The sequence below is a fragment of the Rhinoderma darwinii genome, chromosome 3 (genome assembly GCF_050947455.1).
Source record: "Rhinoderma darwinii isolate aRhiDar2 chromosome 3, aRhiDar2.hap1, whole genome shotgun sequence".
Taxonomy (NCBI): domain Eukaryota; kingdom Metazoa; phylum Chordata; class Amphibia; order Anura; family Rhinodermatidae; genus Rhinoderma; species Rhinoderma darwinii.
In genome coordinates this window covers 293313440-293385528 of record NC_134689.1, presented here as the reverse complement: position 1 = coordinate 293385528, position 72089 = coordinate 293313440, and the positions used below count along the sequence as shown (strand labels likewise).

The 72089-nt window shown below is 42.3% G+C and overlaps 1 protein-coding gene across 4 annotated transcripts; it reads left to right on the top strand.

Annotated features, from left to right (window-relative positions):
• The first annotated feature begins 33750 nt into the window (after positions 1-33750).
• On the top strand, positions 33751-68035 carry LOC142749704 (lamin-B3-like). 4 transcript variants are annotated; one of them, XM_075858073.1, is made up of 12 exons: positions 33751-34371; positions 35636-35792; positions 37570-37695; positions 39133-39303; positions 49390-49524; positions 51577-51702; positions 56514-56734; positions 58370-58598; positions 59750-59857; positions 64225-64344; positions 65198-65293; positions 66064-68035. In XM_075858073.1, the coding sequence occupies exons 1-12, from the start codon at positions 34013-34015 to the stop codon at positions 66100-66102; spliced, it is 1887 nt and encodes a 628-aa protein (XP_075714188.1). In that variant the 5' UTR covers positions 33751-34012; the 3' UTR covers positions 66103-68035. The 4 variants fall into 4 exon arrangements, with proteins under 4 accessions (XP_075714188.1, XP_075714189.1, XP_075714191.1 ...); XM_075858074.1 differs by lacking the exon at positions 66064-68035 and adding an exon at positions 65442-65502; XM_075858076.1 differs by lacking the exons at positions 49390-49524; positions 66064-68035 and adding an exon at positions 65442-65502.
• The last annotated feature ends 4054 nt before the right edge of the window (positions 68036-72089 follow it).

Sequence of the window (72089 nt, the reverse complement as noted above, 5' to 3'; positions counted from 1 at the left end):
CCTTCTAAGCCCTGCCGTTTGTCCAAACAGCCGTTTATTACCACATATGGGGTACTGTTTTACTCGGGAGAAATAGCTTTACAAATTTTGCAGTGCTTATTCTCCTTTAGTCCTTGTGGAAATGAGAAAAAGTTAGCTAAACCTAAATTTTCTTTGAAAGAATGTCGATTTTCATTTTCACGGCCTACTTCCAATAATTTCTGCAATAAACCTATAGGATCAAAATGCTCAATATACCCCTAGATCATTTCCTTAAGGGGTGTAGTTTCCCAAATGGGGTCACTTTTGGGGATTTCCACTGTTTTGGCACCGCAAGAGCTCTTCAAACCCGACATGGTGCCTAAAATATATTCTAATAAAAAGGAGGCCCAAAATCCACTAGGTGCTCCTTTGCTTCTGAGGCTGGTGCTTCAGTCCATTAGCACACTGGGGCCACATGTGGGATATTTCTAAAAACGGCAGAATCTGGGTAATAAATATTGAGTTGCGTTTCTCTGGTAAAACTTTGTGCTACAAATAAAATGGATTAAAAATGAATTTCTGCAACAACCAAAAATGAACTTTGTACATTTTTCACCTCTACTTTGGTTTAATTCCTGTGAAACGTCTAAAGGGTTAAGAAACTTTCTACATGCTGTTTTGAATACTTTGAGGGGGGATGTTTTTAAAATGGGGTGACTTTTTGGAGGTTTCTAATATATAAGGCCCTAAAAGCCACTTCACAACTGAACTGGCCCCTGTAAAAATAGCTTTTTGATATTTTCTTTAAAATGTGAGAAATTGCTGCTAAAGTTCTAAGGCCTCATTCACACAACAGGGTCCGAGTGTCGGCCGGGAAAATTGGCCGTTTTTGGCCGATTTTCCCGGCCGGTTTGCATCCGTTCCGATTCCGTTCCGGGCCGTGTTGCCATTTTTACCGGCCGATTTGGACCCGATTTGCATTCGTTTTTTTCCCTGTCCGTTTTAAAATCGGATGAATTTCATTTCAATTTGTTGCCACACACAGCTCTCTGTAGATAATGCCACACAGCCCCCTGTAGGTAATGCCACCCAGACCCCTGTAGGTAATGCCACCCAGACCCCTGTAGGTAATGCCACCCTGCCCCCTGCAGGTAATGCCACCCTGCCCCCTGCAGGTAATGCCACCCTGCCCCCTGCAGGTAATGCCACCCTGCCCCTATAGGTAATGCCACCCTGCCCCTTGTAAGTAATGCCACCCTGCCCCTTGTAGGTAATGCCACCCTGCCCCTTGTAGGTAATGCCACCCAGCTCCCTGTTGGTAATGCCACCCTGCCCCTTGTACGTAATGCCACCCTGCCCCTTGTAGGTAATGCCACCCTGCCCCTTGTAGGTAATGCTACCCTGCCCCCTGTAGGTGATGCCACCAAGTCCCCTGTAGGGGTTGCCACCAAGTCCCCTGTAGGTGATGCCACACAGCCCCCTGCCGGTTGCACCCACCCCCCACCCCCCACATTCCAGGAGAAGTCACTGACTTCAATGTCCATATATGGACAGTGTAGTCACTGACTTCTCCTGGAGAGGAATTCCCTGCCACAGGTCGGGAATTCCGCTTCAGAAGTGAGTGACGTCACTGTGTCCATATATGGACAGTGTAGTCACTCACTTCTCCTGTAGTGGAATCCCCGGCTATAGCGTCGGGGATTCCGCTGCAGAAGTGAGTGACATTGCTGTGTCCATATATGGACAGTGTAGTCACTCACTTCTCCTGTAGCGGCATCCCCGGCCATAGAGTCGGGGATTCCGCTGCAGAAGTGAGTGACTTCGCTGTGTCCATATATGGACAGTGTAGTCACTCACTTCTCCTGTAGCGGAATCCCCGGCCATAGAGTCGGGGATTCCGCTGCAGAAGTGCGTGACTTCGCTGTGTCCATATATGGACAGTGTAGTCACTCACTTCTCCTGTAGCGGAATCCCCAATCCCCGGCCGGGGATTGGAGATTCCGACTCCTACAGGGAGCAAAAAAAGACCCTCCTCCTCCTCACATGCACTCTGCACTGTGAGGAGGAGAGAGAGCGCGAGCGACGGTAGACCCGGCCATCACTCGGGACACATTCCGGTGATGGCCGTGTATTACACGGCCCCATAGACTTCTATGGGAGCCGGGCGGCCGGGTAAACGGCCGAAAATAGGGCATGTCCCATTTTTTGACGGCCGGTTTTCCCGGCCCGTCAAAAAATCGGTCATGTGAATAGCCCCATTAGGGGTCTATTGTTCCTAATGCAGCCGGGTGCCAGCCGATTTATGAACGGTCGGCACCCGGCCGGGAAACCCTGTCGTGTGAATTCCGCCTAAATCTTGTAACGTCCTAGAAAAATAAAACGATGTTCAAAACATGATGTCAATCTAATGTAGACGTGCGGGGGATGTTAATTAGTGACTATTTTGTGTGTTATAACTGCCTGTCTTACAAGCAGATACATTTAAATTTAGAAAAATGCTAATTTTTGCAATTTTTCACTAAATTTTGGTGTTTTTACATTTAAATACTGAATGTATCGAGCAAATTGTGCCAGTAACATAAAGTCCAATGTGTCACAAGAAAACAATCTTAGAATCGCTTGGATAGGTTAAAGCATTCCGAAGTTATTTCCACATAAAGTGAAACATGTCAGATTTGAAAAATGAGGCTCTGTCAGGAAGGTCAAAAGTGGCTAAAGAGGGAAGGGGTTAAATGAAAGCCAAAGTGTGTTTGTTTTTGTTTTGTTTGTTTCTTTTACAGAGATATTGAAATTTGTATTTTTCATTGTAGTGGCTATTTTTGCAATCAACATCAACATACACCTCCATATTTGTTGTCACTTCAGCAGTATTCAACCACCCATATTTTGAAACTCAACGTTATCGAATAATAACAACTACCACATGACAGTGGCCTGACTTTAGATGGCATATTAGTTTTGTGCTTAGCACCTGTGGTGTTAGTTATGTGGTAAAAGCTTTGTTAACCCCTTTATGACCACCCATCGGGTATGTACGTCATAGGGGGAGGTGGGTTGTATGGAGCGGGTTTACAGGTTGACCCCGCTCTATACGCTGCGGGTGTCAGTTGTATTTTACAGCTGATACCTGGCTCCAAATTCTATGATCAAAGAATCTACTATCCCAGCTGTTCAACATACTTAGATGCCATGGCCAATAGCAACCACGGCATCTAAGCTGTTGAAAAAGGGGAAGCGGCCACCTCTGACGTCCCATCATCCTTCCCCAGCATCACGATCACGGGGTGCTTATTGTTGTCATGGCAGCGTGGCGGCCTAATGAAGTCCCCCAGGTCTGCTAGCTTTGTGCTCGTATAAAGTCTTGGCAGGAGCAGGGCTTGAAAGCAGCCGGTAAAAATCCTAATATACATAAGTATTACGGTATATTGTGCAAGCGATCTAACGATCGCTGATTCAAGTCCCCTAGGGGGACTAATGAAAAAGAAAACTGTTAAATAATTTTTTTTTATATACATACAAAAAAATAATAAAAGTTAAAAAAAAAAAAAACCTTTTCCCATTTTCCCCAAATGTAATGTAAGTAATATTATTTAACCCGCATGGTGAACGCGGGAAAAAAAGTCAATAAAATTAAAATACCAGAATTACTATTTCTGGTCACATTGTCTCCCACAAAAAAATGGAATGAAAGGGAATTGTAAAGTGTAATGTACCATGAAATGGTATCAATAAAAACTGCAGCTCACCATGTAAAAAACCAAGCCCTCCCACCGCTCCATGGACAGAAAAACAAAATAAATTATGGCTCTTAGAATATGGCGCCATAAAACAAATTTTTTTGAACCGTAGGGAGAACGCCGTAAAAACGAAACCCAAAAAACAATGGGGAAATTACTTTTTTTTTCCATTCCATCGTACAAAATATTTTTTTTAAGATTCCCAGATATTTACAACGAAACTACAACTCGTCCTGCAAAAAAAAAAAAAAAGGCTGCTTTTTTTACATAAGCGGCCAAAAGCCACCCGCGAAAAGAACGCCTTTGCGTTTTTTTTCCTGGTCCTATTGCCTAGTAAAATGAGGAGTTGCTGAAAGTGTGTTGGCATCAATGTGTACCACTGGTAATTTAGTATTGAAGTTCTGGTAGACTCATTTATCAAAGGCAAAGTTTAAAAAAAGGTGAAAATTAGTGGCACAAATGTACGGCTGCTCATAGTAGGTTCAAAAACAATTTCAAACAGTCAGATAATTCTAAATGCTCCAGATTTATTAAGAGGTTTATACCTTTTAATAAATTAGGCGTAGTTCTTGCCAACTACCCTTTTTAATTTTGTTCAAAATATGCCATTATTAATAAATGTGGGCTATTGTGTCTGAATGATCACTAGTATTGACTTTACTTCTTAGATTCTTGTGTTGTGCTTAGCTCAGTAGGTATTTGTAGTCTCTAATGTATAAATACATTTCTCATCTTCAGCTCCTCTAGAGAGATCCTGCCGGGCGCTTAGGAGTCAATGGTAACATCAGAAGGCACCAGTTCTTCCACCATATTGACTGGGTCTCTGTGGAAGCCCTTCGGATGCCCATCCCTATAATAAGTAAAGGAACAGAAATGATCTTTATATGCAGTATAAAGGCCTTGAGGAAGCGTGTACGCACGTGAAACGGCCGTAGGCTAATTCCACATCCTGACCGAGATCCAGAAATAAAGAAGTTTGTTGATAATCCGGTGAGTGCCTCGATATCTTCTATCTCGTTTTATTCAAGCTATATTGTGCTGTACTGATCGATGAGCAACTCCGGGCAACTTGGCTGCTATAATCAGCAAAGATAAGAAAACCACTTGATACACTCCGTTCATACAAGTGATTCTGGTTCAGCAGTGCCAGCCGTTTTTTCCTTCTTCCTATTTATATATCACATTCTTTAACTGGTTCCCGACCGCTGGCTGTATTTTTACGGCCAGCGGCCAGGGTCCTTAAAACCCGAGCCATAGACTTTTTACGGCTCGGGTTTTAACTTGCTGCCCGCACGATCGGGCAGCTGAATGTCGGGTCTCCGGCTGTCAGTGACTGCCGGGGACCCTGAGGAGAAGATAGAAGCAGCTTTCACTGCTTCTGTCTTCTCCGATGTCTTTTTACACAGCGCTCAATGAACGCTGTGTATAGGAATAGAGACAGCAGCAGCGGCGCTGTCTCTATTCCTCCCGGTGATCATGTGACTGGTCACATGATCGCCGGGTGCCGTTACTGACAGATTGCTGCTGGGTCTTACTAGACCCAGCACAGCCCAATTAGTGACAATCGTCACTATGAGAGGGCTGATTTCCCCTGTAACTGGGGCTGCTGTGCAGCTCCAGTTACAGTGGAAAAACATGGCGTAAAAGAAAGAAAAAAAATATATAAAGTTCCCCAAAGGTCTTTTTTGACCTTTGAGGGACAGACCATAGTAATAAAAAAATTGTAAAGTCAAGTGCAAAAAAAAATGAAATAAGAAATACCCATAAAATACCCATCCCCAAAAAAAACGTTCCCCCCCGCCAATCATTGTTGTAACGCTAACGCTGACCCAATTACCCTAATATAGACATGTAATATATAAAAATTTATGGTAGACAATGACGATCACAAATAAAAGGTCTATTTTAGGGTAAAACCATGCTATTACCAAAAAAATATAGCTGAAATGTAAAAAAACATATTTTTTTACTATTATTTTCAAACTTTATGAATAAAAATTCTAAAATAGCAAAAAATGGTGAACTGGTTATTCACAACCAGGTTGAAAATTGCTCAACATTTTAAGGGTGACTGTCAGCCAACAATGAAAATGATAATCAAATGAATTAATGACAACTGTTGGCATGAACTTACTTATGCTGGCGTTAACTGTAATCGTCCTACACTACTATCGAAATGGAAACTGTGGCTAGATTCCCCACACAACTCTATTCCACCATCGTATTTCTAGATAACCTGGGAATCCATATGGATATATCCCTTTCTGCTCATGTCGGTCTTATTCATGTGAGTTTACATTTGGTTGCATCTGTATCTTGCCACTCATTGACCATTATTGTAACTGTGTCCACATCAATTTCTTTTTTCTTTTTTGTTATGTAATGTATTATTTGAATGTTTTCAAATGTACTTACCATTCTTTGTATTTGATATATCTTTTCAATAAAAAACTTAATGGAAAAAAAAAAAAGAACACTTTACACATGGCACCTTTTGCAATAAATAAAAAAACAAGCAAGAAAATGGTCCTAGGATGTTTTCTATGGAAAGCACATGACTGCTAGAATTTTTTTTCTGTAACTTTTTTCCTATTGAAGTCAATTGGGAAAAATGCCACATAACTAATCATAATTGTACTAATGCCATGGTATGTATTGGCTCAAAGCCAGCCAACTGTAATGGGCCTAGTTTATCATCCTAATATGGCTTTTATGATCTGCCTATTGGAGATTTTTTTCCACCTCTAGAAAGTCTATTAACCCCTTAACGCAACTGTACGTTATGGTTTGCCCTGCATTAAGGCACCATGAAGTACAGTTACGTCATGGTGCTTTTCCGTCACCATGTCAAAACACATGGTGACAGAACAGTGACATCGGCTGTCATAGACAGCCGACAGTCACTGTGACTCGTCGGGGGAACAATCGTGGCGCGTCACCGCCAGCGATCGCTGTGATTGGTCAGTCATTAGAGACTGACCAATCACAGTATTGCAGCATGGTTACCCGACTAAAAGAGCCGGGTAGCCACGCTAGCCAATCGGATGTTGGCAACAGGAGGTCTAACAATGGCGCCCCCGTCTGCCAAGTATGGCGGCCTGTTAAGCCCCGCCTGTAGGCGGTGCTTAAAAGGTTTCCGGCCGCAGATGAAAGATGGCGGCGGGCTCAGAAGCTGAGCCTGCGCCATGAGCCGATGGATGTCAGCTGTTTGTTACAGCTGACATCCTGCTGTAACAGCAGGGAACGGAGCTAGCTCCGGTCCCTGCCATTAACACCTTATATGCCGCTATCGCGGCATCTTAGGTGTTTCCAGGTGACCGGCATCGCTGCGATGTAGTCGCACGGATGCCGATCGTTACTATGGGAACCGGAGGCCAACAATTGCTTCCTGGTCTCCCACGTACAGAAGCCTATTAGGCCACGCCCAGAGGCGGAGCCTAATAGGCTTGCTGTCAGTGAATAGCTGACAGCTCTAATGCATTGCACTACGTGGGTAGTGTAATGTATTCGAATAAAGATGACAGGTGCAGGTCTTCAAGTCCACTAGTGGGACAAAAAAAAGTTAAAAAATTAAAAACTTTTAAAACCTTTTTCCCTATAATTAGTCTTTTATTATAGGAAAAAAATGAAACCGTTAAAAAAGTACACATATTTGGTATCAGTGCGTCCGTAAGTCCGTGAACACCGCAAAAAAAATTAATAAACAATGCTAGACTCACTATTTTTTTGGTCACCATCCCTTCTAAAGTATAGAATAAAAAATGATAAAAAAGTCGCACGTACCGCAAAATAGTACCAATAAAAACTACATCCCGTCCTGCAAAAAACAAGTCCTTACACAGCCTTGTCAACGCAAAAATAAAAAAGTTATAGCTCTCAGAATATGGTGACACAAAAATATATTTTTTTTTTTTTTTTTAAAAAGGGATTTTTTTTTTTTGTGCAAACGCTGCAAAACATAAAAAAAACCTATATACATATGGTATCGCTGTAATCATATCGACCCGCATAATAAAATAAAATATCATTTATAGCCCAGTGTGAACACCGTAAAAAAAACAAAAAAATTGAATAAAAAGTGATCAAAAAAAATCGCACGTACCCCAAAATGGTACCAATGAAAACTACAGATTGTCCCGCAACAAATAAGCCCTTACACGACTCCGGTGGTGAAAAAATAAAAAAGTTCTGGTTCTCAGAATATGGCGATGAAAAATGTGCAGAGTGTTCCAAAAGCGGATAAGATCGGGCACCATTTATCAGTGCGACACTGGCCACATATCTGCAGATTTTTATCTATTTACCCCATTATTATACCCTCTTATTATGCCATGATGTACTCCACACAGATTACATATGCCCCCACATTATAAAATGAAACACCAGCAAAACCCCAAACAGAACAACTGCCAAGCAAAATCTGCGCTTCAAAAGCCAAATGGCGCTCCCTCCGTTCTCAGCCCTGCAGCGTGCCCAAACAGCAGTTTACGTCCACAGATCTGGCATTTCCATACCCGGGAGAACCCGCTTAACGTTTTATGAGGTATTTGTTTTCAGTGCCACAAACTGGGTACAACATATTGTGCACTAAAATGGCATATCAGTGGAAAATTGCAATTTTCACTTTACATCATCCACTGGGCACTAATTTCTAATGTAAAATCACCTGTGGGGTCAAAATGCTCACTACACCCCTTAAAATGCCCTAAGGAGTTGTAGTTTCCAATATGGGGCTCACTATTTGGGGTGTTTATTTTACTATTTGACTTCCGAGCCCTTCAATTGTGGGCCGATGCTGTGAAAAATCACCAAAATAGACCTTAAATGCGCATGGTGCTCTTCACTTCTGAGCCCTGTCTTGTGCAGGCAAATAATAAATGCCTTGAGGGGTGCAGTTTCCAAAATGGGGTCACTTTTTGGGGCTTCCACTGTACTCTGGTACCTCAGGGGTTTTGCATATGCGACATGGCGCCCAAAAACCAATACAGCAAAATCTGCATGACAAGTCGTCCAAACAGCAGTTTATGACCACATGTGGGGTATTGCTATAATCGGGAGAAATTGCTTTTCAAATATTGGGGTTCTTTTTCTCCAGTATCCCTTGTGAAAATGAAGACATTTTACAATTTAGTGGAACAAAATGTAGATTTTCATTTTCACAGCCTAATTTCAATAAATTCTGCAAAAAACCTGTGGGGTCTAAATGCTCACTTTACCCATAGATAGATTCCTTGAGGGGTGTAGTTTTCCAAATGGGGTCACTTTTGTGGGGTTTCCACTGTTTTGGCCTCTCAAGGTCTTTGCAAATGAAACATGGCACCTGAAAAACAATCAAGCAAAATTTGAGCTCCAAAAGCCAAATGGTGCTCCTTCCCTTCTGAGTCCCGCTGTGGGTCCAAACTGCAGTTTATTACCACATATGGGGTATTGCCGTACTCAGAAGAGTTTGCTTTACAAATGTTGGGGATCTTTTTCTCCTTTATCTTTTGTGAAGATTGAAAAATCTGAGCTAAAACAACATTTTATTAGAAAAAATTTAGATTTTCAACTTCACTGCATAATTCCCATAAATTCAGCAAAAACCGTGTAGGGTCAAAATGCTAACTATACCCCTAGAAAAATTCCTTGAGGGGTGTAGTTTCCAAAATGGGGTCACTTTTGGGGAGTTTCCACTGTTATGGTCCCTCCAGGGCTTTGCAAACCCGACACGGCACCGAAAACCATTCCAGCAAAATCCGTGCTCCAAAATCCAAATGGCCCTCGTTCCCTTCTGAGCCCTGCCATGTGTCCAAACAGCAGTTTATTACCACATATGGGGTATTGCCGTAATCGGGAGACATTGCTTTACAAATGTTGGGGTGCTTTTTCTCCTTTATTCCTTGTAAAAACTAAAACATCATATGTTTTTTCAGAAAAAAAGTAGATTTTCATTTTCACAGACCAGTTCCAATAAATTTAGCAAAAAACCTGTGGGCTAAAAATGCTCACTATACCTCTTGAAAATTCCTTGAGGGGTGTAGTTTCCAAAATGGGGTCACTTTTGGGGGGTTTCCACTGTTTTGGCACCACAAGACCTCTTCAAACCTGACATGGTGCCTAAAATATATTCTAATAAATTAAGGCCCCAAAATCCACTAGGTGCTCCTTTGCTTCTGAGGCTGGTGTTTCAGTCCATAAGCACACTAGGGCCACATGTGGGATATTTATAAAAACTGCAGAATCTGGGCAATAAGTATTGAGTTGCGTTTCTTGGGTAAAACCATCTGTGGTACTGAAAAAACTGTATTACAAATGAATTTTGTAAAAACAAATAGAAATTTGTAAATAATTTCGGAATGCTGTTTTGAATACTTTGAGGTGTGCAGTTTTTAAAATGGGGTGATTTATGGGGACTTTCTAATATATAAGGCCCTCAAAGCCACTTCACAACTGAACTGGTCCCTGAAAAAATAGCCTTTTGAAATTTTCTTGAAAATGCGAGAAATTGCAGCTAAAGTTCTAAGCCTTGTAACGTCCTAGAAAAATAAAAGGACGTTCAAAAAATGATGTAAACATAAAGTAGACATATAAGAAATGTTAACTAGTAAATATTTTGTGTGGTATTACGATCTGTTTTACAAGCAGATACATTACAATTTAGAAAAATGCAGATTATTGCAAATTTTCTCTAAATTTTGGTGTGTTTCACAAATAAATATTGAATTTAACGACCAAATTTTTTCAGTATCATAAAGTACAACTTGTCACGAGAAAACAATCTCAGAATCACTAAAAGTTTACCGTTAATTACATTTCCTCCTACCCATGACAAATCTGTCATAGGTGAGGGGAAAAGGTGCGGAATAGCAGGCTATTAAGAGGTGAAGGAGGCCGGATTATTATTTATTTATTTTTACAGCTTAGAACATGCCTAAGATATTTAAAATATATTTATACTACCCATTAGGGCTGGGCAATTAATAAAAAAAACTGAAACTGACATTCAGTGCAATTAACCAACGTCATCTTGCGCATTTAAAAAAAATAAAAATAAAAGAAATTCCCGGCATCAACTGTATCTGCGTCCTCAGGACACAGATACAGTTGAATCCAATGGTAGAGCAAGAGGACGTAAAGTCCCTGCTTTACAATTTACTATGTATCACCGGATGCTCACGGGTCAGTGCAGAGAGGCGCAAGGCAGTGATGTCATTGCGCCTGTCTGCCGAGCAACAGACTCCGGAGGAGCAGAGGGATCTCCTCCATTAGTCGTTACAATGAAGTTAGGTGAGTATGTATTTTATTAGGCCCTATTGGAGGCCCTGTTTGGAGACAGCTATGGGGATATTTTAATGTGTGGGGGCAGCTATGGGGCATTATATTGTGTGGGGAGCTCTATGGGGCAATATATTGTGTGGGGTAGTGTCAGGGGGTATATTATATATAGTAGTTAGTATACAGCAGGCTCAGGGGATAAATATTAATACAATGGCTTTGCATGCAAATAGGGAGCGTAGTATGCAAAAAGGGGTGTGTCCTAAATAATCCTTCATTATTCGTCATCGAGATTACATGTTCCATTAATCGTGATTTTGATTTAGGCCACAATCGCCCAGCCCTACTACACATAGAGATTTACTCTATATGTAGTACATGAGAAAATGTTACCGGTAATTATATTTCCTCCTACCCATGACAAGTCTGCCATAAGTGAGGGGAAAAAGTGCGGAATGGCCAGCTAGTAAGGAGTGGAGGAGGCCGGATGCCAGGAACTCACTAGGATAGACCAGGCACTAGCAGGAAGCTTTAACCCACTTCCAATTCCAGCTGCCTGAATAACATCACAAGCAAATTCCAGAAATATAGAGATACTGCGCAAATCTATAGCAATACACCAGGTACAGCTGAGGCACGTTAGGATTATAGATATAGACTAAACAGGGTTTAACTATACAATATTTGTAGTTATTGTTTATATCTAGAGCAATACCATTCCAGCTGCTAAGTTAGGTTTTAACTCACAATATTTTATAACATTGGGGTAAAAGTCCATTACAGCAACAATTCTTGTTTCAAGAATTAGGATGCTGATGAACTGCACTAGATGGAAAAGTTGACAGACCATAACGGTTACTCGTGGTAAGCGCAAACAAAAAATGATCTGTGTCTTAAAGAACAACTAAACTTTTGAAAAACGTTTGACATGTCATAAGTATTAATCGGTGGGGTCCGATCACTAAGACCCCCAACGATCGCAAAAACAAGGCGGCAGAAGCGCTAGGGTGAGCGATGTGCTGCTTAGTTTCTGATCGGCTTTCCTCTAATTACAGATTCATAGACTTTCTATTGAGCCCGTATAACGCACCGAGGAAAGACGATCATAAACGGAACGGCACAGCGCTCAACCAAGCGCTTCTACCTCTTAGTTTTAGGGATCGGTAGGGGACTCGTCTCAGTGCTTGGATCCCCACTGATCAAAACTTCTGACATGTCATTATGACATGTCAAAGTTTAAAAAAAGTTTAGTTACACTTTAATAACCGCTTGGCGACATCCACTGTATATATATATAGTTATGGAATTGCAAGTTTAGCAATTCCCCAAAGGCTGCTGGAGACTGCCGAGAGAAAGCGTGCAAATAAATCTGCAACCTCAAATCCGTCATAACTCTGATTGACAGTGTCTATGGCTACTCTAAGATCTTTGCCAGAGCCGACCGCAAGGCAGGATGGTTTTTGCTGCGTAGAACCAGGTTGTCTTAGCAGAGTTCAGTGTTGGATAAGAGGTGCAATGCAGGCATACCTGAACAGGAACCAGACAGCCAGAGGGTAAACAGAACAACCAAAACAGTAAGCAAGTGGATATGGGGTAAGGCAGAGATCAGAACCAGCTGGGAGCAGATAATAAAAATTGGTAAACAAAAGGTTATCCAAATACACACCGAGGTAAATTTCCAAGAAGTCCAGAAGTCACAGGTAAAGGGTGTAGGTAAGCAGCTTGATCAAAACACATGCAGACAGGAAAATCACAAGCAAAGAACAGGTGGAGGAAGCCAGGTATAAATACTAACCCTACATCTGATAGGCAGAAGGTCAGAGAAAAGAGATAGGCACAAAGTAAAACCAGAACCGCCCAGAAGCTAGAACAGTAGTCATGGTGATCTTAAGGGAACAGGCGGTTTCCTAACATATATACACGGTGTATGTATAAGGCGGGCTGACACTATGCTCTAAAAGCCATGGTTGGAGATTACTCTGATTCCGGCCGTTTAACCATTTCGATTAAAAGCGTTTAGACATGGGGGTGCCCACCAGACCGATTAAAGTATAAAAAAATGTCTTGCACAGTAAACTATATTTAAAAAAAATGACAGAATTGCTGTTGTTTGGTCGCCTTGCCTCACCAAAAAAGTACGTTAAAAACTGTTCAAAAAGTCGTATGACCGCCAAAACGATACCAATATAAACAAGCCCTCACACGCTCCATTGACCAAAAAAAATACTGAAATTATGGGTTTCAGAAAAATATGAGTCCTGAATGCCTCCGGGTGCTCCCTCCCTTTCGGGCCCTGCCGTGTGTCCAGGCAACGCATTAGAGTCACAATGGGGGCATTTTTTAAAACAGGAGAAACAGGGTGATAGATTTTGGGATGTGTTTCTTCATTCTCATGGTCGCTTTACAAAGAAATCGGTCTTCAAAGTGATACTTTTATATAAAAAGTGATTTTTAATTTTTAAGTTTTTTATCTCACTATTGCTATGCTATGCATTAAATTTAGCAAAAAACTGTGGGGTCTAAATACTTACAACACCCCTTAATAAATACCTTAAGGGGTCTAGTTTTCTAATTGTGGTAGTTTCTGGGGAGTTTCTATCGTTCTGGTAGTTCAAAACCTCTCCAAATATACAGTGGGGCCTAAAACATTTTCAAGCAAAATAGGAGTCCTGAAAGCCTCCGGGAGCTCCCTTCCTTTCGGGCCCTGCTGTGTGTCCAGGCAACGCATTAGGGTCACAACGGGGGCATTTTTGAAAACAGGAGAAACAGGGTGATAGATTTTGGGGTGTGTTTCTTCATTCTTATGGTCGCTTTACACAGAAATCGGTATTCAATGTGATACTTTTATGAAAAAAGTGATTTTACATTTTTTTCACCTGCTATGCATTAAATTTAGCAAACAATTGTGGGGTCAAAATACTCACTACACCCCTAGATAAATACCTTAAGGGGTCTAGTTTTCTAAATGGGTTCGATTATGGGGAGTTTCTATCGTTCTGGTAGTTCAAAACCTCTCCAAATGTACAGTGGGGCCTAAAACATTTTCAAGCAAAATATGAGTCCTTAAAGCCTCCAGGTGCTCCCTCCCTTTCGGGCCCTGCCGTGTGTCCAGGCAATGCATTAGGGTCACAATGGGGGCATATTTTAAAACAGGAGAAATAGGGTGATAGATTTTGGGGTGTGTTTCTTCATTCTCATGGTCGCTTTACAAAGAAATCGGTCTTCAAAGTGATACTTTTATATAAAAAGTGATTTATTTATTTTATTTCACCTGCTATGCATTAAATTTAGCAAAAAACTGCGGGGTCAAAATACTTATAACGCCCCTTAATAAATACCTTAAGGGGTCTAGTTTTCTAAATGGGGTCGTTTATGGGGAGTTTCTATCGTTCTGGTAGTTCAAAACCTCTCCAAATATACAGTGGGGCCTAAAACATTTTCAAGCAAAATATGAGCAAAATATGAGTCCTGAAAGTCTCACAAAGCAGGAATAGTTAGCAGAGGCCATATAACATATGCAAAGCCCCTGAGGGGCCAAAACAGTGGAAACCCTCCACAAGTTACCCCATTTTGAAAACTACACCCCTTGAGGAAATTATCTAGGGGTATAGTGAGCATTTTGACCCCACTGGTTATTTGCAGAAATTTTTGGAAGTAGGCCGTAAAAATGAAAATCTACATTTTTTCAAAGAAAATGCAAGTTTAGCTAATTTTTTCTCAATTCCACGATGACTAAAAGAGAAAAAGCTCCACCAAATTTGTAAAGCAATTTCTCCCGAGTAAAACAATACCCCACATGTGGTCATAAACGGCTGTTTGGACACACAGCAGGGCTCAGAAGGGAAAGAGCGCCATTTGGCTTTGGGAGCTCAAATTTAGCAGGAATAGTTAGCAGAGGCCATGTCGCATATGCAAAGCCCCTGAGGGGCCAAAACAGTGGAAACCCCCCACAAGTGACCCCATTTTGGAAACTACACCCCTTGAGGAAATTATCTAGGGGTATAGTGAGCATTTTGACCCCACAGGTTATTTGCAGAAATTTTTGGAAGTAGGCCGTGAAAATGAAAATCTAAATTTTTTCAAAGAAAATGCAGGGTTAGCTAATTTTTTTCTCAATTCCACGATGACTAAAAGAGAAAAAGCTCCACCAAATTTGTAAAGCAATTTCTCCCGAGTAAAACAATACCCCACATGTGGTCATAAACGGCTGTTTGGACACACAGCAGGGCTCAGAAGGGAAAGAGCACAATTTGGCTTTTGAAGCTCAAATTTAGCAGGAATAGTTAGCAGAGGCCATGTCGCATATGCAAAGCCCCTGAGGGGCCAAAACAGTGGAAACCCCCACAAGTGACCCCATTTTGGAAACTACACCCCTTGAGGAAATTATCTAGGGGTATAGTGAGCATTTTGACCCCACAGGTTATTTGCAGAAATTTTTGGAAGTAGGCCGTGAAAATGAAAATCTAAATTTTTTCAAAGAAAATGCAGGTTTAGCTAATTTTTTTCTCAATTCCACGATGACTAAAAGAGAAAAAGCTCCACCAAATTTGTAAAGCAATTTCTCCCGAGTAAAACAATACCCCACATGTGGTCATAAACGGCTGTTTGGACACACAGCAGGGCTCAGAAGGGAAAGAGCACCATTTGGCTTTTGAAGCTCAAATTTAGCAGGAATAGTTAGCAGAGGCCATGTCGCATATGCAAAGCCCCTGAGGGGCCAAAACAGTGGAAACCCCCACAAGTGACCCCATTTTGGAAACTACACCCCTTGAGGAAATTATCTAGGGGTATTGTGAGCATTTTGACCCCACAGGTTATTTGCAGAAATTTTTGGAAGTAGGCCGTGAAAATGAAAATCTAAATTTTTTCAAAGAAAATGCAGGTTTAGCACATTTTTTCTCAATTCCACGATGACTAAAAGAGAAAAAACTCCACCAAATTTGTAAAGCAATTTCTCCCGAGTAAAACAATACCCCACATGTGGTCATAAACGGCTGTTTGGACACACAGCAGGGCTCAGAAGGGAAAGAGCGCCATTTGGCTTTTGGAGCTCAAATTTAGCAGGAATAGTTAGCAGAGGCCATGTCACATATGCAAAGCCCCTGAGGGGCCAAAACAGTGGAAACCCTCCACAAGTTACCCCATTTTGGAAACTACACCCCTTGAGGAAATTATCTAGGGGTATAGTGAGCATTTTGACCCCACAGATCTTTTGCAGAAACAATTGGAAGTAGGCAGTGAACATGAAAATCTACATTTTTTTCAATGAAAATGTAGGTTTAGCTAATTTTTTCTCAATTCCAAGATGTCTAAAAGAGAAAAAGATCCACAATATTTGTAAAGCAATTTCTCCCGAGTAAAACAATACCCCACATGTGGTCATAAACGGTTGTTTGGACACATGGCAGGGCTCAGAAGGGAAAGAGCGCCATTTGGCTTTTGGAGCTCAAATTTAGCAGGAATAGTTTGCAGAGGCCATGTCGCATTTGCAAAACCCCTGAGGGGCCAAAACAGTGGAAACCCCCCACAAGCGACCCCATTTTGGAAACTACACCCCTTGAGGAAATTATCTAGGGGTATATTGAGCATTTTGACCCCACAGTTTTTTTGCAGACATTTCTGGAAGTAGGCAGTGAAAATGAAAATCTACATTTTTTCAAAGAAAATGTAGGTTTAGCTAATTTTTTCTCATTTCCACGAGGACTAAAGGAGAAAAAGCTCCACAACATTTGTAAAGCAATTTCTCCAGAGTAAAACAGTACCCCACATGTGGTCATAAACGGCTGTTTGGACACACGGCAGGGCTCAGAAGAGAAGGAGCGCCATTTGGAGCTCAAATTTGACAGGGATGGTTTTGGGAGGCCATGTCACATGTGCAAAGAACCTGAGGGGCAAAACAGTGGAAACACCCCACAAGTGACCCCATTTTGGAAACTGCACCCCTTGAGGAAATTATCTAGGGGTATAGTGAGCATTTTGACCCCACAGTTTTTTTGCAGAAATTTCTGGAAGTAGGCAGTGAAAATTAAAATCTACATTTTTTCAAAGAAAATGTAGGTTTAGCGAATTTTTTCTCATTTCCACAAGGACTAAAGGAGAAAAAGCTCCACAACATTTGTAAAGCAATTTCTCCCGAGTAAAACAATACCCCACATGTGGTCATAAACAGCTGTTTGGACACACTGCAGGGCTCAGAAGCGCCATTTGACTTTTGGAACTAGGATTTAGCTGGATATGTGTGTGGACGCAATGTTGCTTTTGGCATAATAAAGGGGTTAATGAATCATTAAATTACAAATTTATGGATGTATGGTACTCTTTGAAGCAATCCTTGATACACAGGCCTGGTTTTTCGGGGCAGGTTTCACAGTGGTAAATAGTGTATTTTCTTATTCCCCTTTTGGAACACACTCTGCACCTTTTTTGTGTCCTTCCCTTCTTCGAAATTTGGGGCACTTCATTGGGGAAATGTTGCCCTGGTACAATGCGTGGAGTATCGCTACCAGCAGATGTGCTTGGGCCCTCCCCTGCCTGGTTCCCAAATAGAAGTGCCTTGATCACCACCTCTTGGAAGTTAAGGAATGTCCCTGTCCGGCCTGCACATCGGGATAGTACGTAAGCATTATACATTGCCATCTGTACAATGTGCACGGCCAGCTTTTTGTACCATGTCTTTGTTTTCCGTAGGGCACTATAAGGCTTCAGTACTTGATCAGAGAGATCAACCCCGCCCATGTACTTATTGTAGCCCAGGATGCAATTTGGCTTCTGGGTCACTGTGGTGGTACCTCGTTCAGGGACAGGGGTGCTGCCACTGCCATCAATTGTGGTCAATATAAGGACATCCCTCTTGTCCTCATATTTGACGAACAGCATGTTCTCGCTGCATAGTTCCCTGCTCTCACCCCTTCTGAGGCTTTGGCTAAGCAGTGTTTTAGGGAGGCCTCTCTGATTTTTGCGCACAGTACCGCATGCTACAGTACTTCTGGCAGAAAGGCACTTAAATAGTGGGATGCTGGTATAGAAGTTATCGACGTAAAGGTGATAACCCTTGTCCAGCAATGGGTGCATCAAATCCCACACTATTTTCCCACTAACTCCCAGGACGGGGGGGCATTCTGGGGGTTCAATAATAGAGTCCTTCCCTTCGTAAACCCTAAACCTGTGTGTATACCCAGATGTACTCTCACACATTTTGTACAATTTAATTCCATACCTTGCCCTCTTATTGGGCAGGTATTGGCGGAATTTAAGCCTCCCCTTAAAATGAACAAGGGACTCGTCTATGGAAATATATTTATCGGGGGTGTACACTTGTGAAAATTTGGTGGAGAAATGATCAATGAGTGGCCTGATTTTAAAAAGACGGTCAAATGTGGGGTCGTTCTGGGGCGGGCACGGTGCATTATCATTATAATGCAAGAATTTTAAAATGGCTTCAAAGCGAGTCCGGATCATGGCCATGCGGTAAATTGGGGTGCTGTACAAAATATCCGCACTCCAGTATTGCCTAACCTCTGGCTTCCTCACTAGTCCCATATGCAGCACAAGGCCCCAAAATGTCATCATCTCCGCTGCATCTACTGGGGTCCACCTAACAAATGATGAAGTGGGGTTTTGGGTTAAAAATTGTTGGGCGTACAGATTCGTCTGGGCCACCATTAAATTAACAAACTCCTCAGAGAAAAAGACCTTGAAAAAGTCAATTTCTGTGAGGCCTTCAGTCTCAAACTGAATTCCTGAGCTGCCTATAAAATCAGGAATTTGAGGCTCATAATTTTCTGGGAGTGGAGTCCACAAGGGATCAATCATTGGGGTTGGCTCAGCTGCTCTCCTGGGTCGCCTTTGGGGGGGTTCCTCATCACTGGAGGAGGAAGAGGAGGAAACTAAAAGGAGTGAGGCATATTCTTCCTCTCCCTCGCTGGCCGACTCAGTGTCAGAGGCAATGATGGCGTATGCCTCCTCGACTGAATACATCCTTCTGGATGATTGACACATTTTGATTTATTACAGGGGGTTGTGTGGTGTTTTTACACGTGTAATCAACTTTTATTTTACACAGGGGGGTGTGTGTATGGTGTTTTTACACGTGTATAGTGAACAGAAATTAGAAGATAAGAAAGAAGAGAAGAAAAGGAAAAAAAAAATAGAATTTACTGTACGATCGTCAGTTAGAAAAAAACAACTGAACGTCCGTCAGTAACTGACACTATCTATTACTAAAAAACAACCTGTAGTCTAACTAACTTGCTACGGCAAAACTAGGTTCTAAAAATTTACTGGACGAACGTCAGTAAAAAAACAACTGAACGTCCGTCAGTAACTGACGCTATCTATTACTAAAAAAAACCTGTAGTCTAACTAACTTGCTACAGCAAAACTAGGTTCTAAAAATTTACTGGACGAACGTCAGTAAAAAAACAACTGAACGTCCGTCAGTAACTAACGCTATCTATTACTAAAAAAAAACTGTAGTCTAACTAACTTGCTACAGCAAAACTAGGTTCTAAAAATTTACTGGACGAACGTCAGTAAAAAAACAACTGAACGTCCGTCAGTAACTAACGCTATCTATTACTAAAAAAAACCTTTAGTCTAACTAATTTGCTACAGCAAAACTAGGTTCTAAAAATTTACTGGACGAACGTCAGTAAAAAAACAACTGAACGTCCGTCAGTAACTGACACTATCTATTACTAAAAAAAACCTGTAGTCTAACTAACTTGCTACAGCAAAACTAGGTTCTAAAAATTTACTGGACGAACGTCAGTAAAAAAACAACTGAACGTCCGTCAGTAACTGACGCTATCTATTACTAAAAAAAACCTGTAGTCTAACTAACTTGCTACGGCAAAACTAGGTTCTAAAAATTTACTGGACGAACGTCAGTAAAAAAACAACTGAACGTCCGTCAGTAACTGACGCTATCTATTACTAAAAAAAAACTGTAGTCTAACTAACTTGCTACAGCAAAACTAGGTTCTAAAAATTTACTGGACGAACGTCAGTAAAAAAACAACTGAACGTCCGTCAGTAACTGACGCTATCTATTACTAAAAAAAACCTGTAGTCTAACTAACTTGCTACAGCAAAACTAGGTTCTAAATATTTACTGGACGAACGTCAGTAAAAAAACAACTGAACGTCCGTCAGTAACTGACGCTATCTATTACTAAAAAAAAACTGTAGTCTAACTAACTTGCTACAGCAAAACTAGGTTCTAAAAATTTACTGGACGAACGTCAGTAAAAAAACAACTGAACGTCCGTCAGTAACTGACACTATCTATTACTAAAAAAAACCTGTAGTTTAACTAACTTGCTACAGCAAAACTAGGTTCTAAAAATTTACTGGACGAACGTCAGTAAAAAAACAACTGAACGTCCGTCAGTAACTAACGCTATCTATTACTAAAAAAAAACTGTAGTCTAACTAACTTGCTACAGCAAAACTAGGTTCTAAAAATTTACTGGACGAACGTCAGTAAAAAAACAACTGAACGTCCGTCAGTAACTGACACTATCTATTACTAAAAAAAACCTGTAGTCTAACTAACTTGCTACAGCAAAACTAGGTTCTAAAAATTTACTGGACGAACGTCAGTAAAAAAACAACTGAACGTCCGTCAGTAACTGACGCTATCTATTACTAAAAAAAAACTGTAGTCTAACTAACTTGCTACAGCAAAACTAGGTTCTAAAAATTTACTGGACGAACGTCAGTAAAAAAACAACTGAACGTCCGTCAGTAACTGACGCTATCTATTACTAAAAAAAAACTGTAGTCTAACTAACTTGCTACGCACACTATGGAAAGCTGCGGGTGAAAAAAAGACCTAAAAAAACCTGCGTAAAAAAATTACCACAGATGCTGATAACTAATCAGCAGTCTGTAGCCGCAGGGTGCACACAGATAGATGGTGCAAATTTATAATTGGAAAAAAATGACAAAAATAAAAAATTCCTGGACCAAAAGTTGAGCACAAATGCCGATCAGTGATGGCGGTCACTGATCAGCGCTCAGCGGTCACAGGACCCACACAGGTAATTGGTGTGGGTGAAAAAAGACACAAAGAAAGAACCTGCGGGAAAAAACAAAACACGGATGCTGATCAGTGATGGCGGTCACTAACCAGCACTTTGTGGCCACAGGGCGCACCCAGGGAGATGGTGCAAATTTTTTAAAAAAAATCCTGCGCCAAAAATTTAGCACAGATGCTGATCAGTGATGGTGGTCACTGATCAGCGCTCAGTGGGCACAGGACTCGGACAGGGAGGGGGTGGGGTAGATTGGGACAGGGAGGGGGTGGATTGGGACAGGCCCAAGGGCAGGGACAGGCCCAAGGACAGGGACAGGGCCAAAAAAATCTGTCTGATCACAAAAAAAGTTTAAAAAAAAGGTGATCAGACAGAAGCAGCAAAAGGGCTTTCTTATTTTTTACACAGTAGTGCAGGATGCACTACAAATTCCAGAAAATCCGCAGCAGACACTCTCTCAACCGCTCTCCTCGCTGCCTCAAACTGGAATGGCGGTGTGCAGAGCAGTGTCGATGTTCACAACACTGCCTGGTGCACTGATTGGTCGGTCGTTACAGACCGACCAATCAGATCGCTCCTAGAGGTGGCATCACTGCCACCTCCCTAGGTGACGTTGGTGGCGATGGGTGTTGTCTTAGACAGCACCAATCGCCACTGTCTAACTGTGCCCTGTGACTCCAGGGCGCAGTTTTAACAAAAATCCCTGCTATTGGCCGGTCAGAATTGACTGGCCAATAGCAGCGATCGCCGATGCGGGGGGGCCAAATCGGCACCCTGGGCGAGTAGTAGAGATGGTCTGCTGTCATGGACAGCAGCCATCTTTACTTTGTCACGGTGCAATTAGCACAGATGACCGTTTCCCGTTGCGCCGTACATATACGGCGCTTTGCGGGAAGCACCTCCCGACAGCGCCGTATATATACGGCGGATGTCGGGAAGGGGTTAAAGTGTGTTTGACACTATTTAGGCCTAAACAGTGTTCTATATTAGAATATAGTGCGCTTACGTCCATAGTAATAAGGAGTAGGTTGTCCCTCCATGTTAGAGCCGTGAGATTCTTAATAAGCTGCATGGAATCTTTTAAAAAAACTGGGAAGGTTAGTAACATATTTCTGAAATAATAGATCCAGATAATGTGATAAATGGCAAGTGGGGGATTGCATACCTGAGATAATAGGCCTACCAGGTGGATTATTGAGGTCCTTATGGATCTTCGGTGATGATAAAAAAAATGGCATATTGATATTTCTTGGTATTTTATTCAGGATCGATGTTGAATATGCTGTATTAATCATGTTGGATAATTTTTCAGTGATTTCAATTAGTTGGTTAGTGGTGAGACAGGTGTAGTAATTTGAATCGGACAATATTTTAAGGGCTTCTGAGTGGTAATCATCGATGTTTTGGTTCACTGTCCCTCCATCCTTATCCGCTGAACGGAAGATGACAATTTGTTTATTCTCTTTTAGATTTTTTAAAGCTTGTTTTTCGTTATGTGACATGTTGTTTATATGACTCCACTATCTATAGATCTTTCAACACTAGATGATGAAATGTAGTAATGAAATTGCCCTGGTTTTCCAGGGGATAAAATGTGGACGTTGGTTTTAGGTGTGTATGAACGAAAGGGTCCAGTGAAGTACTAGATAGTGTGGAGGTACTATTTGTTTTGGTATTGATAATGCCACTCGAGGTTTAATTTTCTTGTGAATCAATGTAGATCTAGAAGGACATCAAAACTGTTCGCTGATGAAATAGGGCAAAATGAAAGCCCTTTTTTTTAATGAGATATTTTGAATGGAGTTAGTATATGGTTGGAAAGGTTAAAAATAGAGTTTCCAATTTAGGCGGTGTTATTTTTATTCTTTTTTTCTTTTTGCCTCCCCTAGTTCCTCTAAACCGTTTTTCTTTTTTTGGACGAAAAAATCGGAAATCATCGTCGGAGAGCCTTTTGCCTGTGTCATCTCTAAAAAAATTCACCTCTGTGGAGGTTGATGGTATGGCAGGAGTTAGAAATGGGACTAAAGCCCCATCCCCGGCTAGGGTGTTATCAATGATAGTGGCTGGAGAAGTGGGCAAACTTAGCGAAAATCGCTGGGTCTCTGCTGATTGAGATTTGAGAACTCTCTGGAATATATCTCTTTGATATCCTAATGTAGCTCTAGATCAGATTAATGGAGATTAGTGGATAGTTGATGATGCTTCATCTTTTTACCCTCTTCCCCCTACCACCCCTTTTTTTTTTTTTTCTCTTTCTCCTCCCTACTTTCTTTAGTCTTTTTTCTGTTGCTTTCTTTCCTGTCCCGCAATGGGACCATCTTTCAGTACCGGCGGTTAACCTGATCTCTGTTCTTTGGTTCATCTTTCACGATGGTATGTTACAAAATTGAGACCATGTTTCTTATTTTTTTATTGTCTTTGATAATAAAAAAAACCTGAATTTAAATAAAAAAATAAAAATAAATCAAGCGCCTAGTTATACAGTCTGCCTTTACAAATATTTGTGAAAGAATGTTTGCAAAATTACAGAGGGGGGTTGCTGAGGTGCATAGTGCATAAAAGTCACCAATGTTCTGCTGACTCAATAACTGCAGGGTTCCAAACCTCTGGCAATAACATTCACACAAAAAATAGATGGTCAGTTTTTTTATATGATTTTTTTAAATTACTTCATGTAAACAACTTCCTGTCCCTTTAACTTCTTCTCTGTGTGCACTGGGAGGAGTGAGGGGTGGTGACTCTATTTAGAGCACCACACCTCCAAATTGTATACTGGCCAGGGGCCACATATGCCCTCCCAGCAATGTGGCTGCTGAAAAACGTAATGGGCAGAAGAAAGGAGCATGTAGGATCACAGTGTTCTGTATTACACTGTATCTCTGGGGACTCTATTTTATATTTGGGGTGCTGTGTGAATCAAGACCCACCACCACCTTCCTCCGATCTCTTCAGCCCTAGCGGTGCATTACATGCGGCTACTATGCACTCTTCACCATCTAAAAAACTGCCTTAGTGCACAGGAGCAGCATGTGATGATTACGTGTAGCTCCTATGCATTGTAATGCTGCCGTCTGCTCTGCTGGTAGAGGAAGCCCTCAACTGCTCTGTAAAAATGGCCCGATCGGTGCCATTACAAAGCATGTCATTACAATAGACCCATCAGCAATGGCATCGACATACAGTAACATGCATCAGTCAATCCCGCACACTGGAAAGGGGCGTTCCCTGACAAAAAGTGGGCGTTCCCTGGAAGGACAGAGGCAGGATTTAAAATTTCCAGATTTCCAAATTTCATGACATATTTAAAACTGCTGCAGGCGATAGATTCAGCACTTCTACATCTGACATATTCAACAGTGCTGTACCTAATAGAATCAGAACTGCTACATTTGACATATTTGGGATAAATACCTAGTTTTATCTTGTTTTGATTCCCTGCGATACTGCATTGCAGATTCTATGTTTTCTCCTTAATTTTTTGCTCGCCTTATTCAGACTAACGTTGAAATCATCCGTGCGATGGCCGTTCTTTTAACGTCTGTCACACGGCTGCATGAACAGATGGAGCCATCTTTATCTTGACTCTTAACGCATTAAATACACAGTGGCAAGAAACTTTGAGGCCAAGTTCACACTACCGTTAGTATACGTTTATCTCTCTTCCGTCAGAGGAATAGAGGATCGAAAGATTAAACGGAAAGTAACGGTCCCATTACAATTACCATTGATTTCAATAACTTGACTTTTTTAATTACTTTTCATTGGCTTTTGTTATGTGATATTACTCTGCAGCAAGTTATCACTCAAGATAAACTTGGCTACATCTGTACTTCTATGGGGCTGTTCACACGGCCGTTGTTTTAACGGACAGTGTAAAAGGCTCGTGAAAAAATAGGACACGTCCTATTTTATTTCCGTTTTCACAGATTCCTCAATACACTCAAGTCTTTAAAAGATCTGTGAAAACGGATCCCGCATGGGAGCATATCGGCCGTGAAAAATGGCAGTTTTTCACGGCCGATTTGCACCCGTGCAGGACCCATTTAAAACACATTCATCTGAATAAGGAATTACAATAAGCTTACCTTGCAGCCATTTGTAAGCTGAGAATAGTCTGCCCTGCCATTCAAGAGGTTTAACTATGCAATCTTTGATTGCATAGTAAGGCCGAAATAAAAAAACTGCCATAAATTTTATGTGAAAGGAGACCCACCTAACAATCCTGATGCCGTTTCACTTACTGACTAGACTTCATTAGGCGGGTATACACTTTGACATACTGGTGGTTGTTATGTGTTTTTTATATGTATGTTTTGTAATAAAGCTATGTTTGATCTTTTATTGTGTTGCTAATTTCTATTTAGATGTTTGTAAATAGATACAGAGTTAGGCCTCATGCACACGGCTGTGTCCGTAATCACGGCCCGTGATTGCGAGCACGGCCCGCTGCTGACGCGTGCGGGTTGCATTTTCGGGCCGTGCTCCCATACAATGTATGGGAGCACGACCCGTAAAAATCTAAAAGTTGGACAAGCTCCATAATTCCTGCCACGGTTCTATGGCACAGACACCTATCCGTAGCGGTACGGAAAGGTGTCCATGGCCAATAGAACCGGGCGGGTCTGTAATTGCGGACCGTATTGCGGTCCGCAATTAGAGTTTTTCTTATGGTCGTGTGCATGGGGCCTTATAATTTATATATTGTACATAAGAGATATAAATCTACCAGCCGAGCTTCGTACCTGGCCGGGAGGCGCATGATAATACCCTCAAAACTTTAGATATCATTCATCATGCCCATATCCACACTCTACAACAGGGGTCTTCAGCACGCGGCCTGCAGGGACACAGAGCCACTAGTACAGGCTCTGCTCCGGGACTCTGTGGAATTCCCTGACATTGCTGTCCACATATGGACAGCGATGTCTGGGGTTGCCCCAGAGCCGGAGTCCCGTGCAGAGCGCTAGTATAGGCTCTTACTTCGGGACTCTGTGGAATCCCCGGACATCGCTGTCCACATATGGACAGCGATGTCTGGGGCTTCCCAAGAGCGGAGTCCCATGCAGAGCGCTATTATAGGCTCTGCTCCGGGACCCTGTGGAATTCCCTGACATCGCAGATGCTGAAGGCAGACCTGGGGGTCTTTGTTAGACCCCCCGCTGCCATGGAAACCCGACGGCGACCCGCGATTTGTTTGCGGGGGCGCCGATGGGGTGACAGAGGGAGCTCCCTCCCTCTGTCAAACACATTAGATGCCGCTGTCACTATTGACAGCGGCATTTAATGGGTTAAACTGACGGAATCGGAGCGCGCTTCCATTCCGGCAGTTGCAGCAGGAGCCAGGCTGTGTATAACAGCCGTACTCCCGACGCTGATCGCGTGGGTACAGTCTCAGTACCCGCGCCATCACAGGACGGATATATCCGTCCTCCTGCGCGAACTAGCAGCTGCAGAGGATGGATATATCCGTCCTTCGGCGTTAAGAGGTTAATAATAGTAATGTAGTATTATTATTATTATAGTAATATAGTGTTATAGTAGATCAAATAACTTATTGATTAACAATAATTTTGCATTGTATAAAATTTGAAAGTAATGCGGCCCGTCAACTTCCCATTTTTTCTATATGTGGCCACTTACTCGGCCGAGTTTGAGACCCCTGGTCTACACATTCTTCTTTTACTAATGTGTGCAATAATCATCCATTGGTCAGTATTTGGATTGGCAGTGACAGGAGGCAACAAAAGGTGCCAACTTGTTCTGCTTGGCATTATTGTAGGGTATAGGTTGTACAATCTGTGTTTATTACTTTATTGCTAAAGAAAAAAATAATTAGATTATATTGTGTCATGTGTGTATTTCCTGCTTAGTCATTATTTATTTTAATTCACCTTCACATATTATCAAGTTGATGGAGCATGTAAGGGGATTAGCCTTTGATATTTATATATTTCTGGATATATTTGCTTATACCTTTATTATTCATGGTTCATGACCTATTATTATCTGTGCTTCTTTCTCCATGAATGTTTTGTCTTTGAGCCTCATTGAGGGCTGGGACTTGGGTTCGGCGCATGGTTGTGCACTTTTCAGGGTAAGTTCACACAAAGGTACACAGTGTATCCGCCCTGGCGGCTGCAGGGAATTGCGTCCGAAAAATCGCACCAGATTGTGTTGCAGTTTTTCGGCCAAAATGTGAAAGTCCTCTGTGGAAAACTGCACATAAAAAAAAAATTCCCGCTTACCCGTAGCCATGGCGACGCGTCCCTCTGCAGTCCTGCAGCCTGGCCTCCTGGGATGACGTTTCATCACGTGTGACTGCTGCAGACTGTGATTAGTTGCAGCGGTCACATGGGATGAAACGTCATTCCAGGGGGCCGGCCTGGATGAAGAAGCACAGAATTCTGGGTAAGTATAAGATGTTTCATTTTCTGAGTTGTGATTTCTGCGATTTACAGCTTTTCAGCCGCAAAAACCTTAACATCTGCTATTTGTTGCAGGCTTTACCTCCCATTGAATTCAATGGGGAAAAACCTGCAATAAAAAAGCAGCGATTACGCAAATACAATTGACATGCTGCGGATTAAAAGAAGTAGGTCCATTTCTGAGCGGTTGTTTTTTACTTATCATTTATGCAGCATGTGTATGGGATTTGTTCACATTTTTTTCGGATTTTCTGTAACAAAATCCCTTGCGGAAAATCTGCAGTATTTACGCTACGTGTGTACCCGGCCTTCATGTTCTTAACCCCTCAGTGACCAGCCTATTTTAGACCTTAACCCCTTCCCGTCATAAACAACTTTCAGATTTTAATTTTAGTTTTTTCCTCCCCACCTTCCAAAAGCCATAACGTCTTTATTTTTCCGTCGATTTAGTACTATGAGGGCTTGATTTTTGCGGGACGAGTTGTAGTTTTTCGTAGCACCATTTATTTTGCCATATAATGTACTAGGAAACGGGAAACACATTATTTCTGGGGTAGAAAATGAAAAAAACAGCGATTCCTCCATGGTTTTTTGCGCGCCGTTTTTACGGAATTCACTGTGCAATTAAAACAACATGTTAACTTTATTTTGTGGGTCAATACGATTACGGCGATACCAAATATATATAGTTTTTTCTACTTTTACAAGTAAAAACCTAAGTGTAAATAAGAAAATGTATTTTGTGTCGCCAAATTCCGAGAGCCATACGTTTTTCATTTTTCCGTCGATTAAGTGGTATGAGGGCTTATTTTTTTGCGGGACAAGCTGTCGTTTTTAATAATACCATTTTGGTGTACATGCGACGGTTTGATCTATTTCATTTTTTGTGGGAGATTAGGTTACCATAAAATAGACATTCTGGCGTTTACAATTATTTTTTTTTTACGCCGTTCACCGTGCGGGTTAAATAATGATATATTGTAATAGTTCAGACTTTTACGGAAGCAGTGATACCAAATATGTTTATTTTTTTAATATGCTCTAGAGCAGGGGTCTCAAGCACGCGGCCCCTGGGGCTCTGTATCGGCTCTGCTCCGAGACCCTGGAATTCCCTGACATCGCTGTCCACATATGAACAGCGATGTCTGTGGCTTCCCCAGAGCCGGAGTCCCGGGCAGAGCGCTAGTACAGGCTCTGCTCCGGGACTCTGTGGAATTCCCTGACATCGCTGTCCACATATGAACAGCGATGTCTGGGGCTTCCCAAGAGAGGAGTCCCGGGCAGAGCGCTAGTATCGGCTCTGCTCCGGGACTCTGTGGAATTCCCTGACATCGCTGTCCACATATGAACAGCGATGTCTGGGGCTTCCCCAGAGCCGGAGTCCCGGGCAGAGCGCTAGTACAGGCTCTGCTCCGGGACTCTGTGGAATTCCCTGACATCGCTGCCCATATATGGACAGTGTGTCAGGGTCTTCACCAGAGCGGAGTCCCGGGCAGAGCGCTAGTATCGGCTCGGCTCCAGGACCCTGTGGAATTCCCTGACATCGCTGTCCATATATGGACAGTGTGTCAGGGTCTTCCCCAGAGAGGAGTCCCGGGCAGAGCGCTAGTATCGGCTCCCGCTCCGGGACTCTGTGGAATTCCCTGACATCGCTGTCCACATATGAACAGCGATGTCTGGGGCTTCTCCAGAGCCGGAGTCCCGGGCAGAGCACTAGTACAGGCTCTGCTCCGGGACTCTGTGGAATTCCCTGACATCGCTGCCCATATATGGATAGTGTGTCAGGGTCTTCCCCAGAGCGGAGTCCCGGGCAGAGAGCTAGTATCGGCTCTGCTCCGGGACTCTGTGGAATTCCCTGACATCGCTGCCCATATATGGATAGTGTGTCAGGGTCTTCCCCAGAGCGGAGTCCCGGGCAGAGAGCTAGTATCGGCTCTGCTCCGGGACTCTGTGGAGTTCCCTGACATCGCTGCCCATATATGAACAGTGTGTCAGGGTCTTCTCCAGAGCGGAGTCCCGGGCAGAGCGCTAGTATCGGCTCCCGCTCCGGGACTCTGTGGAATTCCCTGACATCTTTGTCCACATATGAACAGCGATGTCTGGGGCTTCCCCAGAGCCGGAGTCCCGGGCAGAGCGCTAGTACAGGCTCTGCTCTGGGACTCTGTGGAATTCCCTGACATCGCTGCCCATATATGGACAGTGTGTCAGGGTCTTCCCCAGAGCGGAGTCCCGGGCAGAGCGATAGTATGGGCTCTGCTCCGGGACTCTGTGGAATTCCCTGACATCGCTGCCCATATATGGACAGTGTGTCAGGGTCTTCCCCAGAGTGGAGTCCCGGGCAGAGTGCTAGTATCGGCTCTGCTCCGGGACTCTGTGGAATTCCCTGACATCGCTGCCCATATATGGACAGTGTGTCAGGGTCTTCCCCAGAGAGAGGTCCCGGGCAGAGCACTAGTATAGGCTCTGCTCTGGGGAAGCCTCTGACATCGCTGTCCATACATCGACAATGATGTCAGGGGCTTCCCCAGAGCTGGAGTCCCAGTGATGTCAGGAGCACAGCTGGAGTCCCAGGAAGAGCTGCAGTCACAAATCTACTGTAGTTCGAGTGCTAGAAGCGCCTCTGCTCCGGGACTCCAGCTCTGGGCAAGACCCTGAAATCACTGTGGTAGCATCTGCGGAGGGCACTGTGGCCTTATCTAGGGGTGTGTTGCATTATCTACAGAGGGCACTGTGGCAGCATCCACAGAGTACTCTGCGGCAGCATCCACCGAGGGCATTGCGGCAGCATCCACCGAGGGCACTGCGGCAGCATCTACAGAGGGCACTGCGGCAGCATCTACAGAGGGCACTGCGGCAGCATCCACCGAGGGCACTGCGGCAGCATCCACCGAGGGCAATGCGGCAGCATCCACCGAGGGCACTGCGGCAGCATCCACCGAGGGCACTGCGGCAGCATCCACCGAGGGCACTGTGGCAGCATCCACCGAGGGCACTGCGGCAGCATCCAAAAAAGGGGCTGCCCAATCTTGACATGTGTGTCTTCCAAACGCTGCGAACTGAGCCTCCGGACTGCATTTAGCGACACTTAAACTGGAAAGCTGGATTGTTGAAATAAGCACGTGGAGAAATATCTCAAATTTTAAACCTAGCGCTATTATTATAGTAATATAGTATTATTATTATAGTAATGTAGTATTATTATTATAGTAATATAGTGTTATTGTAGTTCAAATAACTAATTGATTAATAATAATTTTGTATTGTATCAAATTTGAAAGTAATGCGGCCCGTCAACGTCCCATTTTTTCTATATGTGGCCCACTTACCCGGCCGAGTTTGAGACCCCTGCTCTAGAGGGAAATAGGTGTACAAAGATGGCGGACCTGGAGGCCCCCAGGCACTTATAGCAACCATCACCCCCAGCGCGATTGCGTTGCGGGGGGAGCGATGAGCTGTTAGAGGGGGTCGCCCCCTCTTTCTAACGATTTAAATGCTTTGGTCGCTATTGACTGCAGCATTTAACGAGTTAAACGAGCGGGATCGCTCTCCTGCGCGATGCCGCTCGTTACTCTGAAGTGTCGGCTGTAACAAACAGCGGACACCCACATCGTATGGAGCGGGTTCACTCCGTGAGCCCGCTCTATACTTCCCCTACCCGGCTATGACGTAACTGTATGTCATATGTCGGGAAGGGGTTAATGACCAAGCCATTTTTTATGTTTTTCCATCGTCTCATTCAAAGAGCTATAACCTTTTTACTTTTGCATCGACATAGCTGTATAAAGTCTTGTTTTTTTCGGGACAAGTTGTAATTTTTAATGGCACCATTTTGGGGTACATATTATTTATTGATTAACTTTTATTAACTTTTTGTTGGGGGGAATAGAAAAAAAAAACAGCAATTTCGGCACACTTTTTTGCGTCCTGAATTTATGCCGTTTACCGTGTGGTATAAATAACACAATAACTTTATTCAGCGGGTTGTTACGATTGCAACGATACCAAATTTGTATCGTTTTTGAATGTTTTACTACTTTTACACAGTGAAAACACTTTTTTTTTCAAAATTATTTGTTTTTGTGTCTCCATATTTGAAGAGCCGTAACGTTTTTATTTTTTCGCCGATGCAATTGTAGGAAGGCTTTTTTTTTTTGCGGGACGACTTGTAGTTTTTATCGGTACCATTTTGGAGTAGATGCGACTTTTTGATCACATTTTATCACATTTTTGGATTCAAAGAAAACAGCAATTTTTGCATGTTTTTTTATGTTATTTTTTACAACGTTCACCGTGCGGGTTAAATGATGTAATAAGTTTATAGTTGGGGTCGTTACGGACGCGGCGATATGAAATATGTGTAACTTTTTTACTTTATTTTGTTTGTTAATAATAAAGCAGTTTGCTTTTTCACTTTTCTTTTTTCACTTTTTATTAAACTTTTTTTTTTACTTTTTTACTAGTCCCCCCTAGGGGACTTCACTATGCGATTATCTGATCGCATTTATAATACACTGCAATACTTCTGTATTGCAGTGTATTATGCCTGTCCGTGTAAAACGGACAGGCATCTGCTAGGTCATGCCGCAGGCATGACGTAGCAGGCATACACTACAGGCAGACCTGGGGGCCTTTATTAGGTCCCTGGCTGCCATCGGAGACACAGACACTCGGCGATCTTATCTCCGGGTGCCGGTGGGATGAGGGAGCTCCCTCCCTCTCTCCAAAACCACTCAGAATCACCCGTTCGAGCAGGGACGCCCCCAGCCCTCAGCTACCTGTGGCAGCTAAGAGCAGGGAGATTTAACAGCTCCCTGCTCTGTTTATTTACTCCGATGCAGTGACGTAAAAAGTCTATTGCATTGGAATAAAGCCCGTTAGTGACCGACATAAAAACACTATGGGGCGGTCACTAACGGGTTAAAGGGTAACTAAACATTCAACAAACTTCTGACATGTCATAGTGACATGTCATAAGTTTTGATCGCTGGGGTCTGAGCACTGAGAACCCAAACCGATCGCTAAAACAAAGCGGCAGAAGCGCTCGGGTGAGCTCTGAGCCGCTTGCTTTTTGTTCGGCTTTTCTCAGAAAGCCGAGCATTTGGTGTATGGACTCAATAGAAAGTCTATGAGCCCATACACCGCTACATCGGCTTTCCGAGAAAAGCCGAACAGAAACTAAGCAGCTCAGCGCTCACACTAGCGCTTCTGCCTTAGTTTTAGCGATCGGTGGGGGTCTCCGTGCTCAGACCCCCAGCGATCAAAACTTCTGACATGTCACTATGAAATGTCGGAAGTTTGTTGAATGTTTAGTTACCCTTTAAATTTTGTGTGTCTTTTTTGTATTATGTGATGTTGTAATAAAGCGATTTCATTAATAGAGGCGCAGTCTGATATACCGTATGCGTCCTCTTGTTCCAATATTAACTTTGGAGGGACACTTTAAGCTGCTGGTGCCACCTTAGGAACTTCTACATTTTGTCTTTTTATAGAAAGATTTCAGTAAAGTGGTAGGCGCGTGGCTTTTTTGTAAGAGCTGCTGTGACATATTTATGGATGGCTAAATACAGGATTTGGGGGATATGTCTAAAATAAAAATTTCATTTGGACATTTACTACTTGTTTTAGAAAAGGTCCCAGACATGTAACTTGCCTTATAATATCACGTCGCACATGAATCTACTTGTTGTATATTCCTATTTGCTGCTGTACATTTACAACACGAAGGGCTCATGCACACGACCGTAGTGGTGTGCAAGGCCCGTGACTTGCGGCTCGGATGGCCGCAGAGTGTCATCCGTGGGCCGCTCGCAAATCGCGGGCCATGCACATGGCCGTGTGCATGCGTTTCAATGAGCCTGGACCGCAAAATACGGCTGTAATAAGACATGTCCTATCTTTTTGCGGTCCAGGCTCCCGGGCAATGCACGGATCGTGGAAACCACGTCGTGTGCATGTACCCATACAAATGAATGGGACCGCAATTCAGCTGCAGATTTGCGGGTGAATTGTGGCCGCAAAAACACATTCGTGTGCATGGGGCCTAACAAGTTCAAACTGGGTGGATTTTCAGCGGATTTTCCGCAACGGATATCAATGTGGAGAATCCGCAACGTATTGCAGTAACAGCAAAGTGGATGAGATCTGAACACATTGGCATCAAAACTGTGTGTGATCCTGGCCTTGCTGTGCAGAATAAAGCAGCAGACTACTTGCCCATCAAATCCATTGAAAACTGACAGAACAGATCAGAACAGGTGTGACTACACCTGTAGACACGGAGACTGGTTGGTCAGTTTATACACAGCACCACAAGTCCCAGGATGCTGACTCGTCTATAGCAGTCAGCCGACCATCCTCAGCGCCCTGTATACTGCAGGATGGGAATCCCAATACCGTCACCTGCTGAGGACCGGCTGTACTGAGAGCGCACATGGGAGGACGCGCGGTGTGTGCTGCACGCAGTGGATGAGCCGCTCTGGACCGGTACAAGAACACAGTAGCCCGCATTTCCCGGGGAGGTAATATATGGGGACACTGGGAGCCGCCGCCTCAGTTGTATGTTTGGACCCGACAGGAGCTCAGTCATAGAGAAGCAGACATGGCCTCGTCCACACCTAGAAACACCCGGACCACCTCAGCCGCTGCAGGTGCCCCCTCTCCGGGAAGCCCGACCCGCCTGAGTCGACTACAGGAGAAAGAGGAGCTGCGGCACCTCAATGACCGGCTGGCTGCGTACATCGAGCGGGTGAGGTCTCTGGAGGCGGATAAGTCGCTGCTGAAGCTGCAGCTGGAAGAGAAGGAGGAGGTCACCACCCGGGAGGTGTCTAACCTGCGCCTACTCTATGAGACCGAACTGGCCGATGCCCGCAAGCTGCTGGACCATACGGCCAACGAGAGGGCCCGGCTGCAGATGGAGCTCGGCAAGACCCGGGAAGATCACCGACAACTGCAGGCCAGGTAACAGAAAGCACTCCTGTATTTCACTGCATGTAATGGGGAGATTTACTGAGGGGAGTTCTGTCACAAATTACGGGAAAAATTTAAAACAAATCAATGCCTCAAATTGTCGCTTGACACTTTTTTTCCGCTTTGAAAATCTTCTAGAGCAGTTGTGGAATGTGCAACTTTCTTCATTGTGAGATGTGGGCCATTTTTTGGAGCAAAATACTAGTGTACGTGTACAGCAGCCGTGAAGTGGAAACCGAAAAAGTGCGTCTAATATGTCTAGCGAAACCTGGTGTTTTCCATCACTTTCCAAATGAGGAAAGTGGCAGAAATGATAGGTGAAGTAGTCGCATTCTGTGCAGCCACTCTTTAAACCCTTCCGGGCCTCATAAATATAGAGGTTGGCCGAAACTATCTAGATTTTTTTTTTGTTTACACCAGAAAACTGGTGCAAATATTCAATAATGAATCCGCCCAACGTTCCATGTATACCATATTGATAACTTACTGAAATTTGCGTAATTTGCCAGCGTGTAAATTCATACATTCAGCAGCACTATTGATACATTTCCCCCATTGTACAGGCCTATATGCAGTAGAGCTGAGTTTGTCATGTGGTGTTTCTCCCTCTCGAGACCCCCTTTCTCTCCCGGTCAGCCAGTGTAGGGCAATTTAACTTTAATTGGCACAATGAAATACTGCATTTCCCCCTTGTAGCACCCGCTGCAGGGGAAATGTGCGACCGCCCACGTTTTTCCCAGTATTCCGCTGATTTCCAGTGGGTCAACATTTGGAAAAGGAGGATGATCAGATGGATCAATACCTTCACGCTGTCTGAGGAGCATGGTCCTAAAAAATGTCTCAAGAACAGCACATTACAAAGGAAGTGCAAGTCATGTGTTTTACCACAAATGATCAAGATGGATGTAAATTGACAAATTCCGCTGCGACAGGGGTTATCACACAGCCTTTCCAGAGTCCTGAATGGCAAGTAACATCTGCAAGATGAGTTTCCCTGAATAACCATGTAGATTTCCTTTCAGGACTAGGAGATCTGGGTGACAACTGCTGTGGATGCTGTAATAGGAGACCTATTGGTTGTCACCCACAAAAACAGCGAAGTAGAATGGTTAATAAGTTCACAGGGCAAAAAATAAGTTGTTTTTTTTTTGGGGTGTACGTTTTCATAATATCCCAAAATTTGAAATCTTATATCTCAATATTGCCATCGCTATATGACGAGTTGACATGTTAATCATTGCTTATCTGATTTCAGAAATAGCAGGAAAGAATCTGACTTAACTTTGACTCAGAACCTACTGCGAGATTTAGACGCTAAACTGAACACGAAAGAAGCTGAGCTCACCACTGCGCTAAGTGCCAAGAGGAGCCTGGACGAGCAGATTCAGGAGCTAACGGCTCAAATAGTCTTTGTAAGTAGCCGCCTGTAACCCTTCCCCTGCCAGGGGGTCGCTGGCAACATTGTCCTGCTATCTAGCCTGTGACCAGTTTGATACGATGGTGAATGATCATACAAAGATTTGAACATACTGTTCACATATGCATTGTGGCTTTCATTCATAATAGTAGTCACAACGCCGTGCCCGGGTTCATCGTATGCTTGATCTAAATGGCGCCTGACGACCCAATTATCTATAATGGGCTTTGTCGGGGTTCCATTGTTTTGATGGCAGGAATAGCACTGCTTGCTGTGCGATTCTTGCCGTTAAGTGACAGAACTGCTAACGGACCCCACTGTAAGTCAATGGGGGTCCGTCGGATGTCTCAAATGGCATTGCGATCGTCACCTTACACATACCAGGTTTTTAAAGGGATGTGAATGTTTCCTATATAAACTGGGTTGTGGCTTAACATTACTGTAGTCTTTTCTATAATGAAGGACTCCAAACGTTTTACTTTGTCTGTCCCACGTTGTTCTGTACGGCTTCTATGGGTTACCAGTAAGAAAGAGGCACAAGCTAGTGCCCATAGAATTGCGAAAAATCTGCAGGTATTGTTTTAAATTGGTGCTGATATTTTTTGTTTTGTGGGTATTAAGTAGGGGCAGAAACAGGGGGGGAAATCTGTTTTTTTTTTCCATATTCTGTTCTGAGGTAATGTGTCGAATCTAATAGTATTTAACCCAAAAATGTAAATCCTCTAGTTCCCCAGTGCAAAGCGCTGCTAAACATGTGCCGTGTGACTCCACTTTTATGCAAATAACAGACCCCATTTTAGTTTTACATTTATATAGAAATAATTTTGCCGATAAGATTATTAGGGTATGTACAGATGCTGCAGAGGTTTTGCATTGTGGATTTTATGATGAGAAACTGCTCTGCAATTCCGCAAGATAATAGGCATTCGGTGTAGTTGACACTTCGCAGCATGCCCTGAAATACACACCTAGGGGGGTTTTGAATAGTGTTGTGCTGTAATTTGTCATGAGTTTTAAGTGTTTAAATCACCCCGAAAATCCGCAACAAATCTGCCGCCTTTGAACACATTCTTGCACAACCGGTGGCAAGGGATAATTTTTGTATGTTTGGGGCAAGGAACATTCTGCATGATATGAATGCATTCTTGTCTGAACACCGGAAGCTTATGCCAAATGTACTTGTGTCGCACACTATGTGTAATACTAGTGCGTATGGCTTCAGAGGTGTGCTTTTATTTTTCTGTAAACTGGTTACCAATGATCTGTGTACAGCGACCTGTAGAGAAGACACAGATTATGTCTTCACCGCATGCCCTCCAGCCCCTTCTGCCCCAGGGTTTTCCTGCCTGCATTCAGGAGCATGCAGTGTTGGCGAACGAGGCACGTATATTAACAGGCTAATGCCACCGAGACTTTAAGGCCAGGTCAGACGTAGTCTAGTCTTCCCGCCACGGATTTCACCCTGCTTTTTTGCAAAATAAAAATTATCCTGCAGATTTTCAAACTAACCACATGCCTTTAATGCCTCATGTATTTTGTTAGCGACGCATGAATGGGGCTGTCCATGCCCTAGCCAAATGTATTGTACAGTAAATTGTCACAGATTTTCTGTACAGAATATCCCAAATCTGCATCATCTGAATATACGCCGCTGGGAAGGGGTTAGGTAGGAATATAATGCCCCTTTATGCCTTAGCCACATTGTACCTCAATCCGTTTTCAGAGCGGTCTCCATACGTTTTATGTAATCCGCATGTCGTTTTTCTTTTCAGCTTGAAACTTCTTTAAGAGACACAACAAAGCAGCTTCACGATGAAATGCTATGGAGAGTCGACCTGGAAAATAAAATGCAAACTCTTAAAGAACAATTGGATTTTGAGAAAAATATTCACGGTCAGGTAACTTACAATTTGTTTGAATAAAGGATGGGTTGGGCTGTTTGCTTTAAAGTGGACATTTTTATATAAAGTCATGTTTGTTTATTTTTTACATACTCCTGGTTTAATTTCCATGCTTGAATGACTGAAAATCCTGAATTATTGGGTTGTTCTGGACCGCAGTAATTCCAGAAAACGGGAGTTTTAAAGTGAGGCCCCTTTCACCTGATAAAGATTTTGTGCTTGCTGCAGAAACTACTGCAATCAGATCAATTTAACTGGTTTTCAGTCGCAGAAATTTCTGCAGCAAAAGCTGCAGTGTGTGCAGGGAGCCTTAAGGAATTTTATTAAACATGGAGTGTTTAAAAGAGTTGGGTTGTTGCTGAGAAAAGGGCCTGATGTGTTTCCAGTATCTTAGTGTCATAATTGTAGTGTGCTTACCCCAGTAGGCATAAAGTATGAATCCTGTTTTTGGCTTTCAGCGGTGCTGAAACTTCCCTTCCTCAGAAATCTCTAAATAGATAGTTCTGCTAGTTCACGCAGAAGGATTGTCCAGGCCCACTTGGTCTAAAGTAAAAACATGCCCAGTTGTCCATTGAGAAACTCATTAGCATAAAGCTAAAATCGCTAATAACATGGTGAAAATAGATCGGTTTTTTTTTTTTTATTTAAATCAAAAGCACTGCTGTCACCTACATTATAGCACTCCTCTCCTTATGTAGGAGATAGGGCACTTATAATGTGGTGACAGAGCCTCTTTAATAAATCTCCCTCAATTTGTCCTAAAGGCATAAGAGGTCTTAAAGGGAACCTGTCACCAGCATTTCACCTATTGAACTTTACTTATCCCTCGCTGGCCGCTGCTATGAAAAGTTAATTGCCGTTATCCTCTCTCCTAATCTCCTCCTCCGAATGTAAATAACGGTCTGCAAACATTTTGCGCCTTTTATCATAATAATCTGGTGTTCCGTTATACGCACACACCAGAAGAGGACATCAATGCACAAGCGCAGGAGTTTGTGTGCTGGGGGAAGTGGTGGAGCTGTCAATCAAAAGTAAGGAGGCGGGGTTAACTCGGAAAGACTTGAGGAATGAAGATATGACGCTCTTGAAAGGAAGATTTGACTTTTATGCTCATTAGCATACGGTGTGGGAACACTAAAAAACTGAATACTAAAGCTACAGAGCCGACAATTATAGGTTATATAGAAATTATTTTTCACCCTCTACCTCCAGGTATTGCTGGTTTAATAGGTGAAATGCTGGTGACCGGTTCCCTTTAATGTTCTAATTTTATCTGCAAGCTTATTTTTCTATAAATTTTGTACATTTTGGTTATTTGGTTTGTAAATAAATCGTTCACGTTTTGGACACTCCGTTTCACATTAATAAGAAGCAACCAATTCAAAGATAACCTTATCGTACTGTGAAATTATTCTTTCTTCCTTTCCTCTACAGGAGGTGCGGGAAATGAAGAAACGACATGATACCAGGATTGTAGAGATTGATTCTGGCCGGCGCGTAGAATTTGAGAGCAAACTAGCTGAAGCCTTGCAGGATTTAAGAAAGGACCATGAGCAGCAAATCATGGACTACAAGGAGCAGCTAGAAAAAACGTTTAGTGCTAAGGTGAGTATGGGTATAATTGTAAGGCTACTACTATTCTTTTTCATAAACTAATGAAAGAACAGCAGAGCGTGAACAATAGATACTTTGTTTTATTAATGCAGTCATATATATTGCTTTACAGCTTTCTACTAGTTCTCTATATTGCTACATGATTAAAATATGCAGATCCTTAGAGGATCAGTCACTAGCTTAGTAATGCAATCCCCTAACTGAAAATTGTCTCCCAAAACGTTTATTTTAAGTTATGAGCTTTTTTTTTTTCTAAAAGTGCAAATTAGGCTATACTAGCCAAAGCTGCTCTTAATCTGTAGGCGATGTTTGTGTTTTCTGTATGACGCTGTCCAATTAGCGTCAAAGTTCTTCTCCTCTTCTCTGCACAGTGTGATCTCTGCTTCAGTTGTGAGATCACGCTGTGTTTACACATCTGGCTGCAGCTCCTTCAACACTGTCTCAGCGCTCATCCAAGAAGATGGTCTCTGCATCGATCGTTTCATCCATGGACTGTCTTCCTGGATGAGCGCTGAGGCGATCTGTTGAATGACATGCGGCCAGAAATGTAAACACCGCGTGATCTCGCAATTGAAGCGGAGACCACGCTGTGCAGGGAAGGGAAGAAGTTGTATGACGCCGATTGGACAGCGTCATACAGACAACACAAACATCGCTGACAGAGCAGCGTTACCGCCCCTTTGACTAGTATAGCATATTTAGAATAAATCTCATGACTTTTAAATAATTGTTTTGGGACAAAATTTTCACTGGAATTATCAGCGTGACCGCACCTATTAGCTTTGGAGACTGAACATTACTACTCTTTAAAAGTATTGACTTAAAGGATGACCATATTGTGTCACCGTGCATACTACAGGAGTACAGTGCTAGCCTTGTCTACATTCGAGATATTGCATTGGTTGTTCTAGACCCTGGTTCATTAGGAGATGGCATTTATGTTTTGTACTGATGAGCTGGTGAACATTGGCTAACAACAAGGAAATAATTATGTCCTTGTATCATTTATATAACATGTTTATGGAGAGAATGTTGCACTGTTTATTCCTACAGGTATAATGGTTTAGTCACTAAGACAGACCCCACCTTTGACATGGAAAAATATATTTTAACAAATATATTTAAAAAAAAAAAAAAAAAGTTTTTCATGTCAATCCTTCCTTCCTACCTTCATTCATTCTCAAACCCCCCAATATGCAGTTTACACCCTTCTCCTAGTTTCAGACTTTTCTCATGTGTGCATGTCCCCCTCAGTAATACATGCTGAGTGTGAGGTCTGTGAATCCAGGGTGCTTCTGTCTTCACTCGATCTCCTGTATCAGCACAGCTTCATTCCTGTACTGCTTTTCCTTTCTACAGCCCATGAGGGATCTCTTCTCCCTTGTGCTGACAGACACTGATGCTGAGGAGAGTGTGATTTTTTTTTTTTTCCCCCTCTCTCCCCCTGCGCTATTGGCTGTAGTTATCTATCCAAATCTATCCAAATCTATCCAAATCTATCCTATTCACACTGCCCCTGCATAGTCTGCTGTGGGTGCTCTCCTCTCTTTACACTGATATGTGTGATTTCCTCCTCCCTTTCCTTTACTTTCCTCTTTATCTTTACTCTTATGTGACAGCCTTATGATCTGCCCTCCCTGAACACTTGGATGCTTTTCTCCCTCTCCACACTCTGACCTGCTTTGTGCAACCTCCTCCCTCCTCACTGCTGCTATCTCTAAGGTCTCTTTCACACATAGGTATTTAGGTCAGTATCTTGCATCAGTTTTTGGAAAGCAAAATCAGGAGTAGAACATAAACCTACAAAAATCATAATTGAAAGATTTGCACCGTTTCCTAGTTCAGGATTACAAATACTGACCTAAATACTGCTGTTTGAAAGAGGCCTAAGGGCTTATTCAGACGAAGGTAAATATCATCCGTGTGACGGACGTTTTGTTTTTTAACGGCCCTCACACAGCTGCATGTACATATTTCAGTGGGGCAGTTCACACGGTTGTGAAAAAATAAGACTTGTCCTATTTTTGTTTGTTTTCAGCGGTCCCCAAATAGATTCAAGTTTATGAGAAACCATTTGCACTAGATCTGTCACCATTGAAATCAATGGTGATGCAAACGGAAACCTATGGTTTCCGTTTGTTTCAGTCAGGGTTCCCTTCTGACGGAAAGCATAGACGGAACGTTACAATGGAGCCCTGACGCAGATGTGAACGAAACCTTATTGATGAAAGTTTCAGCTTTTAGAGTGAAGTTCAGAGGTTATATCCTTCACTGAAACATTGAACTTGTGACATGTTGATCAAAGAGAAGTAACAAATGGTGCGTGATCATGTGTTGCTAGGTTGACACGTTTTGTTTCTGTACTCTGAACGGGGCGTGAACATGTGACTGCTACAAGAACAGCGATTTCTTAACATGTTTGAACCATATAATGCCATCTCTATTACAGGACTAACTATATATTTTTTTTATTTTTTTTACTTTGCTCGATTAACGCCTTCTCACTGCAGCCGCTTTTGACATGCCTGACAGAGCCTCATTTTACTAATCTGACATGTCACTTTTAGGGATGCACGATGCATCGAAACTTCGATACTGTGCATCCCCAAACGGTTCGATACTGCTTTTTCATGTATTTCGATACTTAGCTGCACAGCTCAGTATAGTAACACATGAATGTGTGAGAGCGGGGCTGCGGCTGTGTAATACAGCCATTGCCCCGCTCTGGAGTCCTGATAACAAGTGTGCGCTGTCTGGATGATGCGATGCGACCAGCGCTGCACTAATGAGCGGCGGCACTGAAGACCGAGCATGGCGGGCACACTGCAAAACACCCCTATGTTCTGTCCTCCGTGCCTGAACTGCCGCTCATTACTGCAGCGCTGGCCGCATCACCTCATGCTGACCGCGCGCGCACTTAATGTCACGAGTGGGGCAATTGCTGTATTACACAGCCCCACTCTATAACGGCGGAGATCAGAGAAACATCTCATCTCCGCCGCTATTCCCCTGAATGCTGCCATCAAAACTGACTGCAGCATTCAGGAGGAAGTGAGAAGGGGGGATGCCCCTGGATCACGTCACAGGGAATTCCTGTGACGCGATCGAGGGCCATACCATATATGGGCAGACAGCCCAGGGTCCATTGAAGGACCCAAGGGCTGTCCTACCATATTTCTTGTTTTTAGGGCATACTCAGGTATGTCCTAACAACTGCCTGTGTACTATCTGTACACAGGCTAATGTACTGGCATATAGATATATGCCTGTGTACTATCAGTATATAGATATGTCAGTACATTAAAGTTTAAAAATAAAGTAGAAACAAAGTAATGTTAAATAAAATAAAAATATACACCTTTTTTTACAATAAACATTAAAATAAGTCTCAATACATAAAATATACACACATTCGGTATTGGTGCGGCCGTAATAACCTGCACAACAATTTTTTTGCATCCTTTGATGTGTACGCTGTAAAAAAATAAAATAAACACGGCTTTCTTTCACTTATTGTGAGGCACGAGGTGTGATGAATTTAACCTCCATGTGCCACAGATTAATAGTAATTAACCCCATCATGTACCTTACACATTAACCCATTATGACTGAGAAACATGATGGGGTTAATTACTATTAATGTGAGGCGCATTCAAAATTCATCACACCTCGCACCTCACATCAGAAAACGGAAGAATTTTTTTTTTAATTACTGTTGGCAAAGTATCGAATTGGTATAGAAATCGCAATACTACACAAAGTATTGGTATCGAAGTCCAAATTCTGGTATCGTGACATCCCTAGTCACTTTATGGGATAATACACTTGGAATGCTTTTACCTATCCAAGCAATTCTGAGATTCTTTTCTCATGACACATTGTACTTTGTCAGAGGTAAGATTTGGTCGATACATTCATTGCTTATTTGTGAAAAACACCAAAATTTAGAGCAAACTTGCAAAAAAAATTTCATTTTTCTAAATAAAAATGTATCTGCTTGTAAGACAGATGGTTCTAACACACAAAATAGTTACTAATTAACATTTCCCATATGTCTACGTTTTTTGCATCCTGTTTTTGAACATCCTTTTATTTTTCTAGGACGTTACAAGGCTTAGAAATTTACCAGACATTTTCTCTTTTTCAAGAAAATTTCAAGCCTATTTTTTTAGGGACCAGTTCAGTTCTGTAGTGGCCCATAGATTAGAAACACCCATAAATCACCCCATTTAAAAAGTGCACCCCTCAAAGTATTCAAAACAGCATTGAGAAAGTTTATTAACCCTTTAGGCGAAACAGGAATTACAGCAAAGTGTAGGTAAAATTTACAAATTAAATTTTTTTGCAGAAATTCCATTTTAATCTATTTTTTTTAAAGGTTTTACCAGAGAAACATAACTCACTAGTTATTACCAAGATTCTGCAGGAGCACCTAGCGGATTTTCCCAACATTTCTAAAGCAAGTTCTCCAGACTATGGAAATACCCAACATGTGGTCATAAACTGTTTGGGCAAGCGGCAGGACTCCGAAAGGAAGGCACGCCATTTGGCTTTTGGAGTACAGATTTTGCTGGATTGCTTTTCTCTGCACCATGTTGCATTTATAAAGCTCCTAAGATACTAGTACAGTGGAAACCCCCAAAAGTGACTCCATTTGGGAAACTACACCCCTAGTGGAATTCATCTAGGGGTGTAGTGAGCATTTTGACCCCACAGGTGTAACATAAATTTCATTAGAATTGGGCAGTGAAAATGAAATTTTATTATTTTTTTTCCACGAAGACATAGCTTTAGGTCAAAATGTTTAATTTTCTCATCAAATAAAGGAGAAAAAGCACCCCAACATTTGTAAAGCCACTTCTCCAGAGTACGGAAATACCCCATATGTGGTTGGTAATAAACTACTGTATGAATACACATCAGGACTCAGAAGGGAAGGAGCGCCATTTGGCTTTTGGAGAGAAGATTTTGCTGGATTGGTTTTTCTGCACCATGTCTCTTTTGCAAAGCCCCTTAGGTACCAGTACAGTGGAAACTACCCAAAAGTGACTCCACTTGGTAAACTACACCCATTGAGAAATTCATCTAGGTGTAGTGAGCATTTTGACCCCACAGGTGTCTCATAGATTTTATTAGAAATGGGCAGTGAAAATGAAAAATTACATTATTTTCCAATAAGACTTGGCATTAGTTAAAACATTTTTCATTTTCTCAACAAATAAAGGAGAAAAAGCACTGTAACATTTGTAAAGCAACTTCTCCCAAGTACGGAAATACCCAACATGTGGTTATAAACTGCTGTTTGGATACACAGCAGGATACAAGCGAAGGAGCGGCATTTGGCAGTTGGAGCGCAGATTTTGCAGGATTGATTCCTGGGCGCCATGTTGCATTTACAAAGCCCCTGAGGTACCGGTACAGTAAGAACCCCTAAAATGTGGTAAACTACACCCCTTGGGGAATTAATCTAGGGGTGTAGTGAGCATTTTGACCACACAGGTTTTTGCTGAATATATTAGAAATGGGATGTGAAAATAAAATAAAAAATTAACATTTGTTTTGCGAAAAGATGTAGTTCTAGCCCAAAATTTTCATAAGGACTAGGAGAAAAGCACCTCAACGTTCATAAAGCATTCTCTCCAGAGTAAGGCAATACACGTGGTCATAAACTGCTATTTGGACACACAGCAAGGCTCCAAAGGGAAGGAGCACCATTTAGTATTTGGAGTGGAGATTTTACCAGATTAGTTTTTTGACACCATGTTGCATGTTGAGCTATAGTACCAGTACAGTCGAACCCCCGAAAAATTACCCCATTTTGGAAACTAGATCCCTCAAGGAATTTTATCTAGGGGTGTAGTGAGCATTTTGACCCCACAAGTGTTTTGCAAAAATGAGTCCATAATAGATGTTGCAGGTTGAAAATTGCAGTTTTCCACATATATGTAATTTCAGTGCCCAATGTGTTGTGCCAGCTTGTACAACCGTAGACACACACCCCATAAATTGTTAAGCGGGTTCTCCAGAACACAGTAATACCCCATATGTGGTCATAAATTGACCTTTGGGTACACTGCCAGGCTCAGTTGGACCACCATTTGGATTTTGAAGCGCAGATTTTGCTTGGCGTTTTACTGGTATTTCAGCTTATAATGTGGGGCCTTATGTAAGCTGGGCGGAGTACCTCAGGGTATATGTAAGCTGGGCGGAGTACCTCAGGGTATATGTAAGCTGGGCGGAGTACCTCAGGGTATATGTAAGCTGGGCGGAGTACCTCAGGGTAGATGTAAGCTGGGCGGAGTACCTCAGGGTAGATGTAAGCTGGGCGGAGTACCTCAGGGTAGATGTAAGCTGGGCGGAGTACATCAGGGTATATGTAAACTGGGTGGAGTGCATCAGGGCATAATAGGATGATGTAATAATGGGGTGAATGAATAATCCATGGATTGGTGTGGTACACTTTGAACCAATCCTTTATGCACAGGCCGGGTTTTTGGGCTATTGTACAAAATATCTGCGCTCCAGAATATTTGACTTCTTCACTAGCCCTATAAGCAGCACAAGGCCCTAAAGTTTCCTCATCTCTGCTGCATCTACAGGGTCCACCTGTGGGTTCCAGCAAATGACGATGTGGGGTATTTAGTGAAATTCTACTGGACCTAAAAAGTTAGTCTGGGCCGTCATTTAGCATCATTTTGCATCATTGCGTTTTGAGTGACATGTTATTTTTCCGTTGACGGAGCTGTGTGAGGGCTTGGTTTTTGTGGAACGAGCTGTAATTTTTATTCGTTCCGTTTTGGGGTACATGTGACATGTGTTTATTTATTAATTATTTTTTTTTAATCTTATCCCTATTTATTCAATTTTTTGGGGAGATGAGGAAACCAAAAAAAGTAATTCTAGCACGGTTTTGTTTTATTTTTTACAGTGTTCACCGTGCAGTATAAACAACATGTTAACTTTATTCTGCGTGTCGATACGATTACAGCGACACCAAATTTATATTGATTTTTTTACGTTTCACTGCGTTCCCACAATAAAAATACTCTTTTCTAAACAAATCATGTTTTAGTGTCGCCATTTTCTGACCGCCATAACTTTTTTAATTTTTTAGTTGATATTGCTTTGGGAGGACTTGTTTTATGCGTGACGAACTGTAGTTTCTATTGGTACCATTTTGCATTACTTGCCACTTTTTGATCACTTTTTGTTACATTTTTTTTGAGACAAGATGACAAGTGCTGTCATTGTTTTTTATGAAACATTTTTACGGTGTTCACTGTGCGGTAAAAATGTGTTATTTTTATAGATCAGGCCGTCCCGAACGTGGCGATACCTATTATGTATAGTTTTTTTTCATGTTTTCATTTTCTAATAATAAAGGAGTTGATCAGGGAAACAGGACGATCTATTGTTATTAGTTTAAAACGTTTTATTTTCCTTTAAAAAAAAAATTTATTTTTTTTTTTTTTTATACTTTCTTGAGGACTTAAAGATCTGATCTTCTGATCCCCAGTACAATACACTGCACTACTTATTGTGTTGTAACTGTCATTCTTCATCTGACAGTTAGGTCTTATTCAGACGAACGGGATATACGTCCGTGCAACGCGCGTGATTTTCACGCGCGTCGCACGGACCTATATTAGTCTATGGGGCCGTGCAGACAGTTGCGTGATTTTTACGCAGCGTGAGTCCGCTGCGAAAAACTCACGACATGTCCGTTCTTTGTGCGTATTTTGCGCATCACGCACCCATTGAAGTCAATGGGTGCGTCAAAATCACGCATGCCACACGGAAGCACTTCCGTGGGAAGCGCGTGATTCGCGCAACCGCTGTAAAACTATGAATGTAAACAGAAAAGCACCACATTTCCCTGTGCTGGTCACTAGAGGGAGCAATTCCCAAAATTGCAGCATTGGCAATGTGGTAAAGCAACATTTGAGAAGACACACTCGCTCTAGCATCCTCAAACAATCCCACCTCCTTTATCCTGGCTAGTGCCAGGAGAAAGGAGGGGATTGAATGTACAAACCTCCTACACTGTGTGCTGCCATTTTTTGAGCGAATACACAGTGTAGTAGGCTTACATACAGTGGTAATCACACAGTAAAACACGAACAAACACAGACATAACTTACCTGCTCCTGCCGCCGCTCCCTCCCGTCCGTCTGCTCCCTCCGCTCCTAGTGCTTGCTTCAGAACACATGTCCGGAAGCCACGACCGGAAGTAGTCATCTTACGGTCCGGCCGCGGCTTCTGGTCCACAAGAAAATGGCGCCGGATGTCGCTCGGCCGAAGACCTTCCATTTGGACTGTCAGACGGCGTACGCTATAGTGAATGGAACTGCTCCCGTTCGCATTCTCTATGGGGGGGTTGTATGTGCCATATTCCATGTCTGTATGTGTCGTTAATTGACACATACAGAAATGAAAAAAAAAAATGGCAGCCCCCATAGAGAAGTAAAAGATAAAAAATAAAAAAAAAAGTAAAACACAAACACACAAATATATATTTTTTTTAATAAACCACTAAAAGCAAATTGATATAAAAAAATATTTTTTTCGCGACACCTTTCCTTTTAACAAGGGTTCCTAGCCTCAACCTAGGAAGCCTGCACCCACTGCTGTTGCTGTTCTGCTTTATTCTTTTTCTCATTTTTATATATATATATATATATATATATCCCCCTTAGTGACCAGCCCATTTTAGGCCCTAATGACCAAGCTATTTTATTCGTTTTTCTATAGTCGCATTCAAAGAGCTATAACGTTTTTATTTTTTCGTCTACATAGCTGTATGAGGACTTGTTTTTTGCGGGATTAGTTGTGCTTTTTAATGGCACCATTTTTGGGTACATATAATTTTTATATTAACTTTTATTAACCCTTTTGGGGGGGATTATAAAAAAAAACTGAAATTCTGCCATTGTTCTATTCGTTTTTAAATTGGCGCCGTTCACTATGCGACGTAAATAACATGTTACCTTTATTCTATGGGTCGGTACGATTACGGCGATACCACATATGTAGAGGTTTTTTTATGTTTTACGACTTTTGCACAATAAAAACACTTTTGAACTAAAATTATTTGCTTTTGCATCGTCGCTTTCCAAGAGCCGTAATTTTTTTATTTTTCCATCAATGTAGTGATTTTTTGGGCTTGTTTTCTGCGGGACGAGACGTAGTTTTGAATGGTACTGTTTTGGGGTGCATGGGACTTATTGATTCATTTTTATTATGACTTTTTTGTGGGGCAATGGAAAAAAAATGCAATTTCGCCATGGTTTTTTGCGTTTTTTTTACGGTGTTCACTTTGCGGTTTAAATTACATATTAACTTTATTAATGGAGTCATTACGGTCGCGGCGATACCACATATGTGTACTTTTTTATTTTTTTACACTTTTACTAAATAAAACCACTTTTTATGGAAAAAAATGGTTTTATTTATTTTTTTACTGTACTTTTTATTAATCATCTTTATTTCACATTGATTACTTATTTTATTAGTCCCACTAGGGGACTTTACTGTGCGATGTTCCGATCGCTGCTATAATGCTCTGGTATACTTCGTATACCAGAGCATTATTACCTGTCAGTGTAAATCTGACAGGCAATCTGTTAGGACGTGCCTCCGGCGCGTCCTAACAGGAATATGTCCAGGGCAGACCTGGGGGCTTTTATCAAGCCCCCGGCTGCCATGACACCCCATCGGAGACCCACGATTGCATTCGCGGGCCGCCGATGGGTGACAGAGGGAGCGCACTCCCTCTGTAAACAAAGTTAAATGCCGCGGTCGCTATTGACGGCGGCATTTAACGGGTTAAACGGCCGCGATCGAAGTAAACTTCGATCGCGGGCGTTGGAGCAGGAGCTCAGCTGTCATCAGACAGCAGAGCCCCGGCTCCAGCCTGCACGGGAGACCCGTGCAGGACTTAGACTAGGCTGACGTGAAAAGGCGTCAGCCTAGCCTAAGGCCCATTAGTGACCGACGTGAAAAGGCGTATTAGTAGTCACTAAGGGGATATATATTTAGTTATTCATTGTAAAAAATTTAAAATATTTATATCTGCAGATCTATTATAAACAAGTTACTATGATGGCCAAAGAGGCTTTAGAGCAGCAGCAAAGAGAAGATTTGGAATTAAAAAACAGGTTGGTAGAGAGTGAGGTCCAAGGACAGATAGAGAGGAGAAAAGATCAAGACCAGGTACAGATCTATAGTCTGAAAGTATTGTAAGTTGAAAAGTCAATAGAGAAAAGGAAAGATGGTGTTATTAAATCTAATTAACAGAGAAATCCAGCACTGTGTACTGGCATACAATTCAGAGCCACTTTACTACAGCATACCCGGTATGAAGTGCATCACAGGTAGACCGTCACTACTTATGCATTTCACACAAAGCCCTCTTAGTCATTGCGATTTGTAAGCGGTTGACCCAAAGTTCTTATGTGTTTATCTCTCTAATAAACTTTCTGCGATAAAGTTGCTCTGAATTTTGGGCCACTCAGCAGTGCTGAGTTTATCTTTTTGTTGAATGTACTGAAGAAGGTAAGAGTTGTTGACCTTAAAGAGGCTCTGTCACCAGATTTTGCAACCCCTATCTGCTATTGCAGCAGATAGGCGCTGCAATGTAGATTACAGTAACGTTTTTATTTTTAAAAAACGAGCATTTTTGGCCAAGTTATGACCATTTTTGTAGTTATGCAAATGAGGCTTGCAAAAGTCCAAGTGGGTGTGTTTAAAAGTAAAAGTCCAAGTGGGCGTGTATTATGTGCGTACATCGGGGCGTTTTTAATACTTTCACTAGCTGGGCGCTCTGAAGAGAAGTAACATCCTCTTCTCTTCAGAACGCCCAGCTTGTGACAGTGCAGATCTGTGACGTCACTCACAGGTCCTGCATCGTGACGGCCACATCGGCACCAGAGGCTACAGTTGATTCTGCAGCAGCATCAGCATTTGCAGGTAAGATCGACTTACCTGCAAACGCTGATGCTGCTGCAGAATCAACTGTAGCCTCTGGTGCCGATGTGGCCGTCACGATGCAGGACCTGTGAGTGACGTCACAGATCTGCACTGTCAGAAGCTGGGCGTTCTGAAGAGAAGAGGATGTTACTTCTCTTCAGAGCGCCCAGCTAGTAAAAGTATTAAAAACGCCCCGATGTACGCACATAATACACGCCCACTTGGACTTTTACTTTTAAACACACCCACTTGGACTTTTGCAAGCCTCATTTGCATAACTACAAAAATGGTCATAACTTGGCCAAAAATGCTCGTTTTTTAAAAATAAAAACGTTACTGTAATCTACATTGCAGCGCCTATCTGCTGCAATAGCAGATAGGGGTTGCAAAATCTGGTGACAGAGCCTCTTTAAGGGAGACCTGGTACGTAACCAACCCGCCTTTTTAATTAGGTGAGTAGTTCCATTTAGATTTTAAATTGACTTGTTTGGAAATTCCTGTCAAGCACAAGTATTTTAATAAGAATTGGATTTCATAATATCTAAACCCGTGCTGATGATCTTTCCCATATACAACATAGATAAGAACTTCATGTTCAAAGGCAAAGTAATGATCCTGCTTTTTAGACCACGTTGAAACCTCATGATATGGGTGCTTTATTGCGCCCGTATTCCGGTTCATGACTTCTATGGTGCTCTACCTCAGGCTCTGATAAACCGCTGGAGGACCGGGTGTTTCATCAGTTTTACAGGTGCAAAAAAAGCACCCATGTTACGCTCATCTCAAGGACTATTAGATAAATGATGTCAAATTTGGTGAATCAATGTTGTGGGTTAGGAAAAGCCTTTGGCATAATTTTGGGCACCGTACACCGCAATCTGTATTTTGTCAATGCACCAGAAGTTGATATGTCTGTCAGAACATCACAGCATCATATGTAGTCATTAGAGTATGGACAGCCATAAGCTGCGCCATTTATTCTGCTGACTGCTCTTGCAGGGCGACAGGCGTTTTTTTTCGATTTCCAGAAGCCTTGTAGATCATATCGGATTACGGTTGCTTGTAAAGAGAACCTCTTTAATAATTCTAGGTAATTGCTAGATATGCCATTCTCTAATACAATTGAATAAAGCTCCAAAAATAAAACTTCAATAAATGATGAAATGCTGTGTGTTTGTGTGACTGTTATTTATGTCAGAAGAGCTTTTGTATTGTTCTTTCTAACCCAAAAGTATAATTCCAGCTGTTTTTCCATAAAACTGCGTTGTAAAATGAATGTTTATGAATATTTTTCAGTTGGAGAATGCACAGCTCGCAGCAGCAAAGAACAGCGATTATGCAAGTGCAACAAGAGAAGAGATCATGTCTACAAAACTCAGGATTGATACAATGTCCTCCCAGCTGAGCCACACTCAAAAGCAGGTACTGTATCATTGGGCCTGTTCACATCAGCGTTGACCTTCCATTGAGGGGTTCAGTCTGAGGTTTCCGTCGGGTTAACTCCTCAACGGAAAGTCAAACTGAAGCCTTCGGTTCCGTGTGCATTACCATTAATCTCAGTGGTGACGGAAACGTTGCTAAAGGTTTCCGTTTGTCACCGTTGTGACAGGGTTCTGTTGTTCGTGACTGAATCAATAGCACGGTCTACTGCGCTATTGATTCCGAAAAAACAACGGAACCCTGTCACAACGTTGACAAACGGAAACCATTAGCTAAGTTTCCGTCACCGTTGAGATCAATAGTGGTGCAAATGGAAACTAAGGTTTCAGTTTCCCTTTCCGTTGAGGGGTTAACCCGACGGAAACCTCCGACTGAACCCCTCAACTGAAGGGCAACAATGATTTGAACACAGCCTTTCCTGTAAAGGTAGTGTCTGTTTTGCATGTGGTTAAAGTGGATGTCTAGCTTTGGGTAGCTCTTAGGCTATGTTCACATGTTTAACCAAAAACGTCTGAAATTACGGAGCTCTTTTCAAGGGGAAACAGCTCCTCGTTTTCAGAAGTTTTTTAAGCCACTCACGATTTTCACAGCGTTTTTATGCCCATTTTTGGAGCTGTTTTTCTAGAGTCAATGATTAACGGCTCCAAAAATGTCCCAAGAAGTGACATTCACTTCTTTTTTGCGGGCGTCTTTTTACATTCCGTTTTTGGAAAACTAGCCGTAATAAAACACCCCGTCGGTTCAGAACGCCGTATTTCCCATTGAAATCAATGGGCAGATGCTTGGAGGCGTTCTGCTTGCGTTTTTCGAGGCGTAAACACCCCGAAATACGTTTGAAAACACTCTGTGTGAACATATCCTTACCCGCTTTTATTCTCTTCACTGTTGGCGGTTGTTAACGGCCTGGGAGCTGAGATTCATCTGGACAGAGCAACAATTAATGACTCCTACTTAGCTGCGTTCTCTAGAGGGAGTATGAGTTAAACCCAGGTCAGGCTGTTTTCACACAATCAAATAGATTTATAACCCTTAAATAGTATTTTGAGATACCTGATAAAGGCTATGTAAACCTTATTTATTTTTTTTACAATTAAGTTAAAGGGGTTTTCCACTTTCTGATAGGTCATCAGTATTTGATCAGTGCGTGTCCGACATCCGGACCCCGCACCGATCCACAACTCCAGCTGCCTCCGTGCGCAGGATGTTTGGAACGGGGTGCAGTAGTTGGAGCCGGAAGCAGATGGCTCCGACCACTGCGTAGCGGCCGTTCGGCGGAACTGCAGCTCTGCTTCTATTCACTTGAATAGGAGCAGAGCTGCAATACTGCAGCTCGGCCGCTATTCTTTGACCGGAGCCATCTGCTTCCGGCAACATCGTCCAGCAGCCGGAGTGCCGGATCGGTGTGGAGTCCGAGTGTCTGACACACACCGATCATATACTGATGACCTATCAGGTGGATAGGCCATACGTTTTCAGAAAGTGGAAAACCCCTTTAATCAGTTTGTTTGATGTCATTTTATAATTAGTTTTTATTAAAAATGTTTTTTACTTTTTGAGATACAGCTGCTCTGTATTCTCTAGTTAGATGCCAGTACTTGGCTCCATTCAAAAAATAAGCCACTGCAACATCGAAAACCATGTAAATTGTGCGGGGGATGGGAGGGCTCAAGGTATCCTGCTGCTGTGTCACTGAGGCCTACTGCGGCCACTGATGGTGGGTCTTGTGACCCAACCTGTCCATCAGTGGCCATCAGATGTGTTGTGCCCCCCCTGAGTGGGCCCCCCACACAGTATAATAACCCTTATAGCTGCCCCCCACACAGGATAATGCCCCTAAAGCTTACTCCCACACAGAATAATTACCCCATAGCTGTCCCTACACCGTATATTGCCCCATAGTGGCCCCCCTATAGCCAGTATAATACCTCCATAGTGCCTATTAAAAAAAATTGCCCACCTATCCCTATTCCCACGACAAGTGGAGGAGCTCTTTCTGCTCCTCCAGTCTGTGCAGTGTGTGTGGCGCAGCACAGACAGGCGTGATGCCGTCACTACATCGCACCTATCTGCGCCGAGCCGCTCCCTGCCGGCATTGCATAGTGAATTCTGGAGCAAAGAACTGTCCGATTCCTGCTCCAGCATTGAATTCAACTGTATCTGCTTTCTGAGGACACAGATCCAGGTGAAACTGGAACATGCCACCGTGGGGGAACCGGCCCTGGGCCGGACCATCTCAGTGGGCCTGGGGCCATAGGTGAGTGGCTCACGACCCCCCCAGAGGTCCTTACACGACCCATCCGTGAATCGCGAACCACTGTTATGGAAACACTGTTTTAAGAATTGAACCCGGTCTAAACCTTCAGAAGCGCATGATTTACTTGTGTCAAATTTGGTGCAGATTCGTCCAGTCGTTTGGCCGTGCATGAAGAACAGACAACAGAAATAAATTCTTATATATACCGTATATATCGGCGTACAAGACGACTTTTTACACCCTTAAAAAAATTTCAAAAGTGTGGGGTCGTCTTATATGCCGGATATTGTCTACATTAGGGATGCACATTGCAGCCGCACAGCTCAGTATAATACACATGAATGTATGGGAGCGCGGCTGCGGCTGTGTAATTCAGCCACAGCCCCGCTCCTGAGTCATGAGTTCGCGGGGTCAGGATGATGCAATGCGGCCAGCGCTGCACTAATGAGCGGCGGCACTGGAGACAGAACATGGCGGGCGCGCTACAAAACACCCCCATGTTCTGTCTTCAGTTCCTGAACTGCCGCTCATTAGTGCAGCGCCGGCCGCATCACCTCATGCTGACCGCGCGCGCACTTCCTGTCAGGAGCGGGGCAATGGCTGTATTACACAGCCGCAGCCCCGCTCTATAACGGCGGAGATCAGAGAAACCGCTCATCTCCGCCGTTATTCCCCTGAATGCTGCGATCACAGTTGACTGCAGCATTCAGGGGAAAGTGAGAAGGGGGGATGCCCCTGGATCGCATCACAGGGAATTCCTGTGACGCGATCGAGGGCCATACCATATATGGGCAGACAGCCCAGGGTCTATTGACGGACCCCAGGGCTGTCTTACCATATTTCATGTTGTTAGGACATACCCAAGTATGTCCTAACAACTGCCTGTGTATTATCCGTCCACAGGTTAATGTACTGGCATATATCTGATATATGTCAGTACATTAAAGTTTAAAAATAAAGTAAAAACAAAGTATTGTTAAATTGTAAAAAAAATACACCTTCACCTTTTTTACAATAAACATTAAAATAAGTCTCAATACATAAAATACACACATTCAGTAATGACGCGGACAACAATGTTTTTGCATCATTTATGATGTGTACGCTGTAAAAAGGGCCCGCCCTTTCCTCTCATTCCCTGCCTCTCAGATCTCGCGCGATGAAGCAGCCTATCTGCGCATGCGCGAGTTCAAAGAGACAGAGTCCTGGGTCCTGCCGCCGATGGCCATAGTGAAGCGCTCCTGCACGAAATGGTGAGTATATCTTAAATTCTATATTTTAAGGGTAAAAGTTGGGGGTCGTCTTATACGCCGACATATACGGTATATATAGAGATTTAAAATTCTAATACAGTTAAACCAGCAGTGAGATTTACACCTAGTGATTCATATTGGGGGGGGGGGGGGCTCTTTGGTTCACAATATCCTAACTGTCCTAACGCCAAGTGCTGCCTTTTGTAGTCTGTGTCTGGTGCTTGCAATATTTCCACATCTGATACTGGAAATTGTAATCTACAATTTTAGTTTTTGTTAGGCTAATTTCACAGAACGGATCAAAACATTAAACGGAATGCAACGGTTCCGTTAGAAACACCAGATTTTAATGTTTCATTTGCTTTCCGGTTGTCTCCGTTCACTAGGTTAAGTGCAGTCTGCAGAACTTTGTTTCTGTTCAAAAAATGAAAACCTAGCTAACGGAGACAAACTGAAAGAAAATGAAACAAAAGAATTACCATTGAAATCAATGGTAATTCTAACTGAACTGTTGCTTTCCATTTAATATTTCGATCTCCTCTTCCTCCGACGGATGAGAGGTAAACGTATACTGACGCTAGTGTGAATGAAGCCTTAGTAATCACAGGTATTTAGAACACCTTATGCAAATATTGTGCACGTTTTTATCAAAAGCAAGTTCTCAAAGCAAACAGTGGTGAAATCTTTTATACTCCCTAAAGGCCCTTTAACACTGGGCAATTATCGGGCAGACAAGTGTTCATAGGGCACAGGGCAGCGATCAGCAGATGAACAAGCAAATGCTCGTTCATCTGCCGATCGTATAGTTTTATAAAAAAGTGAAAAATTATAGTTGTCGGCATCACATCTACCTGTGTAAACAGGGAGAGGCGCTGCTGACGTGACACAAATGTATGGGCCCGAGCGATTAGCGTAACGACCGCTCCTCCCCATACATAAATCCTTGTGATAGGAGCAAATGAGTGCCGAATTGCCTGAATAAGTTCAACCAATTCTCTTACAGCAGGCACTACCACGGGCCAAACTGCTTGATCTTCATGCTCTGAGAGAGGCTGTGCATTGTCACTGCACATGATCCTACAGTTTTTCATGAAAGGGTTGTTTTGGGGTTTCCAACATTATAATAATAATCATAGAGAGAGAGGTAAATAATTATGTTGGGGACCCCCAAAGCTATTCTCTCATGAAAATCTTCTCAATTCTGGACTGTTGGGTAAATGGGAACATTTATATGTCTATTTGTTGAATATAATACTCTTTTAAAAGTGACCTATGCTTTGTGGTAGAACTCTGCACTGGATAACAAGGTGAGAGAATTAGAGGAGATGCTGGACCGCACTCATGATATGCACCGGAGACAAATGTCTGAGAAAGACAGAGAGGTGGCAGACATGAGGAATAAACTGCAGTCACAGCTGGAAGAATATGAGCAGTTATTGGATGTCAAATTAGCGTTAGACATGGAAATAAATGCCTACAGAAAAATGCTGGAAGGAGAAGAGCAGAGGTATGGCTTTAGTTTATTAGATATTCATAAGCTGCTTAATTTAGCCGTCTATCAAACCTCTGTGTAGGTACACATTTTTAACATGGCTCAATCAGTAATATAGTGGTCATACAATTATTTAAATGGTCACGGATGTTTCAAATAACTTATGCTAATCTACTAGTATACCTGATGTATATCAACTTTGTAATTTACTTCGTGTTAAAATTTTATTTTATCCATGGATATTCTGTGTGAAGTTACTGCCACGCGGTGTCTTCTTTCCTTCAACGTGCTGTCCATCCCATTGTCAAGTAAAATCCATCCATAGTTAGAGCAGAATTGATGGACTGCAGGAAGTGAGGGTGGTCTCTCTTCACTGCCAGCCTATACAAGTCTATGGAGAGGGGAGAAGGAGGAGGGAGCAGAGTGAGAGAGACACATATGCTGCCAATACAAGTCTATGGAGGGGGAGGTGGGAGCAAGAGCAGGAGAGACACAGACTGCTGGTAAGAGTTATGTCACCCCAGTGTTGGATTCTCAGCTACACTGCTCCTTACTGCAGGATAATGTCATTCATGCCTGCAGAGGGGAAAACTGCTAAAAATGCCATATACAAGTCATATAGTGGTCAGCAATGGTGTTATTGCTCATGTACACACTTATGACCGCTTATTCTAAAAAGTCACCTGAAAAGTTAGGTACACTTTAAAGGTATGAAGATCATATTCCCAGTCCTTGACACGCCGTGTTTTTCCATCCTGTAAGGACCCATGCACACAGCCGTAATTTTGAACCGCAATTACGGACTGTAATTGCGGATCAAGGTACGGACCCATTCATTTATATTGCCCACGGACGCCTTCCCATATATTTATGGGAAGGTATCTGGGTCGTAGTAATGACTCGCATAAAATAGGACGGTGCTTCCATACTTTATATTAGGAGCGTGGCCCGCGAATGCGGGCAACTGTCCGTGGCACGGCCGTGTGCGGGAGGCCTTAAAAGGTATTGTTCTGTTGGGTGTATTTTGGTCAAATTTAATTAGTTAGAACCTGATACAACAGGACACAAAAATGATGCAGGCTCCTTTCTTTTTCCGCAAATCTACTTTCAACAGTATGCAAAAATGGTGTGCACCTAGTCTTAAATGTACAGGGTATGAACACTTTTTTTAAGGGGTTTTTTTCTTTTGGAATCATAGGACCTAATTGGGCACGTTAACGTAAATACTACTAGTTTAAACCGTCTAACTTGTAGATCTGAAACATCGGAGCAGGTGTGAATAAGGAATAAAGTTCACAATTGATTCCTTGAAAATATGAAAATTGGACCTCACCACTCGGACAATGTCCGTATTAACAATGTTTATCCGAGTGATTGGCAATATCTGAGATCTTCTTTAGCAGGTGCCACTGCGCATACCACAGGATAAACGCAACTAGCTATTTTTTCATGCCACCCTGCTACACTCCTCCACCTTGCTGGTCTCTAGTTCTCCAAATGGGCACATTGTTGCTTGGCTAGTCAGCAAATTATCAGTATTTATCTTAATACACCAGACTGGTAGGACAGAGTGAAAATGCTTCTGAAATATAAATGCAATAAGTTAGGTTGTAGACTAGAGATAACTTTACTGTATCTGTCATCAACCAGGCTGAAGCTGTCACCAAGTCCATCTCAGAGAGGCTCAGTTTCTCGGACCAGCTCAAGTCAGACAAGCCGTTTATTACGTGGTAAGAAGAGAAAGTTAGAAGAGAGCGAGAGAGAAGAGAGCAGACCAGGATATAAAATCATCCAGGAGGCCTCCTCTTCAGGTCCAGTATCGATAGAAGAAATCGACCCGGAAGGAATGTACTTGAGGCTTGTGAACAATGCAGATGAGGTATTGTCTAAAGCATAAACTGATCTGAAGTGTATACTCTACAATGTCATCTGTGAACGTGATGATGTGCTTGTCAAATGTCATCTTGGGTATGAAATTGTGTTCTTTGTGCCCTTAAAGAGGCTCTGTCACCAGATTTTGCAACCCCTATCTGCTATTGCAGCAGATAGGCGCTGCAATGTAGATTACAGTAACGTTTTTATTTTTTTTTAAACGAGCATTTTTGGCCAAGTTATGACCATTTTTGTATTTATGCAAATGAGGCTTGCAAAAGTCCAAGTGGGTGTGTTTAAAAGTAAAAGTCCAAGTGGGCGTGTATTATGTGCGTACATCGGGGCGTTTTTAATACTTTTACTAGCTGGGCACTCTGACGAGAAGTATCATCCACTTCTCTTCAGAACGCCCAGCTTCTGCCATATCACGCTGTGACGTCACTCACAGGTCCTGCATCGTGTCGGACGAGCGAGGACACATCGGCACCAGAGGCTACAGATGATTCTGCAGCAGCATCGGCGTTAGCAGGTAAGTCGATGTAGCTACTTACCTGCAAACGCTGATGCTGCTGCAGAATCAACTGTAGCCTCTGGTGCCGATGTGGCCGACACGATGCAGGACCTGTGAGTGACGTCACAGATCTGCACTGCCAGAAGCTGGGCGTTCTGAAGAGAAGTGGATGATACTTCTCATCAGAACGCCCAGCTAGTAAAAGTATTAAAAACGCCCCGATGTACGCACATAATACACGCCCACTTGGACTTTTGCAAGCCTCATTTGCATAACTACAAAAATGGTCATAACTTGGCCAAAAATGCTCGTTTTTTAAAAATAAAAACGTTACTGTAATCTACATTGCAGCGCCTATCTTCTGCAATAGCAGATAGGGGTTGCAAAATCTGGTGACAGAGCCTCTTTAATTTGCCATCTAGTGCAGTTGTCTTTTAACTTGTGCATCTCCAGCTGTTGCTAATATTCAACTCCCAATCATGAGATCTGCAGACTGTCATTGACGTTTTGCAATAATTTTAGAGCCACCGGTTTAAGACCATAGGCCTGAAGCATTTATATTTGTGTGCAATATGGTATAAACTGTGTATTGCTATTCTAGAACAAGTGGATGCTCGCTGATAAACTCTCGTTTACCCTAAATGTAGGATCAGCAGATAAGTGGCTGGACTATCAATAGACAGCACGGAAGCCTGCCTGAAATTGGTTTTAAGCTTCCTGGACGTTTTATTCTGAAAGCCGGCCAGCATGTTACTGTGAGTAGTAGCTATCTAAATGAAAAGCGTTAAAACCAGATGTATTAGCCCGTGTTCACACATCTTGGTCAAAATGTGCTTTTTGTTTTTTTTTGCTGCTTCGTTTAGAAAAAAAAAAAAAACGGCATCTTGACCGTGGATGTGTGGACCCAGCTTTAGGGTAGAGTCAAACGTGACAAATTTTGTCGCTTCTAAAACTGTTATTGAAACTGAAATTATGAAGTGTATTCTATACCGTACCCCCCCCCCCCCTCCCCCCATCCTTTCTTTCTTGGATCCACTTCTGGGTTTTGGCTTTTAAAAAAAAAAAAAAAAAAAACTGCCCTTCTCGTTAATATTATCGGGGGACACAGCGCCATAGGTATAGGCCCCTGCCACAAGGAGGCTGACACTAGGTCTTGGCTCAGCATATCTTTCTCATAGACACTCCCTTAACCCGTTTGGTGACCGCCCCATAGTGTTTTTACGGCAGCCACTAACGGGCTTTATTCCGATGCATAGGCCTCTGGCATGACCTAGCAGATGCCTGTCTGATTTACACGGACAGGCATAATACACTGCAATACGAAAGTATTGCAGCGTATTATAAAAGCGATCGGAGAATCGCATAGTGAAGTCTCCTAGTGGGACTAGTAAAAAAAAAAAGTTTAATAAAAAAGTAAAAAAATAAATATGAAAAATCCACTTTTTCCCCTTACAAACTGCTTTATTATTAAAAAAAACAAAGTAAAAAAGTTACACATATTTTGGTAACGCCGCGTCCGTAACTTCCATCATTTAACCTGCACGGTGAACGCCGTAAAAAAATAAAATAAAAAACAATGCAAAAATTGCTGTTTTCTTTGAAGCCAGCCTTAAAAAAAGTGATCAAAAAGTTGCATTTACTCCAAAATGGTACCGATTTTAAAAACTACAAGTCGTCCCGCAAAAAAAAGCCCTCATGCAACGGCATCGGCGAACAAATAAAAAAGCTATGGCTCTTCAAATATGGAGACAAAAAAACAAATAATTTCACTGTGTAAAAGTAGTAAAACATACAAAATCTATATCAATTTGGTATCGTTGCAATCGCAACAACCCGCTTAATAAAGTTATTGTGTTTTTTATACCACACGCTAAACGGCGTAAATTTAGGACGCAAAGAAGTGTGCCGAAATTGCCGTTTTTTTTTTCTATCCCCCCCCCCCAAAAAAAAAATAGTTGAGTTAATAAATTCTATGAACCCCAAAATGGTTCTATTAAAAATTACAACTTGTCCCGCAAAAAGCAAGACCTTATACAGCTATGTCGACGCAAAAATAAAAAGGTTATAGCTCTTTGAATGAGACGATGGAAAAACGTAAAAAATTACTTGGTCATTAAGGTCTAAAATGGGCTGGTCACTAAGGGGTTAATCCATTTTAGCCTAGTGTCCATAGGAGGCAGACATGACCGGATACCAGGTCTGCTGATTGTATTTTTTTTTAAATGTTAGTTTTCATGTATTTTTCTCTCCCCCTAGCTGGGCTGTAGGAAGAAACCTCCAAATAAAATTGCAAAAGATAGCAAAAAAATAAGTAGACCGTGGCACTGCCCTTCAAACTTGGAAAATAACTAGTCAATAGAGAGGTTTTAAACCATTTATTTAAGAGGTGTAAATAAAATGTATGTGTTTTGGGACCTGACTGTTCTCTTTCCCAAGATCGAAAAACACCTAATTTGTCTTCAGCCGTCTTAAACAGTCTACAACACCTTAAACAGTCTTCAGCCTAGTCAACCCCTCACAGGTTCTGGGAAACCAGGCTATTCTCTGCACTGAATTTCTCTCTGCACCAGTTACTAACTTATTTTTCTGCATCCGCAGGCAGTATGCCAGAAATCCCAGTATATGTGGTAGGGTACTGAATTACACGCACGCTCACTCACGCACGCTCACTGAGATGTCACGCGACTTCTCCCATCAGCACTGCATGCTGGGTCTTATACTTAAGTCCCCGACTTGCAGGCTGCACTTCATGTTTGGATGGCCAGTCATTGCCACACCCCCTATCGGCCAGCCTACTCCGCTGCATTGGCTACCTGCAGGAATTCTTCTGAGGAGGGATTTAGGAGTAGGGTGGCCATTCCAAAATGCGGACTTCTAGAGGGGCTCTTCTCTTGGCGTTGCTTCTGACAGAATCCAGGTGCCATTACACAGCGCTTCTGCTTATCAAAGGGGTCACTTTACAGCTGTTGTTCCAGGGGCCATTTTCCAACGGTTCTTCGACTTCTCAGTCACTCCATACCTCTACCAAGTCATACACCGCACCACGGGTCCGATAGGGCTGACATTTATTCAGGTTTTTTTTTCTAAGAGTTACATTTTTTTTAAATTTTTTTTTAGGTACAGCTTTCCCAAGGGTCACTCTTTCCTCTGACACGGTTTGTTGTCTGTTCCCCTATCTCTTGTGACATGTCTTCATCTCGGGAGGATACAGTCAGGCATGGTTACACACGAACTGTGGCGCATGTATAGAAAGTTTACATGCTGTTCGCCTACCCCATTCTTCCCACAGTGTCTGCAATCCAGGATGTTGCACCCCCTGAATAGGTTGTCTTTTGCTCAGGCTTAAGGGGACATTTCCAGTCTTTGGTAAAATATTGTGAAGGTATTGAAGATAAACGCTCCAGATTCCTTCTCTGGTCTCCTCTGATACCAGTCTGTGTTGCAGGGTGCTGCAGGCAGCTGTGCGCTAGACGGGTCGCATGGCTGTGTTTTTGTTTTTTTAGTTGTGTTTTTTTGTTTTGATTTTTCTCCTCCCCCAGCCTCTGGGACTGCTTTAGGACATCTCATGGTTCTGTATCTCCAAATAATATAAAGCTGAACATTTTATTTTTGTACTTCACTCTAAAATCCCTTTCTCTTTGTGTTCGTTGGGGGACACAAATCCCATCCTATTTTGGTAGACCAGGTCTGCGACCTGTTCTGGCTGTTTGATATGCTTTTTTCTCAACCGGGACCGTGGACTTTGTTGTTTTTTGTTTTCTTCGACTACTTCTGTACAAACCGATTTTAACCAATCTGTGGGAAGGGTATGGCCTGCCTGGGCAGAGCCAAGACTTTCCCTACCGTCCGCCTCCTAGAGAAAGGGACTTTACAGTGAGTACAAAAATCCAATTTTTGTTTTTTTCTATTGTGGTTGTCCCAGCACTCAGTCCCCACTGCTGAGAACTTCCGACATGTCTTGATTACAAGTTCAAATCTCTATAGAAGTGCAGTATTGGCTCAATCACTTACTAATGCTACAATTCAGTGATGGGGAACGTCTGGAGCACTTTCTCAAAGCACTGTACTCTGAAAATGATGGTGTGTTTTTATCTATGAAAAGTTCACATCGGTATATAGTTTTTATAAAATTTGTATTCACATTTTTATATTTTTAGAAATGAATAAAAATACAGGCTAGAAGTTTTTTGCTTTTTAATGCACTTCTAAAAGTTAACCCTAAACACCACCTTTTTTTATTTTTATTTTTTGGTCATCTTTGCCTAGTTCACACCTTAGTGTATACAACTTATTCGTGAGGGTCAACCTACCTTTGTCTGTTGAATCTTTCAAATTCCTTATGTTCTTGCCTCAGAAGTTAATAGCGAGCCTCCACCTTTAACATAACTTTATAGGTGGCTGCCTTTGTTAGAAATTGGACAGTGTCTGCTAATACAAGTGGCAGAGCGGAATTTGTAACGGTTTGGTGCTGCTTCATTTCTGCATCCAGTTAACTTGGGTAAAACAGCTACGTTATCTCCTGTTGATCCAGAGATATCTCGTTTTGGGGTTCGTGCAGAAAACGTTTCTAACAAAATGTTAGTGTTGCCCATAACTAATTATCACTAGTTGCTATGGGTAACATAGATTCTTTATGTTATGCATGTGGGCCACAGAGGTACTACAATAAATTGTGGTAAAGGGGTTATTCGGGACTTCCTAAAATCAGCAGCAGGGCAAGGGATGGCATAACATAATAAACTACTCCCCTCCTGAAGTGCCACCTACTCAATCATTGAGGTTCCATAATCTCCTGCATCAGTCACGTGCGGTTCATCAACTGCAGAAGCTTCCGGGACCAGAGCGGCCGAGAAAGGGACATCCGCGCTGGAGCAAGGGGGACTTCAGGGGTGAGTATCTGCCAGTTTATTATGTTATTCCATTCCCTGCACTGCTGCTGATTTAAAAAAAAAAAAAATAAATCTAATATAACCCCTTTAAGTTTGTTTGTTCAAGGCCCTGGATAGACCCTTTAAACTCCACAAAATGAATTTTTTATTTTTTGTATTTTTGCAATGTTTTAAGTGTGCAATATTTGATGCACTCATTAGTTGTTGCCTTTAACAGTACATGTTTCTGACAGATATGGGCTGCAGGTGCTGGAGCTGTTCACAACCCTCCTTCGGATTTTGTGTGGAAATCACAGAAATCTTGGGGAACTGGGGATGATGTGAAGGTTACACTATTGGATTCCACTGGTGAGGTGAGCATTTCCTAACCTAAATTCTGTTGCTAGTACAAAGTGTTTACCTGCAATTTTGAAGCGGGTTTTGAACTGCCTGTGCTTTTTTGCGGCCATTGAAGCTAATGCAAGGACTGCAGTCAAAAAATGCTCGGAAACTAGCGCCGCAGGTCTTTTCTGTCTCCCAGTGATTCAATGGAAGGCCAAAGGCGGTAGCCACCGCAAGAAAGGACATTCCGCTTCTTTTTCCCGCAAGCGGCCACAAGCCGCCCGGGAAAAGAAACTCCCCTGCCTCCCATTGAAATTAATGGAAGGCAATTTCGCCAATTTTTTGGCGCTGATTCAGACGTGGTTTTCGCATCAAAAAGCTACTGTATACACCGATCAGTCAGAACGTTAAAACCATTGACAGGTGAAGTGAATAACCTTATCGTGTTACAATGGGCCCTGTCAAGGGGTGGGATATATTAGGCAGCAAGTGAACATTCAGTTCTGGAATTTGTTGGAAGCAGGAAAAATGGGCAAACTTAAGGATCTGAGCAACGTTGACCATGCCAAATTGTAATAGATGACGGAGTCAGAGCATCTCCAAAATGACGGGTGTTGCCAATATGCAGCGGTTAGTACCTACCAAAAGTTGTCCCTCGACAGGTCAGGGGGGGACCTACACAATATTAAGCAGGTGGTTTTAATGTTATGACTGAATGGAGTATAAAGGCGCCGTATAGTAACAAGGAAACAAGCACATTGAGCCTCTCCTTCCAGGAAGAGTGCACAATCTGCCTCACCAAAAAGGTTGGACAGCAAATATGAAATGTTATGAATGATGTTCTCAGATATGTTTTTTTTTTGTTTTTGTTTTTTTGTTATATAGGAATGTGCTGAACGCACCCTGTTTAGAGTAAGACGAGATGGAGGGGAAACTGATGAGGAATTCCTTGATGAGGAGTTAGCAGAATTTCGTTCTAAGGTAATAACTTTGCTTTTTTATTTTTTTGGGCGTGTTTTATTTATTTTTTTGTTTTTCTTTTTGCCGTCAATGTATTTATCAGATTTATAACAAAAGTCTTGACATGGTTTTTTTTCCATGTTTTGCACATTTTCACTGGTGATTTCAGCCCAAAAGAAGGAAAAAGAAATGCTGCTTAGTGTCATGATGTAGCAGGCAGGTATCTGCAGGTGAGGCCACTCATGTGGATCATCATGTGCATGCTGCCCCCTAGTGCATATAACAAGCATGGTTCCAATATGCAAATAATTGCCCTAATGTAAACCTATTGGTCCATTACGTATGTGCAATAAAATCCTAAGTTCTTCATGTGGTAAGATGTGGGTGATTAACACTACTTCACGATTCAAAAGTCTCATTGAATATCACATGACCAAGTAAGTTTTATAGTTTTATGTATATAATTTTCATATTCTTAATAAATCGTGTTTATTAACCGTGCACAATGAAGTTCAGATAAGAATGAAGAATCGTGTCGTTTCTTTATAATGCAAAGAAAAAAAAATCTATAGTCTAACCATTTGTGCCAATTGTACAACCGGCTCGCTAGGAAAAGCATTTTTTTTTTCTTTCACATTTGACACCTTTGTAAATGTTACATTGTGGAGGCGTTTTCAATACTGTTCTCGTAATCCACAGGCATAGCAGGAAATGTAAATATTGTATATGTTTTTTGGGTGGTTATAATAGCACATTTTTGTTTTAACAACGTTCTCCTTTTGCTTTTTCAGTCCCAACAGTCAGTGGATCCCAGCTGTTCCATCATGTAATCGCAAAGCAGAATTGGATGCTCTTCTGTGAAATCCATTTCCGTTCAGTTTCTTCAAATATTTCATGCATTTGGCATATTGCCCGAGGAGTTTTTGGTTTTTTTCTCTAGGATGGAATATTGAAGGTTTTGTTGCGGTTTGACCAGAGGACCATAGTTTATTTCCATAAAGTCTCGTTCATTTTAATGCTAACCTCTAAAGCAGTGGGCAGTAGAGCAAACATTTGCACATGCTGACATGCAATAATACTAGTAAGAGGAATACTACTTTTTTTCCCTTCCCATCATCCCCATATTGAGAATTGTCCTACATTCTAAACAGGAGAGTTTTTTGACAATGTCTGAATTAGGTGTCTGCTGGTCACGTCCGTTAATGCTGGGAGCAGGCAGTGTATGTTACAGTTTATGTGCCCTAGGAACAGTAGTTGTATTTTACAGTCTATTACCAATGAATAAAGTGAAGGGTAAATTCTCCCGAAGAAAAGCTTTTTTCCTCTGTTGTAAAGCTGCCTGCAACACCCTGGCTTAAACTAATGGGGTCTGCTCACTCCGCACTTAGACCAAAAAAATTCTGCACCTCTAATAAGTTTGGTTTTGAAGACCAAAACTATGGATATTTTTTCTAACGTTCTTTATAAGACACATAAAAATTGAGTTCTTGTAAGTCAAGTTTTGCACTGCAAACAAAGATTGCACTGAAATGGTGCTGAAATCGTTTTTTCTCTTTGATAATTTTGCCTACAATGTTTATATGGATGGCAGTTTTAGGAGCCAGTTACGTTATGTTCTAAATCTGCGTGGTGTGGTCTTTATTTCACCTGATATGTAACCGTTACATTCATTATTTGTGTTTTAGATTAATAAGTGGAAGCAAACTATAAACTGGAATGGAGAAAAATATTTCCAGATAATAATGGTTATCTCATTCAAGGAATTGCCTTCACTGGGAGGAATGTTAAGTGCCTGTATTATTAGCTGCCAGTATATCATTGTCATATATGAGCCATGAAAGCCTAAACTGATTATTCTGTACACAACCTCCGACAAGGCGCTCTTGTGTTTTTTTTATTTTATTTTACAGTTAAAATAGTAGCTGTTGGCTCTGCCAGACGTGTTTTTGTTTTAGCGAATACTTGTATTTAGAGCCTCTTTTCTTAGAACTCTGCACTGTGCCAGTCCTCTGTTATTTCTACTGAAAATTTTAGTAAATAGACAACTATGCGTTATCATTGCCCTTGCCAGCGCTGATTCGCCAGTATCAGAATGTGTAGAGACACACCCTATTGAAAAGGGGAATGGTAATGTATTCATACATTTCCAGGAGGAATAACAGAGGAATGGCACAAAGCCCCCCCAAAAAATGAGTTTTAGTAAATACTTGTATTTGGAACATGTCAGGATAGCAGACCGCTCCTCTTTAATGAGCATATATACCTACCTGTATGTATGTTTAGGGTCCCCCCACCCAAAAAAAGGCTTTCTAACGCACTTGGCAATAAATAAATTAAAGGCAGAAATACAATATGCCTATGCACATATGCCCCAACAAGGGTTGATGAAATGGGATAGTCATTAACAGGTTAATGGAATAAATACCAGTTGCATGTATTTTCCTATTCTTTTTTTAGCTGCTGTTTATATTTATATGCTTAAAGGATTGGTCGGGGCCATGGAACCAGCTAGCAGACATTTAAGGAAAGGTAGAAATCTTGGAAGTAAAAATATGCACCCCCTTCTGTGTTTGCTGGAAAGGCTTCCCTACACTGTAGTCACCCGTTGTAGGTGATTTATTATTTTTATGTTTTCTGTGATATAAAGAAAAACAATGCTGGTAGACAGTATTTTAAGATATTATTCACAGTTCTGTTATATTTATTGTTGTATAGAACTTCTAGTTTTTCAGATAAACGTTAATAAAATATTTTGCCAGTTAATGTTCGTTTTTTTGTTTTTCTTTCATGAGCTTTGATCAAAAAGCCATAATAGCGAGATTTTGTAATACATTTGTTGTATTATGTGGCATATGGCAACATGCACCATACACATAAGGTGAGCACTAATGGCCCAACAGCCTAAGACCGGGTTCCCATGTAGCATAAACGATACGGAATTCTGTGCGGAAGTTCCACAGCATTTATAGTAGCAGCAAAGTGGATAAGATTCAGAAAATCTCATGCCCACACAGTGTAAAAGTTAATAAATTGACCTGCGGTGCAATATTTAATTCCGCAGCACGTCCATTTATGCTGCATCTTTGTTCGCTTTGAATTGGGGAAAACCTGCAACGGAAAAATGAATGCAAAACCCGCAACTGAAAGCCAAGTGTTGCGACTTTTGCAGCAATTACGCAGCAAGTAAACGCGACTACGGAAAATAAAAGAAAAATCATACCCAGAACGCCCTCCTCCTTCCTGCAGTCCGGGATGATGTTGCATCCTATGTGACCGCTGCAGCGTCATCCAGGGAGGCCGGACCGGACTGCAATGGAGGGACGCATCGCCATAACTACCTACTTAAGTATGAGCGTTTTTTTACCGCTGCTTTCCGCAGCGGAAATTGTCTGAAAACCCCACCGCAATGTACTTCGGGTTCGTGGTCGGATACGATGCATGGTTTTTATTACGCATATCCATCTCGTGGGAACCCGGTCTAAAAGTGTTAGGGTGCAGACACAATGGGCGGATACGCTGTGTAAAAGTACACAGCGAACCCGCCATGGAGCCCGCAGGGAATTCCGGATGAAAAACAGCTGCAAATTGTGGTGCAGTTGTTTGGGCGGCATGCCTGCTGCAGAAATACATAATTTCTGTTTTTTTTCCTCCCCATTGGATTCAATGGGAAAACCCCATAGCAGAAGAACCGAGATTCTGCAGCTATAAAAAAAAAAAACTTACCGCAGGTCAATTTAATAACGTCTTTTTGGCAGATTTTTTTTCCACAGTGTCTGAATGAGATTTGTTCAGATCTCATCCATACTGCTGCTATTGTACTACGATGCAGATTTTCCGGAATAGAATCAGTTGTAGAAAATCTGCAGTGTTTACGCCTAGTCTGTTCCTACCCTTAAAATGTACACTGTAAAAGCTGTTCCGTACTTCATGTACAAGCAAATTTAGGTTGCAGTTACATGTGGCGTATTTGACTTGTTTTTCCAGTACATCCCTCATGACAGCACCACAGGAGGTTGCCCTATTGACCTCTATAGGGACAGGAAGGTTAAAAGGCCCTTCCCACCACCAACTTGCCAGTGTTCTTCTTGTCCCTACAGGGTCAGGAGCAGAGAAACATTCGGGCAGGGGATGAGATAGGGGGAATAGAAGGGAGAGTACACGGACTCCCCAATGTGTCTAGGCTAACTACCTCTCTAACGAGAGGTCCCTTAGCTTCCCAATCAAAGCACCTACCTTAGGAATCCTAGCCTGGATTCCGGTAGCGTGCAGGTTCGGGATTCCCAAGTCCAGGCTTCGAGACCATAGGAGGAATGGGAGCACCGTAAGGTTGGTAGCGCCGATGATATCCTTGTGAGCATGCGGCCGCATCTCTGAGTAGCTGCGCTGGGCTACATGTGGTCCACGGCCATATTGGAAGGTGGGAAATTCAAAGCGCCCGCATTTAAAGGGACCTGCACAGGTATGTGGTTAGAGCTAATACCTCTAACATGGAGATATAGATATATATATATATATTAGTCCAGAAATAGATGAACACAGCACTCCACAATAGCAGAAAATCAGGCCATGTGCTCGTCACCAGGGGATGAATCCATTCCCCTTTTTTAAGATAGAGAACGACATAGAACACAGTGACGGCACCTGGACTTCAAGGTAGATGAAAGCAAAGTGGATTTATTCACCTCAAAACGGCAGCAACGTTTCGGTTCAACAGGAACCTTTCTCAAGCCATGACAAACTAACAATAGTGCCAAGTATATATAGGAAAGACATACATCAATTGGCAATAAAAAAATTGATTGTACAATTCTCATTAAATACATCCAAATAAGATTATAAACAATGTTTGTAACACACTGTGATAAAGTGCAAAAATTGGTATTCAAAAAGACATCCAAAGGTAATAATATATATGAGGATTATGAACATACATCATAAATAGTGAGCAAAATGGGGCAATTAGATTTATTAGGAGGACAGCAGAGGCCGTTTATTAATTAATTGAAATCAATAAACTTACATTTCACGATCTCTCCATACAGCCAGCGTGTAGTGTTCGCGCGCATTGTCTGCGTATGCTCCAAAATGGCGTCAAAACCGGATATTCAATCGCCACTGTGCATGCGCAGAGATGGCACTTACGTTCCAGTCCCATTGCGCAGGCGCCAGTATCGATATGGATAGGAAATATAAAGTATATTGAATGTGCAGCATTTGACTATGTATAAAATCTGGAGGATCAATTAGATGCTGCACTGCATCATCCAATAGGTCCAATGGATTTTGCAGTGCAGCACTAAAAATAAAAAATTGGAGCATTTAGGAGTTGCGAGTGGAAATGGTCATGGTCTTGAAGACCAAGGGGTTTACAAACTAATTCACGTCCTATTGACACATAATGTGACTGGCACTTAAGGAATTAATGAATAACCGTGATTTGACCATTAAACCTGCGGATAAGGGAGGTGCCATAGTTGTTATGTACACCTCCCTTTATCTACAGGAAATGGCTAATCAACTCAATGATACTAATATATATGCGGTATTACCGGGTGATCCTAAGTTTACATATTTACGTGAGCTGGATACCCTGATTACCAATGCATTTAAGAGGAAAATTATTGATCGAAATCTTTGTGAATTTTTACAGGTAAAATTTCCGGTCACTCCTGTACTTTATTTCCTGCCAAAAATCCATAAGGATCTTACTCGACCACCTGGATGTCCTATTGTGTCGGGGAGTGATTCCCTGTCTGCCTGAGTATTTTATCAATGAACATAGCTATCGGGACAGTTTGCCATTGGTGCAGACTCCTACATCAGGGACACCTCAGACTTCCTGGTCAGGATCCAGGATCTTACGATCACTGACCAGTTGGTCTTGGTTACCCTTAATGTGGGTAGTCTTTTTATACCTCAATTACTCATCAAGAGGGCATTGATGCCTCACTTTCCTATCTTGAAAGGTCAGGCTTTTCCCAGGACAAGATTGATTTTATTAGATCATCACTGGTGTTCATCCTTACAAAGAGTTATTTTTGGGTAGGAGATAAATTTTATTTGCAAAAGAGAGGGACTGCGATGGGGTCGAATATGGCCCCCACCTATGCAAATATTTTTATGCGAAGGATTGAGTCAAGTAGTCAAGTACTGTGGTGGTGGCGATACATAGACGATGTCTTCCTCATCTGGATCGGTTCAATTACTCAATTACAGGATTTTGTAATATTCCTCAACGGTCTAAATTCCACTATCTTATTCGCTATGTCCTTTTCCACTGTTGCCATTGAGTTTTTAGACACCCGGATTTCTATCTCTGGGAATAAGCTGATTTCTGACCTGTTTTCCAAGAAAACGGACAGAAATAATCTCTTACATTTTACCAGTGATCACCCGGGGTCAATGTTGAAATCGCTACCTTATAGGCAATTGATCAGAGTCAAGAGGGTGGTAAGTCAAGAAGACAGACTATCCTTACGACTTGATCAGATGTGCAAAAAAATTTCTGATCGAGGCTATCCAAATCATGTTTTGGAGCTAAAAAGACGGAAGGTTGATTTATTGGATAGGCAGGACCTTTTAGGGTATGTTCACACGGCGGGGGTCCGTAACGGCTGAAATTACGGGGATGTTTCAGCCTGAAAACATCCCCGTAATTTCAGCCGTACTGGCATGTGCAGGCGCTTGAACGCCGCGTCAATTACGGCCGTAATTAGCGCTGCTATTCATTGGAGTCAATGAATAGCGGCTCCAATTACGGCCAAAGAAGTGACAGGTCACTTCTTCTACGCGGGCGTCTATTTACGTGCCGTCATTT

Bases quoted from the DNA above. Each gene is read 5' to 3' on its own strand.
- LOC142749704 (XM_075858073.1), top strand. From the start codon at position 34,013: ATGGCCTCGTCCACACCTAGAAACACCCGGACCACCTCAGCCGCTGCA. The intron at 34,372-35,635 runs GTAACAGAAAGC...ATCTGATTTCAG, and splicing joins CACCGACAACTGCAGGCCAG to AAATAGCAGGAAAGAATCTG. The intron at 37,696-39,132 runs GTAACTTACAAT...TTTCCTCTACAG, and splicing joins AGAAAAATATTCACGGTCAG to GAGGTGCGGGAAATGAAGAA.